General features: G+C 35.9%; 1 protein-coding gene across 5 annotated transcripts; it reads right to left on the reverse strand.

The window, feature by feature from the left end:
* Positions 1 to 4,522: 4,522 nt before the first annotated feature.
* Positions 4,523 to 54,357, reverse strand: RBM46 (RNA binding motif protein 46). Of its 5 annotated transcripts, none has more exons than XR_015250166.1 (6): positions 54,250 to 54,357; positions 39,341 to 39,502; positions 35,710 to 36,177; positions 34,389 to 35,171; positions 17,616 to 17,689; positions 5,449 to 5,490 (listed from the first exon to the last, which is right to left on the reverse strand). XR_015250166.1 is itself a non-coding variant. In XM_086704035.1 (6 exons), exons 2-5 carry the CDS (start codon positions 39,489 to 39,491, stop codon positions 14,013 to 14,015), a joined length of 1,458 nt encoding a protein of 485 aa, XP_086560161.1. In that variant the 5' UTR covers positions 39,492 to 39,502; positions 54,250 to 54,357; the 3' UTR covers positions 5,449 to 5,490; positions 14,009 to 14,012. The 5 variants fall into 5 exon arrangements, 4 of the variants coding, with proteins under 4 accessions (XP_025777741.1, XP_086560159.1, XP_086560161.1 ...); XM_086704035.1 differs by lacking the exon at positions 17,616 to 17,689 and adding an exon at positions 14,009 to 14,068; XM_086704034.1 differs by lacking the exon at positions 17,616 to 17,689 and adding an exon at positions 14,009 to 14,068 and having other exon boundaries at positions 5,449 to 6,599.
* Positions 54,358 to 72,089: the final 17,732 nt, after the last annotated feature.

The raw sequence follows: 72,089 nt of genomic DNA on the forward strand, positions 1-72,089 counted from the left end.
GACTTCCATTATCCTTAGAACACTGGGTTCCAATTTTTTTCCCCCATAACCAATTGATTTTAGAAATCCTCCATGTTACAAGAGATTAAGGGATGGCAGCATGGCAATAAGAATACTTGCGACTGTCATACACCATTTCTACTTAACAGCAGTGTGACTGGACATGTGCAACCTTATGAGTTTGGTGATCAAGTAATAACCCAGGTCACGGTTAGTCTGTATTAAGGCCTAATCATTAGCTAATGGGTGTTTCTCAAAAGGCAAATTATTCATCTCAGAGAACCTGGCTTTGTTCCAAATCCCAGGGGTCTTTTTCAGTATGCGCCATACACAATTAGTGATGTAAATGCACTGGACCCATTGAGTCAAAAGCAGTGAAGTGCATAGCTGCTTGTATTGTTGCATTTACCACCTGGGTTTGTTTTGTCCTGGATCCCTACTCAAAACCCAACTTCTTCAAATTTTAACATGTATTCATTTTTGAGAGACAGAGGGCGCAAGCAGGGTAGGGGCAGATAGGGAGGGAGACAGAATCCGAAACAGGCTCCAGGCTCCAAGCTGTCAGCACAGAGTCCGACGAGGGGCTCGAACCCATAAACTGTGAGTTCATGACCTGAGCTGAATCAGACGCTTAACTGACTGAGCCATCCAGGCGCCCCTCAAAACCGAACTTCTTATCACTGATCATTGTAGCTCTTCCTAATGTATTTGTGTTCAGATTATAGTTCACTAGAGATCTTCATTTTGGTTCTGAGAAGTTATAGGTCTTTTCACTTTAAAAAAAGATGAGGGGCACCTGGGTGGATCAGTTGGTTAAGTGTACAACTTAGGCTCAGGTCATGATCTCACAGTTCATGGGTTCAAGCCCCGCATCAGGCTCTGAGCTGACAGTGCAAAGCCTGCTTGGGATTCTCTCCCCCTCTCTCTGCCCCTCCCTGACTTGTGCTTTCTCTCTCTCAAAATAAATAAATAAACTTAAAAAAATTAAGATACCTGATCAGTAGGTAGATAGACAAATGGATAATCACATTGTGTCTGGGGTAAAGGGAACTTTTAAAGTGTGACCTTATCTGCTTTCTCATAATCACTTAGTTTTTTGTATACCCTTCCACTGTTTGGTATGCAAATATAAGCACACGCAAATGTTTTCTTCCTCTATACCCAAAATACAACATATTATATTACACATATTTCTGAAACTTGCTCTTTTTCACTTAACATTGTCTCTTTCTATATTAGGAATAAAAGTGTCCTTACTCTCTTTTGTACAATTTCTTAATATGCACCAGTGTATTATTTTATCAGTCCCCTAATGATGGGTATTTGGGCTACAAAAAGTTTCAATGAATCACCTTTTTACATATATCATTTTGCACACACATGCAAGTATATTCCAGAATTAGGATTGCTGGGTCAAAAGACTGAAGTATTTGTAATTTTGGACAATAGCTGCCAAATTCTCTTTATATGAATTATACCAATTTATAATTCCAGTGGTAATGTATAAGAATGCTTGTTTCTTTAAAATCTTACAAAACTTTATCAAACCTTTGAATTTCTGCAAATCTGAACTTCTAGTTTGCACTTCTGAGATAAAGCATCTTTTTATACATGTAAGTGCCACCTGTTCTCTGCCTATTCATACATTTTATCCATTTTTCTCTTCAGTGGATGCTTTTTGATATTTAGAAATATTAGAGATTAGCCTTTTGTGAAAATTACTTGCAATTCTTATTCACATTTATCATTTGTCTTTTGACGAATGGTACTTTCTTGCCATGCAGACTTTATCAATCTTTTCTGGAATGGCTACTAGATTTTGAGTCATAGTTAGAAAAATCTTTCCCAATGTAACCATTGTAAAAGAATTAAACTAGAGAATAAGGTTAAACTTTCTGCATAACCTTTTGATCTGTTTACAAGGGATTTTATGCAAAATGGATCATGGCTATATAATAGGACCTACTTCTCAGCCATGGTCCCTTGCACAGATAATGTGATAAAGGACTGTCTTTAGAACTGTTTCCCTGACCAGGGCGCCTGGGTGGCTTGGTCGGTTAAGCGTTCTACTTCGGCTCAGGTCATGATCTCACAGTCCGTGAGTTCGAGCCCCGCGTCGGGCTCTGTGCTGACAGCTCAGAGCCTGGAGCCTGTTTCAGATTCTGTGTCTCCCTCTCTCTCTGCCCCTCTCCTGTTCATGCTCTGTCTCTGTCTTAAAAATAAGCGTTAAAAATTAAAAAAAAAAAAAAAAAAGAACTGTTTCCCCTGACCAATGAGCTATATCAAATAGCTAAGAGGTTTATCAATAACAGCTTGTGGTCTATGAACTCAGGAAGACCTTATTTGAATCAAAGGCCTTATACAACCTATAAGAATTAAAGCAGGAAATAATTAGCAGCTATGTTCACAAGCTAAATGAAATTTCATATGAAGTCTGAACAAAATTAATTGCTCATTTATAATATATAAATGGAGTGTTTGACATGAGTGTACTGACTTTCTAGATTTCTGCTTGAAGGGAGAAGAGATGAAACACTGAAATTAATAGTATATGATGTACATAATTATATCCAAATAATATCACCTCCCATTTTTGAGTGCCTTCTATTTGTCAGATGTTTTACTTTTAACATTATAACATACAGATCACCATTTCAGAAATGGAAGAGTATGACCCAGACAGATCAATAAACTGTGCCCAAGTTCAAAGATCAATAAACTGTGCCCAAGTTCAAAGATCAATAAACTGTGCCCAAGTTCAAAGAACTGTTACTTGGCAGAAATAAGCCAAAGCTTACATATTTTCCATATTACTATGGGTCTCCATATACACTATGTGGCTGGTTAGCTTTCTCAATTGCGTGTGTGTGTGTGTGTGTGTGTGTGTGTGTGTGTGTGTGTGTGTGTTTTAAGGAAAATGTGGGATCTTGTATTATGATGATTTGGACCATTACAAACATTTCTATGAAAAACTATAGTAATGTGTTTATTCTGGCTTGGAGTCTGAGTAACCTCTGTATCCCAAGGATATTAGCACAGTAGCTGACTGAATAAACATTCCATGTTTGCTGAAGGAGTGATATGAGCCTGTAAATCATGGTAATTAAGTTGCAAAATCTACGCAATTCACAGTTATGTCAGGAAAAAAATTAATTTTGGTTTAGTATCTATGTTCATTTAAATTAGAAAATCTAAAGCAATAACCTGGAAAGTATTGCATATGGTTATATGGAATGAGCCTTCTATACAGAGTGTGAGAAAAATGAGACTAAAGTTGACCCCTGAAAAACATGGGAGGTTAGGAGTGCCAACCGCCCCCCCAACACACACATAGTTGAAACTCCACATATAAGCTTTGACTCCCTCAAAACTTAACTAAGAGCCTACTGTTATCTGAAGCCTTACCAGTAATATAAAGTCTACTAACACACATGTATTACATGTATTATACACTATATTCTTACACTAAAGTAAGCTAGAGGAAAGAAAAAAATCATAAGGAAGAGAAAATACATTTACAGTACTGTACTGTATAAAAAATCCTTGTGTAAGTGAATCTGCCCAGTTCAAATCTGTGCTGTTCAAGGGTCAACTGTAATTTACTCTCCACATAACCTCTTTATTTTTTTTAAATGTTTACTTATTTGAGAGAGTGAGAGGGAGTGAGCAGGGGAGGGGCAGGGAGAGAAGGAGACAGAGAATCCCAAGCAGGGTCCACACTGTCAGCACAGAGCCCAACAGCGGGCCTCAAACTCATGAACCACGAAATCATGACCTGAGCCAAAATCAAGAGTTGGTCGCTTAACGGACTGAGCTACCCAGGCAACCTTCCATATAACTTCCGCTAGAAACTTTAAGCTAGTAGAAGAAATTATCTACAACTATTTCATATTCTGTGTATGCAAATTCCATGTCCTCTGCAGCTATAGAATGAGTTAATCAACAGAGTTAACAGTTGGTATCTAAGAGCAGAAAAATTTTTATTTCATTTTCAATTATGTAAACCATCATTAGAAATTCATTATAGGGGCACCTGGGTGACTCAGTTGGTTAAGTGTCTGACTTTAGTTCAGGTCATGATGTCATGGTCCATGGATTTGAGCCCCACGTTGGGATCTGTGCTGACAACTAGGAGCCTGGAGCCCACTTCAGATTCTGTATGTCTCTCTCTCTCTCTCTGCCCCTCCCATGCTCCCACACTCTCTCTCTCTAAGATAAATAATAAACATTAAAAAAAATTTTTTGAAAAGAAATTCATTATAAATATACCTTACCAAACCATTAAACTCTCAAAATGACCAGATTCATTAAGTATTAATTAAGTAAAAGAAGGAAACTTCACTGGTTTTACCAACAAAATATTTCAATTGGCTCCCGAAAACGATTTTGGTTACTGTGTTTCATCAAACTAACAATCTTGTGTATGCAATATCTTTTGCTTTGGTCCCATGAAAAGCTCAAAGTGATTGTGAGAGCTAATTTTTTTGTGCTTACTAATAAACAAAAATAAAACACATGCATATTAGAAGCATCACATATTTAATGTCAAAGAATTTGAATTCAAGTACAAAAATTAAACAACACATGATTTCAACATTAAAAAACCATTAACACTTATTATTCAAACAACTATATAGTGAATGTCAAAAACAAAAGAAGCATAACTATAAAAACCTGAAATACATTAACAGCAAAATTATAATTTATTACTATAACAAATAATTAACTAAAATATTTATAGTTGTTTTCAAGGACCACAATGGTATACTACTTTTTCTTGGTACTGCATAAAATTTGCATCTTAATCTTTTGTCCCTTCATTACTTTCTACATAATAGCTAGATGCTTCTAGTTAAACAATTCGTATAATCTCTAATATAGATAGTGATCCTTGGTAATCAAATCTAGTATAACCATTCTCTGCAAGTGCTTAAATATTTGTGAAATGCTAGTTAGCAAAATTATTATGCAAAAATTTAACATAAACTACTGGGTTCTATTTCCCACTCAGGAATTAGAAGTATTTAAAATCCCAAAAGTTTAAAAAGAATAGCAGTTTGCTATACCTTTATCAAGGGTAACCACTGAATAACTTTTTAAACTTAGCATTTTTATAAGTTCTAGAACTGTAGGTTATTCAGAATTACGGTTGATGTTTCCTATGTTGAAATAAATATATATTTATCATTTTAAAACCAAATGTGTAAACCCGATTCTAAAATGAAACTAAAGTATTTTAGTTTGCATGCTTTACAAAGAAACTTTCATACTCATGTTTACAATATCTTCTTCAGAAGAATGAGGCCTGATTGGAGATATATAGTCGCTGTCCAACATGGCTGCCATTAGCAAGTGATATTGTTGGTGACAAGGGATAGCTTGGATAAGAATAAGGCCTTGAAGTATAAGGAAGCACGCTGGGAGTCGCAGAAGAGAGGGTAGCACTAACAGGGGAAAGACTATTTATTGAGCTGCGACGGAAATTGTAGTCTGTAAATAAATACATGAACAATTATGCTGCACATCTTTATGGATACAAATTTAATTCAAAGAGACAAAGCGTTAAAACTATAATCACAGTTTAACATAATGTCCTAACATCTGAAATCCTACTAATACTATTTTGCTGGTAAAGACTGAGCATTCACTGCATTGCAAGTTCTGATAGTTTTATCAGCCAGTATTACGTTTCTTTCACTGACTCAGCACTTCAGAGATATTACTAGAATGCATTCTTGGATATCTTTTTCTTACATATCTTTCAATTATAAGCTTTGTGTCTTTTTGATCACAGAAAAAAAAAAAAGAGAACCTTTGATTTCTCTTGCTCCACAATGAAGCTCCTTTTAAATTTGGTTCTGATGCTAAGAGGTAGTCCATGGAGAAAAGATAAAAAACAGCAAATTCATATTTGCTTACTTTTTCTTGAAACTGTATTAGGCATCAAACCAGATGAAGCATTCTCCCCTGGACTGCAAAAACATTTGGTGTAAACTAACTGACCAATATTTCATTATTTAAATACTAATATAAATGTTTGTATAACTCAATACACCAATTTAACATTAGAGTTCCTACTTGTACCATAAAACAATAAAATGAATCATGTTTATAAAATTAACTTCAAGAAACCATTATCAACTTATAGTATAGAAAAACCCAAAAATTAAAACCAAATTATTTTTTTAAAAACCAATTATATTTGAAATATTACTATTCCACAATAAACATTCATCTTATGCACCAATAATTTCCTGCTTCATTAATTATAATGTTTATGTTTATGAATATTAAAGACCAAATTGGTAAATCCTGTACTTTCCAAAAACTCAACTATGTTCTTTAGGGTAGTAGAAGCCAAGGGTCTGACAATGACTATAAAATGATTATTTATAAAAGTCATGGTGTTTCTAGGAAGGAAAGAAAAGGAATTAGGTACTCCAGTGTACAAATAAGGTTTTTTTTCTATATTTTCCTGGTATTATAGATGAGGCCTAAAACACTGAGCATTAACTGAATGTTGTCATGGGACTTAATATTTAGCCAACAGGAATGAGACCAACTGCAGGAGAGTAAGCTCAAGCAACATCAGTAAGGACCTAGTTAAAAAAAATGGAAAAAATAAAAATCAGTTAAAGATAGGTTTAATTTCTAGCACCATAAAACTCTAACTTTATTAATTTTATAATCTTTTTATTTTTTATTAATGGTACCCATAAGATTAATAAAAGCAGTCTGTTCCAAGAAGAAAAATACATTAAAAATATCCAGTTCAAAATACTTTCAGCATTTTGAAATTGGATAAAGAGTTACTCTGATACCATTTGCTTTTCTAATATCCAAAGTAGGATAAGTAGGTATCACAGAATTATTTTTCTTCTCTTAAAGGATCCACTTTGCCTGAAGGGTATGGTATTTAGTATTGACAGAAACCTTAATGCTCCTATAACTCAATTGCTTAAAAAAAAAGTTCTGATTCTCTCCTCCTAAAGATTATTACACAAATATAGTCAATTCCTTATTAGCCATGTATCTACAATACAACTAGCTCTTTCAATTTTTAACAATGCAGTCACAGACAATATGATTTAGAAAAACAGATCTTTTAACTGTTAGACTTCTCAGGGAAAATGTAGTTTTCAGAGAAATTACTTTCACTTGGGGCTGACATCCGTGCAACAGTTAATGCAGCCTATTCACTGAAATATAAATAAAAGAGGTATCTTCAGGAAATCATTTCACAAAGAAGACAGCCAGGCAATTGGCTACTGGCATAGTACTTAGGTCTGAAAATGGGCATTCCTAATGGTCTCCTAGGTAAAAACACACTAATCAGCTGTGGTCTTCTCACATTTCTAAAGAGACTAAAGTACAAAATTAAATGTTGATTCTGAAGACTTTATTCATATAGGATAAACCAAGAAAAAAAAAATTTCCCCCTGATACTACAAAGCTTAAGAAATGAAAGCTTCAATGTTTGTTAAGATTTTACAAGCATTTCAAAAATAAATTTTATTGCAATATAAGAATCAAAACATATTCAGAAAAACACATCTGGGTGATTAGAAAACACATTATCAAATAGTAACTAGTGACATAAACCTAGATAAGTCATGTTTTCCTTAGCTCTAACACACAATATATATCACAGAAAATAAAAATCAGAAAGAATCACTGACTTTTATAAAATAACAAATTAATAAGTGAGTCAAAATTCCTACCACATACTTAACTTGCCCATCCCTGGTTTTGTTTCCCAATGAACATCCTTAGCTCTTCAATCCCACAGTTTCTGCCTCAGACTGGGATCTACACTCCCCTTTCCCTTTCTGAAGGGAATGATACGAGTTTTACACTCAGAATTACTCAACTGTCTTAATATTCTTTTTAAATTAAGGTACAATTTACATACAATAAAATTCATACATCCTATGTGTTCATTTCAATGAGTGTTGATAATTGTATAAACTTATGCAAACAATACCTAAAACAAGATCTAACACATATCCACCAATCCAGAAGCTCCCTGTGCTCCCTTTCAATCAATAGCCCTTCTGTTGGAGGCAACCACTTTCTGATTTCTCACTATAGCTCAGATTTACCTATCCTTAAACTTCACATAAAATGTATTTTTTAAGTTCTTTTTATGTCCAGCTTCTTTCTCTCAATATAATTTCTAAGATTCGTCCATGTATGTCATGTATGTCAGTAGTTTATTCCTTTTTTATTGTTCATCAGTACTGTTGTATGTATATACCATGTTTTTTATCCATTTACCTGTTGACAGATAAATATTTGAGCTGTTTCTAAACTCTTATTACGAATAAAGCTACTATGAGCATTCTTCCACAATTCTTTTTGTGGATATATGTTTTCATTTATTTTGGGTAAATAACTGGGATTAAAATTATTGGATCATAGGGCAAATAGATACTGCTGCACCATTCTCCATGGTGTGACCATTTTACATTCACACCAGTAAACTATGAGAGCTCGGGCTGCCCCACATCTTCACCAACATTTGGTATTTATTGCTAGAGTTTTTAATCAGAACTATTCCAGTAGTGTGAAATGGTATCTCATTTTGGTTTTAATTTGGATTTCCCTTGTGATTAATAATGTATTCAGTGCCCATTTGAATATGTTCTTTAGTAAGATATGTATCCAAGCCTTTTGTTCATTTTTATTGGTTTGACTTTCTATTGTTGATTATTATTAATAAAGTTTTTAACTAATCAAATTCTCTAATTCAATATCATAAACCAGGGATCGGTTGAGTCCTCAGTAGCCTCTAACTCCAACCACCTCTTTTCACTGAAAAATGACACAGACAAAAGACGGTTGATTAAGTGACTGTTCAATATTCCCAGTGTTGAAGAAAAACAAGTTAAAAATTAGGCCTCCTAATTCCTAGGAAACTACTCTACTTGACCAAACTTTTTCACTCTGGCAGTCTTGAGGAAAGTATATCAAGAGGTTGTCATGGCTAGGGGAACAGAAATATAGTAGATGGTGCGCTAAGCTACCTGGCTGCAGCTTGCACCTGCCCAGCCCGACACTTGCATTTCAACCCACACAGCTCTGCATTCCCTTGTTTTATGTGCTACATGTTATCTAATAATTTCATTTGAAGAAAAGGCCCTTTTACAAAAGAAAAAAATGTGTGAGAATAACTTGCTCTAATACAGAGATAGCATTTTGATCAAATCCTCTAGAATTCTGTATTTATATCTTGAATGAATATAAACATTTTCACAGAATAACTTTGATCTATATTAAGATTAGCATATAGGCTTAACCTTACGTGCCAATTCTAATCAAGTAGTATGGCTAAAAGGATCCCAAATTCCAAATGATTTGGAAGCTGAGTCTAGAATGAGCAGGAAAGTGTATAGTTAGTAACTGTTGTGCCACTGACACGGGAGCAAGTGCAGAGACTGGCGGCACATTCACCACCTACTTGTCAATCCCACTTTTGTAAGCGATGTAAGTTGGTCTACTACATTTCTCTGTCCAACACAAGAGATGAATACCACCAATACATTTCTCAGTGAAAATCTATGCAATGGACGTAAACTGCTTTACTCCATTTGTGTCTAGTTTTTTTGTTTGTTTTTGATTGTCTTACACATCTTGAGCAAACACCATGGATTCTCTGCTTTTCTGCTTCATATAAAGAGGGAGGAATTCCTTAATAGAGACCTTAAGTTGTGTTCAATGAAAGTGTCTTCTTATATACTTATTTTGGCTTTTTCTTTTAGTTCGTTTCTGACCACACTCTTCAATTTTCCGTTAATAAGTATATTCCTCATAATTGTTTTTTTCTTCTCCTTGTTAACTATTTGAGTTCTACCTTCACATCCACTCCCTCTTTCTGATGTACCCTTTTTAGGTGTACAATTCAGTGTTTTTTAAAACATTCACGAAGTTGTGCAACCGACACCACTATCCTTTCTCACCTTAAGGTGATTTTCATCACCTTAAACAAAAACTGTACCTATTAGCAGTCACCCCCCCCCCAATCTCTCCCCCAGGCCTAGCAACCACTAATTTTTCTGTTTCTATTGATTTGCCTATTCTGGATTTTTGATATAAATGGGATCATACAATTCATATCATCTTTTTTTAACTGACTTCTTCACATAACGTTTTCAAGGTTCATCCATGTTGTAGTATATATGAAAACTTCATTCATTTTTGTATCTCTTGCGTGAACATACCACATTTTGTTTATCCAATCAGTCAACGGACATTTGCTTTGTTTCTACCTGTTGGCTGTTATGAATAATGCTGCTAAGGAATAATGTGTACAAAATTTTGTATGGACACATGTTTTCCATTCTCTGGAGTAAATAACTAGAAATGGGATATGCTGGCTCATATGGTAATTTTTCCAATGTTTATTTATTTATTTATTTTGAGTGTGTGAGAGAGAGAGAGAAAGGGAGAGAGCACAGTGTGCACACAGGAACAGGGATAGGGACAGAGAGAGGGGGAGAGCAAAATTCCCAAGAAGGCTCTGCACTGTCAGCACAGAGCCCAACGTGGGGCTCAACCTCACCACCATGAGATCATGGCCTGAGCCAAAATCAAGAGTTGGGAGCTCAACTGACTGAACTACCCAGGTGCCCCATCAAATGGTCATTTTATGTTTAACTTTTTTAGGTACTGCCAAACTGTTTTCCAAGAAAGCTATACTGTTTTACCCTCCCAAAAGCAATGAATGAGAATGAACCACCTGATTACTTTGATCTATAAAATGCATTTCCCATGCCTTTAACACATATCCCTACCTTTAATACATATTTGAATCACTTCTTTAGATTTCTTTGGGATCTTTATTAAAATGTCTTTAAAAATTCCCTCACGTCACCATTTTATTATTTCAATTTCTAACATTCAAACAGCCATAACTGAAATGACTCCGTTATTTTCTTTCACTGTACTCTAGCTGCCAAAGCGTTTTTTTAACAGGATTGTACATACCGCAACACAAAAACATGACTGGGTTCAAACAGAGATTTTAAATACTATATTATAATGTAAATAACATTTATCATTATTTTGTACTCTCCATACTAGTAAAAAATATCAAGAGCTAACTATGAAGCAGAGGAAGGAATTTTCAAAATTGCTAATTATCAAACAACTTTTAGCCTATGACATACTTAAAAGTCATTAACTAGAAATTTTGAAGTAATACTTTTGGCTACTACATGAGTTATTAATATTATCAATACAACAGTTATTATCAGATTTACTGGCATTTTTACCTCATTTACTTTCCTTATTACAATTAAATTCTGACCAAAAAACCCTATTTTTATCCTCTACTTAATTTTTGCTATAGGCGACTGACAGCAAAGAGCAAGAGGAAACATGAAGTGACCAATGTTTTTTTCTAAGAAAGACTAGGTTCACAGAGTAACTTAGGTCAGTTCTTCTGTTTTAAGAGGATTTTTAGGAGGCTTTGAGAATGCTAATCTTAGTAATGGCAGCTGGATAAGAATGAAAGTTATTATCTCTAACTCCTTTCTTATAAAGTATAAGTTTGTTAGTTCTCTGTTTTTACTAGAGTAATTATATTTCTCAGATTCAATTTTGGGGTAGGGTAAAAATCATCTGCTTTTGTTTTTAATTCAAGTAATTTTTTTTTTAATTCACAAGGTTGCTTTCCCATGTAATTTTGAAAGAATAATTTGGGTTTCAAATTCTTACTGTGAAACTTTTGACAGCACATTACAATTTACATAAACATAATTGTCAGATATCTGTAATTTTATTTTTAAGAAATTAAAACTGTTTCATTCCAAATTATCTAAAGATTGTAACTTAAACTTTCAAAAACAAAGGTTTGAAATTCTAGCAAAAGCACACTAATAATATACAGTGCCAGCAATCAGGTCACCTGGGAAAGAAGGCCGAAGGAGAACGTTACATTAGGGATGTCAGAAATGTTTGTTTCTTGATTATGATATCATTTCACAGATGTAGACATAAATCAAAACTGACCAAAGTGTACACTTTAAATGTGCATTTTATTGTATGTAAATTATACCTCAATAAGGTTATAAACAAAACCCAAGCATTTCTTTGAGTTAGTTTCAGGGTTTCATAACCTATATCCCCATACAATTCAAAGACTTCAAAATAAGAATCCCTTAGCCAAATAAAATCTTGAAAAAAATTTAGTCAAAATGGATTTAACACTTACACAGATTGCTACTACAATGATTTTCTTTTTTTTTTTTTTTTTTAATTTTTTTTTTTTTCAACGTTTATTTATTTTTGGGACAGAGAGAGACAGAGCATGAACGGGGGAGGAGCAGAGAGAGAGGGAGACACAGAATCAGAAACAGGCTCCAGGCTCTGAGCCATCAGCCCAGAGCCCGATGTGGGGCTCGAACTCACGGACCGCGAGATCGTGACCTGGCTGAAGTCGACGCTTAACCGACTGCGCCACCCAGGCGCCCCTACAATGATTTTCAACATGCTAAAAGCATTATGATTTTTCCAAGGGCAGTATATAGTACACAGTTTTTCTCAAATTTGTCTGACCTTAGAAAGTCATCTCACTGAACAACTTTGCAAATCACTTTGGGAAGAACTTTTAATGGGGCCAATATGTGATAGGAAAACAGTGAAAGCAAAACAGAAAAATTCTTGAACTATGTTAAACACAGTGATCACAAATTCAAATGCCCTCAGGGGCTAAAATGTAACAAACAAACAGAGAACTCAAAGAGGACCAAATGTAAAATAGGAGTCTAGCTATTTGTACTGAAATTAAACCAAGCTGCTTTCCTTGCAAAAAACGAAGGAGACCAAACCATATCTGGAGCTTCCAGTTTGCTACCTCTGTTTAATAGATTATGTCAAATTCTTTTTAATGACCATTTCTAAACCATTTGGAAAAGATTAACAGAAAAGGAACTGATAAGACAGAAAATTATGATCTGAGCTACAGTTTACCTAGGCTTCAGTATGGCTCAAAAACTGCAGTTCCCTAGAAAAACTATCTAGGCAAAAGTAAAGAGAAGAAAAAAAGCCTTAGGAAAGATAGCAACTCTTTTCAAGTTTCATTTCTATCAGTAAAATTAGTCCTCATCATTCAAAATTTGAACTACAAAAACTTTTAAGAAAAGGTATTTCTGAGAATAGCAACACATACTTGAATTTATATGTTAAGATCTATAAAAATAAAGTTATACGCCTCAAGCATAATAAATAGATTTCCTTATACCTGAAGTGTGAATTCTATTAGGAAGTTATACTTGAGTACTTACTAAGTGCCAAAAATAACTCTACAACATCAGCACTACCTTAATCTTTATAATAGCCTTACAATAAGTACTATTATTTTCTTCTTTAACAACCAGGAAATTAAGGCACAGAACGATGAAATACCTTACTCAAAAACACAGAACTAGTACATGGATTCTGCTCAGGGAACAACAACATTCTTTTTGCCTCAACATGGGAAAAGGAGTCTGAATGGTCTGAATGGTAGTCATTATTCAAACTATAAACCACCTTTAACAACCTACTAAAACTTCTCCTTCTCAACAGAATGTTGGAAAAACTAAAGAGTGAATCCTAGTAAACATAACTTTTATTCTAAATGGTATCAAAAATAATTTTGGTTTTATTAGTTCAAAAATATAGATAAAAATTCTTCAGAGAAGTTTGAGAAATGCTGAATAATCTACATATTACATTCACTCCCACTACATCTACATTAAAATACTGTTTATCCTGTTTGGTGGTTCAAAATGTTACACTAGTATGTTTATAAGCTTTAAGAAGACCTGAAATATGGAAACTAGTTTAACTTTTTAAAACTCTGCTTAATGAATCTATAATTAAATAAAGCTATCATAATCAAAATATTTCACAAGCTTTCATTCGACAATTTAAAATATATCTTCTTACAACCGTAAGAATAACTTGTAACTGACTTTCTGAAAACTAAATATATCACTTAACATTCCTAAAGACTTTTTCTTACCTGTTTATTTTCTCCAAATTCTTCTATATAGGTCCAGGCTGAAGAGACTGTGTTCCCTGTCTGTAAGCAGTGAAGACAGAAAAGAATGGAGTCTTTAGTTATCCCTAATCTTGGAAGTGCATGGAATCCTTGATAACTTTAGTTCAAAACCTTCTGATCAGTAAATAGGAAAATAAAATTAGAGAACAAAAGAAACAAGTGACAAACAATTTCTGAATTTCTGCAAAGATGAACAAAGAGAAAGGTATTCTGAACAAAAAGTCTGAGTTTTAATACATTACCAAAAAAAAAAAAAATCTTCCTATACAAATTAAGTCCTTATTAGTTGGTTTTTCCAAGAAATACTACTCTACTAATAAAATAAAGGACTAAAAACAAATAAGACTGCCTAACTTCTGGTAAGTAGATAGCCAAAGAACCTAAACAAATGTGAAAAATATGAAAATCCTTTCCTTCGGTCTTAAAAAGACATAGATGGCCAAAATAATACTAAGCTTAAAAAAATGTTATTAACAGCTAAACTTTATCTACTTCAAGCCTAATGTAACCATATCTCTATAGTACAACTTTGGACATTCATACATTTTAGTGGTTATCTCTTTATATCCCTTAAAGTTTTCTGGTAGGGATGTACATCCAACTCCATGCTAAGATACTGTGCAAAAAAGTATGAACAAATGAAAATGTTTGATGATCCACACAGAATGACAGATTTTTAAATAGCCTTCTTAAAGAGTACTCAGCAGAAAAAAAATTCACAATATTTTCTTGATTTTTATATGATGAAATTAGGTAACTTCAATCAACCCTCCTGGTGAGAATTAGAAAATGTAGGTAATTATTGAAAGCAAAAATATCCATCTGAAAGCACTGAGAAGGACCAAGAAAGACAGTGAAGAATTATGGGACCATAATCTTGGATAAGAAGGAAACCCAAAGTGGTTTACACATCTTTTGGAGGTGTGTTTCCCCTAGAAGGACTGACCAACTCAAGAGGGATCTGACAGACAAGGGAAGATAACAGGAGACAGACAAATTTCCGTGGCTTTTAAAAGGGCAAAATTAGAGCTGCGGAGCTAGTGATAAGGCATGCCTGGAATCTGAATAAAACTGAACTAGAAGTAGACCAACTTTTAAAGAGACTAAATTCAACTTCAATTCTTCCCAATCCCTGCCTGGATTAAGGCAATCTGGGATTGCCAGTCCCTTGGCCATCTTTCTGAAGCAAAATAAATCTTCTCTGAGTAAACGTAACAACATGCTAGCTTTCAAATTACCTCTATATTTTTCATAGACAATATCTGACATTCAATCAAAAATAATCAGTCATACAAAGATAAAACAATGTGACCTAAAACCAACAGAAACAACAGTTAACTGTAACTGATCTACAGGGAATATAAAGTTTTCAGAACTGAATATTAATAACTATGCCTAACATGCTAAAGGAAATAAAAGACTGAAAATTTTGAAGAAAAAATACAAAGCATAAAGAGTCAAATGAAATTCTAGAACTGAGAAATAAATCCAAATAAATGGTTTTATCGGCATGTTAGACACAGATTACAAAAAAAAAAAAAAAAATTCATGAACCAAACAAAAGGTCTGAAGAAAATACACAGACTAACCATACAAAACAATGAAAAATGTAGAATACATACATGGGATACACTAAAGAGATCTAACATAGGTGTAATTGGAATACCATTATAAAAAGGAAGAAAAAATGAGACAAAAGCAGTATTTGAAAACAGATTAACTTAGAACTTTCTAAAACAAATGATTAACATTAATCTACAGATTTCAGAAGTGGTGAAGGGTCTCAGTTAAGATAAAGACCAAGAAAACAATATGTAAGTCCATCACCATGACACTTCCAAAAATCACAAAGAGAAAATATTAAAATTTTCCCAGGGATAGGAAGGGTTTATGGTTAAAAGGAGCAGTAAGTAAATTACCACTGACTTCTCAACAGAAACCATGGAAGCCAGAAGACAGTGAGTGGAATTGTAACTTCAAAGGGCTAAAGGAAATAACTGATCTAAAAAAAAAATGTGTGTGGATATATATATATATATATATATATATATATATATATATATATATGTACGTATAATACCCATACCTGTATATACGGTTTGACAGCACATAACAATTTACATAAATGAAAAGGTACGTAAATCACAGACATATAGACATATTCAGGTAAATAAAACTGAGATAATCTGTCATAAGCATATCCACACCAAAGGAAATATAATGAATGTTCTTTGGGCAGAATATAAAGAAACAATCATAGAAATTTAGAGATTTAACAGGAAATGAAGAGTAAAGGAAATGATAAATATGTAAGTGGTAAATGAATACAAATGTATATTAACAAAAAGCAATTATAATTAGGTATGCAGTGGTTAAAATATACAAATTTAAAACATATGGAAATACCAAGACACTATACAAACTGAAAGAAGAAATATGAAGATTCTTACATTGCCTAGAATGTGGTAAAAGCATTAATTAGTATTAGATTTCAATAAGGGTGGATGTTGGAGTTTACATACATATATATGTAACTACAAAAATTCCATGTATTTAGAATTTTATACCCATGTTCAAGAAAAAATCAAAATAAAATATTTTGAAAAAAATTATAGGGGCACCTGGGTGGCTCAGTCGGTTAAGCGTCCGACTTCGGCTCAGGTCATGATCTCACGGTCCGTGAGTTCGAGCCCCGCGTCGGGCTCTGTGCTGACAGCTCAGAGCCTGGAGCCTGCTTCCGATTCTGTGTCTCCCTCTCTCTCTGACCCTCCCCCGTTCATGCTCTCTCTCTGTCTCAAACAAACATTAAAAAAAAAATTTTTTTTTTAAATTATAAAAATAAAATGCAGCAAAACATAACTGATGTAGCTATAACCATACTTTATGAGGGAAATTTGTAGCCTTAATATACATATATTGCAATAACAGAAAGGCTGAAAACTCTAAACTAAGATCAAAGAGAAAAAAAACTTCCTATTTTTAGGAGGAAAGGTCTGGGCCAATCTCATTAATGAACACAGATGTAAAAATCCTAAATATCAAAAATGAAATTTAGCAGTACATTAAAAGGACAATGTATGATTACCAAACTGCATCTATTTCAGAAATACAGGGTTGATGTTACATTGAAACATCCATGCAATTCACTACATTAAATGAATAAGAGATAAAAATAATGTAATTAAGTAGATGCAAAAAAGCATTTGATAAAATTCATCACACAACTCATCCTTGATAAAAGAACTCTTAACAAACTAGGAATAGAAGGAAATGTCCTTAATGTAACAAAGGGCTTCTATTAATAAAGGCTACAACAGGGGCGCCTGGGTGGCTCAGTCAGCTATGTGTCCGAGCTCAGTTCAGCTCAGGTCATGATCTCCTAGTTCGCTAGTTCAAACCCCACAGGGCTTGTGTTGAGTCCAGAGCCTGGAGCCTGTTTTGGATTCCAGGTGTCCCTCTCTCTCTGCCCCTTCCCCACTCGTGCTCTGTCTCTCTTTCTCAAAAATAAACATCAAAAAAAATTTTAATAAAAATAATAATAAAATAAAAGCTACAACAAACATCATACCTTAATGAAGAAATATTGAAAGTTTAAAAGGAAACCTTCTATCATCATTTGTATTCAATGCTGGACAAGCGGTTCTAGCCAGTGCAATAAGGCAAGAGAAAAAAGAGAAGTTTAAGGATAGAAAGGAAGGAAAAAGTTCATCATTTGCAACTGACATGACTGTATAGGTAGAAAATTTTAAATAATGTAGGATCAAACCATTAGAATCAAATAGTTTTATTCAACACAAAAAAAAATAAATTGTATTTATACAAACAGGAACAATCAGATATCAAAATTAAAAAGCACCTTTTACAATGGCATTGGAAAACATTAAATACCTACAAATAAATCTAATTAAAGATGTAGGAGAAATTTACACGGTAAATTATTGAATGTTTGGAGAAATTAAAGAAAGCCTAAATAAATGGAGAGATCTATCATGTTCATGGATCAGAAGTTCCAATACTATAAAATGTCATTTCTTTGCAAATTGATCTATATAGAAGCAATTAAATTTTAACCAGAGTCCCAGTAAGACTTCTTTTTGGTATAAACTGTGTATAAATTTACAATCTAATTGTAAAGTTCATATGGAAATATAAGGGCTGAGAAGAGCCAAGGTAACTGAGGGGAAAAGAAAGGATAAAGATACTCTCTATACCACATATTAAGACTTTTCACAGTAATGTAACCAAAACAATGTAGTAAATTAAATTAGATCAATGGAATACAGAATCCAGAATAAGGCATGTATGTGTAGATAGGTGTGCATGAGTGTACATACACACACATATACATAACATACTTGATTTACACTAATGATGGCATTGCAAAGCAACAGGAAAAGAGTAGTCTTTTCAATAAATAGTGCTGTGTAAATGATTATACATATGAAGGCAAAATAAAACTTGAACACATACTTCACACTAAATTTAAAGGATAAAAAATTTCTAAGGGGCACCTGGGTGGCTCAGTCAGTTGAGCATCCGACTTCGGCTCAGATCATGATCTCATGGTTCGTGAGTTCGAGCCCCGCGTCGGGCTCTGTGCTGACAGCTCGGAGCCTGGAGCCCGCTTTGGACCCTGTGTCTCCCTTTCTCTGCCCCTTCCCCGCTCACACTCTGTCCCTCTCTCAAAAGTAAATAAACATGAAAAATTAAAAAAAATTTTTCTAAAATATAAGAAAATATTTCATGAATTTGAGGTAAGCAAAGTTTTCTTAAGCAGGACAGAAACTACTAAGTTTAAAAGATTGATAAATTGAACATACTAACAGTAAGAACTTCTTTATTTTTCAAAGTATATACCATGAATAGAGTAGAAAGGCAAGCCACACAGTAGAAGAAGGTATTTATTTTCAAATGCAGCATATTTTGTTTCAAATAAAGCAGTTACGGTTTTTTTCCCAGAAAAACACCAGATAGTAAGTTCTACAAAAGCACGTGTCTTTAGCAGATCATGTTTGTCTGATCAGTAAGAATTTGTTTTTTCCATCCTTCACTCTCTAAAGACAATCAATGGACTGACATCACTGCTACAACCCAGCTTGCTATTGAGCCTCTGATCTTTAGCCACATCTTGATTTTCCTAACAAATGAGTTAAGTACTGCCTGGCTAAAATGCTGCAATGTCTTGATGAGAAAAAATAAGTAGATCAAGCAAAGCCATGGAAGTTATAAAAGCAAGCTAGGGCTAACTAGAATTAGTAAAAATGACTAAGAGAGGATGACACAACCCTATAGGATCTGTATATTCTGACCGACTCTTTTGACAACAAACTGGGTCAGCACCTCAGGCAGGGAACCAAAACTGAGTGAAAATGGCTTTTCTCTCTCCTAGCTCAGGCCACCAACGTCAAAGGTATTTGTAAAATATGTATCCGACAAGGGCTTGTATCTTAATAAAGAAAAAAACAAACAACCCAATATAATACAGAGAAAAGAGACTTAAAATAAGACATTTTCATCAAGAGGATACCTTAATGCCCTATTATCTTATTAAAAGATGTTCAATATTATTAGTAAACAGTGATATAAAAGTTATAATCTCAATGAGATAGTAATATATACTAACCAGAATGTTCAAAATTTTCAAAAACTAAAAGACCAAGTGTTGGCAAAAGTGTGGGACAACCAAAACCCCATATACTGCTTGTGAAATGTAAATTTATATAATCACTTTGAAAAGCTGGCATTATTTACTAAAGTTTTAAAAATATGACCCACTTTTACTCCGATGTATTCAACAGGAACGTATGCAAGAATCTTCACAAGGGCACCTGGGTGGCTCAGTCAGTTAAGCATCTGACTTCGGCTCAGGTCATGACCTCACTGTTCTTGAGTTTGACCCCGACATCAACATCAGGCTCTCTGCTCTCAGCACAGAGCCTGCTTCAGAACCTCTGTCCCCCTCTCTCTCTGCCCCTCCCCTGCTTGCACTCTCTCTAAAATAAACATGTAAAAAATTGTAAACAAAACAAAACAATCTTCACAGCATCGTTATTCAAATAGCCCAAACTGAAAGCACCTCAAACTTCTACCAACAAAAGAAATAGCATCTGGGTGGCTCAGTTGGTTAAGCATCTGACTTCAGCTCAGGTCATGATCTCACAGTTTGTGAGTTCAAGCCCCATGTCAGGCTCTGTGCTGACAGATCACAGTCTGGAGCCTGCTTTGGATTCTGTGTCTCCCTCTCTCTCTGCCTCTCCCCTGGTCGTGCTCTGTCTTTATCTCAAAAATAAATAAACATTAAAAAAAAAGAAATAGCAAATAAATCCTAACATTTTGATGGAATACTGGAATCCGTGAGAGTGAATGAACAGTACTGCCACATCGACCAATCTTTATTCATAATGTTGAAAGAAGCCAGACAAAAAGTATGTAAAATGTTGTATAAATTTCAAAAACACAGAAGAGAGAAGGATGGTTTCCTTTGGGAAGAGAGAAGGTAATGTGTGGGTGGGGCTACAAACAAAGGAACCTTTTGGGGTGTTGATGTTTTATGTCTTCATCTGGTAGTTAAACAGACAAGGTCCCTCTGTGGTAAATCACAAAGCTCACAGTCACAATTTATGGACTTTTTTGTTTGTACATAATGTAATAACTTATAAAGTTAAAAAAGGAGGGAAATCACAACAGTTACCATTTGTGTATATAGTGATATACATATATGAGAAATTGATCATTTATAGTTACGATTAAAAAATAATACCACCGATCATAATACAATTATGGTCAAAATAAAATAAAAATGATTCAGAGTAATTTAAAAACTATAATGGTGATTTTCAGTAGAGATGCTAATTGAAATTATTACTAAATATGGACTCAGACTTCCTTCCATAAGGCATACTACCACCTGTAGTTTTACAATTAATTTTTTGTTAATCTTTAGTTAAATTTAACAGGAAAAATGCTGGGATTTAAACTGTGAATCTAAGACAATTACATTTCTGTTAATATACAGAAGAGATGATGATAATCCTCAAAGTAAAAGTAAAAACCATCAGCAGAATCTCAAGTAAATGTCAATACAAGGTTACTGCTAGTACTTCAATTTGCCATTTGTTAGCATCATTCCCTTGAAAAAGTATGACTGTTAATAAATATATTCCAAGAAATTCCCTCAGAAGAATTTTTTTCTTTTTTTCCTTTTTTTTTTTTTTTAGTTTCAGCTATATAACACAAGTGATTATTTAGCTAAGGGATTATTCAGTAATCAAGACACAAGGAAAAACTACGGAAACGAAAAGGCATGTCAGAAAGTCAATAGGATACATTAAAGCTCAAAGTTCACAGACAGGATCCTGTTTTCTATAAAACTGCAATCATTAGATACATTATTTTTAGTCTTCTGTTATGTAGGAATAAAAGCCAGCAAAGATAAACTAGTAAAACTCCTGCTAATTGAGGTATTGATTTTCATTGTATCCACAAAGACCTAACACTGTAGATACGAATTGTTCTATAAACATGTGATGAAAAGTTTTAAAAGTCACTTAAGACTAATCATATGAGCATACTGTGTATCTCTGAAGAAGATTTTACTGGTTATCAGTTTGAAAAAGAATGCTACATAAATTTTATAGTAACTGGTATGCAAAATGAAGAACTGTTTTTCAGACTCTCAGATATGGCATACTGCCATTTCTTTTCAAAACAGAAAATAACTAAATGCACAGGATTCCAGTATATTCCAAATAAGGCATCTATGTTAGCAACCTCAATTTTCAGGGCTTTTCCTGCCTTTAGAAAAATAAACTGAAAGAACTCCATCTTCTTAGTCTGTACCTGTGTAGAAGAATGAAGAAATGCAAGCTATTATAACCTCGAGTTTAGAAATAACATACAATAAGCTATTGCCAATTATTTTCCATTTGTAGAGGCTTAACAAATGCTATAGATGGCACTAAATATAACTGTGGCTTGTGTAATGAACTTAGGCTATCATAATGGTCAATGAAAAGTATAAAATTGTATGTAATATGATCTAGTATATTCTATACTACTACAATCATAATCTCCTATTCTTCCACTATACAAATTTCATTTATACATATAAATAAAATATATACATCTTTAACATAAAATAACCCACATGACTCAGCCTATATATTAAGGGTTTCACTATTTTGAAATACTCATTTAATCAGCATTTTAAAAACTGATACTGATTATTTCTACTTAATTGAAATATAAATCCATAGTGTCCTGTTAACCACCATGCATAATGTAATTGTTCTGTACCTACCCAACTCATTTATTTTCCAATCTTTTTTTACTTTCTGCTCAAAGCACAGGCAAACTTTATTTTTCCTAAGAATCATTACCTTTTAATCTTACAGCATGTACATCATTTTCAATTATTTGAAAAGCACGACATGCTAAATATTAAATGCAGGAAAAATAATAACAAATTAAAAAAAACTTATGTACAAAGTCCCTTGGCTTTACAATCCTGATGGATTAAAAATTTTATAACAGTAAATAGTAATATAAAAATTACTGAACTGTTGAGTAATATTATGAAGAACAAGAAGTAACAATTGTCAGTTACTGTGTCTAAGAAAAGCTTAATGTAAGAGGTTAAGTAAATGAAAACAAGGAGAAGAATATTCTAAGCAGAGTGAACGACACTAGGAAAAGCCTGGAAGTACCAATAAGCATGGCAAATTCAGATGATCAAAACAAAGGGTATTTGTCTATGGTTAGGTAAGATGGGGAAAAACATTAGAACATTCCGAAAAAGAGAATGTGGAGTTCAGAGGACCTGATGGTACCACAACAGCAAGCCATTGGTAGGTTCCTAAGCAAGGAAATAACAATGAAAAAACACAGTTAAATATAAGTGGAGTGAAAAATTATATGGATGAATCATGTATTTAGATGTTTTGAATATAATCAGAGAACAAAATGAGAGTACCAAGCAACAAGGGGACCATGAAATAGATAGAAACAAACTATTTGAAATTCTGTCTAGCATCTGATAGATGGAAAAAAAAAATTTTTATCATCCACCACCTTGATACAACATATACTACTGGTTGTCAATGCTTACCCTAAAGTAAGCTTAAAAATCCCAAAGTTAGCTTGTAAACAAGGTCTGTTTATAAGATCTTTGTAATTTAGAATGATTCATTTAGGCTTGAGAGATTTCTGAGGTCCGCACTACACTCAAGTCGTCTAATAAACCGGCTTGAAAGGCTGATAAGATAAAATGGTCTCTGAAAAGGAAGTAAAGCGTGGACCAAAGACCTATCTCATTCATTTTAACTTTTAGAAGCATAATTGGCCGAAAAGATCCTACGAATTCAGTCTGTTATCATATGCTTAACATTAGACTAAGGTCAGTTTTTCACTAGAATCATGTGAAGTTACAAAGAACAGCCTCTTAGCTAACTGAGGGATCCTGGGCAAATTATTTAATCTACTAAAGACTCAAGTTTCTTCATCTGTTACCAAAAAAAAGTGTAGATGTTAAAGTAATATTTACCTAAAAAAGGCATCAGAATGATATGTAAAGGCATTTAGTATAGTACCTATGGTTAGTGTTCAAAGAATCTTAACTATTATTACTATTACTAATAATATTTATTATCATAAGTGATTGGAAACTCTTGGATTTGTTTTCTGAATAAATATTATTTTTCAGTACTTATATGCACATTTTAATATACAAAAGGCACTATAATGGACCTTTTAAAATTTTAATTCATTTAATACATACAATTACCCTTCGAGATAAAAACTGTTAACACTCCCATTTTATAGATGAGGAAACTGAAGAACAAAGAGGTTAAAATAACTTTTTCCAAATAAGTAATGAAGCTGGGATATGGACTCAGGAAACCTGGCTCCAAATGCCATGCTCTTTTATTTAGTCTATGAAGCCTATATGCTATACAAAATTTAAAGTAGTGAATTTTATTTTGCTGAAATTCTTTCTAAATGCAATATACTATTAGCTGATCCTCTCATCCCAGATTAGGTCAGGTCATCCAACTACATCTTCTCATACACCCTGTACTTCTTCACAATGTTTACCAGAACTATAACTGAGTATCTCTCTCAATGGAATGTAAACCCTATGAAGGCAGGCAGCAACTGGGTCTGATTCACTACAAATCCTCAAGGCTTTATAAAAGCAGTGTTCAGTATTTAGTTAATGAACATACATATTAACCAGGATTAACAATTAATAAACCAAGTATGAGAAAAGAAAGCCTAAAAGAGTGAATAATAATAAACAAAAGGGTTATTCATTTAAGAATAAGAATGCCAAAACTTTCTTAAGTCAAAGTTTCAAAAAGTACATTTTTCAGAGGACTTCAACAAGCTAATATACTCAAAGCACTGTTAAGGAAGATAATTGAGTTAAAATAGTCTAGTAAAGAATCTCACCTTTCCCCATACATTTAGCAATATAAACATTTAAAATAAACATTATTTTTTTTTCTTTTTTAACTGAGTGATACAGAGTTTTTAGTCCTTTAAAAACTTACACAGTTCTGGGTGATATTAAATCATATTCTGCCTCCCTGAAACTTTCCTCTATTAGATTTAATTCTAACCTGTGGAGCTTCATGTTAAAGTCTTTCTTCCATGTACCAGCTCTTCAAACATTTAAAGACAGCAATCATATTTCCCCTACAAATACTAGTATTTACAGTCTAAATAGCCCCAAATTCTTTAGTTGTTCACTGTCCTACTTCACATTACAGAGTTTCCAGGTCCTCCATAGTTGTCAAGGTTTAATTAAACTCTGGGGCCCAGAAGAAAACATTTCAGATACAGTCTGAGCAGAATAAAAATATATGGTCTAGAAACTACACAACTTTATTACCCTGAATTCCACTAATTTGAGAATCTCTATAGTATAATGACTCATTCTAGTTTTGACAAAATAATTCAAGTTCTTACTCTTGGCTGACTAGCTAACTTTCATTCTTTGGCAGCTTATTTACTTAATTATTAAATAATGTTATAGAAACAGAAAAAGGTGTAATATATAAATCTACAGGTCACATGATTTAAAAAATAAAAACATGTACTCACCACCCAGGCTTACAAACAGAAAATTATCAGTAACTTAGAAGTCTCTCTTGCATCATTTCCAATTTCTCCTTCTAACCCTGAAAGTAATCTTGACCCTGATTTCTTTTCATGATCCTATTTTTTAAGTGTTAATCATTCCCTTGCTTTTCTCTTTGGTTTTGTCACATATTCATACATCCTTAAACAATAAATTGTTTAGTTTTGCTTGGCTTTATTTTCCTATTCATAATTCCCCATTGCTTCAATTCTTTCAATTTAAAATTTGAATCCTTTCGTATTTTACATACTTTTAATAACCCATATCTTTCATAGAATGAGGTAAGATTAAAGGGAATAAGCCATCCATTACCAGCTAAAAAAAAAAAAAAAAAGAAAGAAAAAAGAAAAGACAGAGGGAAGATAAATATTCTACTTAAGTCCATGCATTCCATCAATATGAAACAATGCCATCCCTCCCCAATAAGAAGCTGAGCTGAGGGTAAGTTTCCAACTTTTCCTATTGAGTTTTATGATAGGATACATAAATTCCCTGAACTGATGAACTACAGCATCTCAGGATAAATATAAATAAATAAGCCAATTATACTTGGATTATTTAGTTTTGGTTTATTCATACCCCATATCTAAATATAAATATTTGGGAGTGGACTACAGAATTTTTCTTGTCATAGAAAAACTCTCAATATAAAATATCAAATTAAAGAAACTGAAAAAAAAATTACCTGAAATCTTAAGGTAATGAACTAATTCCCTCATTTACCAATTCAAATTAAAGAGCGGTTGACATCAACAATCCATTTTCAGAGGCCTTAGAGAATTAACGGAAGAGTTTGTCTATCTCTCTCCCAAGTCATGTTCACTAATGTAGTAACTCCTTGTTTGCACATAAACTACAATAAATAAAAATAAGTAAAAGTAAATAAAAGTACAAAGATTTTTAAAAATCAGAGAGGTGAGATTTTTAAAAACGCTGGAATATAAATAAAAAGTAGATGACTGGAAAAAGAGCAGAAAAATCCCAGATATCTCAGATGCACTGCAATACAAGAAGTTAAAAATCTTAAGTCTACTACTAAGTAAATCATACGGAAAAAAATTTATGAAGTGAAAAAAGAAAAATAATCCTTTCATCACATTCAGAAAACCCCCTCAGAAGCTAGGAGAGTGCTTTCATAGGGCAAGCAATCCTATTTTTGCTTAACATGTCCTTTTCTCCTCTTGTTCTTAAGGGAGAAGGAGTAACTTTCCAATACTCTGGTATCATCACTATTTCTGTACTTGATAAATCTAAATTTCATACCAAGGAATCTCTAAGGGATTCTTGATCACACAACGAAATTTGATTTGTGAGCTCTCCAGGAAACAGGTAGACACATAGTAGACACAGGTAAGAATCATCCCGGCTTGATTATTTCTTTTACTTTTGGTAAAAACTGTAACTTTATAATGCAGAATACAACGTTAAACCTGTTTTCCATAGACTCATACTGGCTCACTTGGAATCCTATAAATTCTGTGCCCAAAAAAATCTATAATTTTCATAAATTCATAACTACGGATTTAGTCACCCTTGAACTAAACATTAACATAGCAATGGAAGAAAAAAAAGCCATACACATATATGGCACATAAGCTGCAAAATGATTTGTTTACCCCATAACCTGGCCAGTAAACAAGCAGACTGGAACATGTACTGCTGAAACAAAGGTAATAAGAAAAAATATTAAGTTAATGGGCTTGCTCTGCAGTCTTATAAAAATCTACATAGAAAACAGGATAAAAAAAAAAGTTAAAAAAAGTAAAGTATTTCTATTAATAATATTCTTAGAAAACATAATAAAAGAAAATCAAAATGAAAAGCAAAGGTCAACATAGTTATCTACTGAATAAGGAAGATAGAATTGTATGTCCTAGTTTACATTTTCTTATTCAAGTTTATTTATTCAAATGCCAATCCCTTGAGTTGTATATAAAAAACAAGCTACACAGTTTAAACACAAAAGAGATGTTTCAGAGCACCCTCACCAAATTATCAGGCAATAAAATTACAACAGACTGTTCTCTAATAATTGCATTACTATCTACTTTTTAACCTAAACTTACAGATACAATCATAGAATTCACTAATTCACCATTAATGTGGTATATAGATTGTATTTACTGAATCAAAACAATGCAGGAAGGTATACAGTTAGATAAATCATTTTCTTAAAATATGAATTACATTATGTATAAAAAATCCATATACACGTCATTTTTACAGTTCAAATGTCACTTACCATGAGATAAATAATGCCTCACATGTAACTAGCATATCTTTAGGCCAATACTACAAATATAAGGAGCAAGAAAATCCAAGTACTTATTAATATTCTGGTGATTTAAAACTTCTAATTAGATGGGGAGACTAAAGGTTTTTTTAATTTTGTTTTCTTTTGTTTTGAATCCCCAGAGGTAAGTGCACCATTTTTGGAGGTAATGCCCTACCATGTCTTACATAGAGATGTATTACTCTAAACAGAGGATAAACTGCTCTAAAATAGATGATATATCTGAAATTAACTAATAAAATTAGATATATTTAATCCAACCAAAAAGCCTGGAAGCAACCCACACTGAATAATTTTCAAGTAGTTAAAAGCACAGATGATCAGTTGAATAAATTCATCACAGTAAAACCATTTTCCAAAACATCTTCTGTCTCCATTCACTAGTCCACTCACTAAATTATACTGCTTACAGCATAAGCAATTATCGCCTACTAAATTTTAAATAGGAAGCATAAACAAAGGCATGACAGGCAGAAGACTTAAGTGCAGCTTCTCATACACATTTTACTGATGCTAACCACCCACCCCTGCAAAAAAAATAAGCCATAAAGAGCAAAATCAATATAACATTTAAATTTCCTTTCAAAGCCACGCTAAAAAATATATTTAGGTGACATCATATGGCAAAATTATACACTGCTGCTGACATCTAAGAATTGAGTATACATGCAAAGTTTATTGTGACATTTGATACAAGAGGGGAAAATTTACAAACCATTATTTTTTAAATATTAAATGACAAAAACAGATGTTACGTTTAAAAATAAAACAGTAGCTACTGTTAAAATGTGTATAAGAACAGGTATTTTAGGAATGTATTAACCAAAGATACTAAGAAATTGTAGGATAAAGGATCAAACATGATCAAATAAATGTATGAAGTAAATGAAATCACAGATCACATTAGCCGGTTAATAACATGGAACAACTGGAACAAATACTGGTTACATGTATGTTTTAATACACATTATTATTTTCCTAGATTGTTACAAAAGAAAATGAATTTCCAAACTTTTAAGTAATTAGGTTGTTTTATAAAATCTTGGTTTTGATTATATTTAACTGTCAAATTCAGGGAAGGAAAGAACCAGAAAGCAATTACTTGCCATCATGCAAATAAAACAGGTGACTGACTCTCCTTTTCTTTTTTTTTTTTTTTTACCAGATGTTCTGCTGTGAAGTAGACAGACCTTTTAATTATATATAGGAAGGAATATTAAATGGATAGTTAATTCTTGCAAAAGCAGTTCTTGGTTTTAAGACTATTTGAATTCAAAAATGTACTTTGGTACACATAAAAAAAAAACAAGTATTATTTTTAGTCCTTCATAAGATTTTTGTCTGTATTTTAAACAAAACCATAAATCGGGGGGGATAAAGGAATCCTTAAAGCTCACCAAGTAAAACCCTGATATTTTATAAGTGAAGGCACTGAGATGCACAAAGAGTAAATGATTTTATTTGCCATCTAAGGTTACAGTTTGTTGGTGGCTGAGGCTACAGGTTCTTGTACTTCTTACTCCATACTCTGTTAAATAAGCCGCTTCTCTCACAGTACTAACACCATGATAATTATGGTTCATTAATACAAAAGTGTTAGTAAGGTAAGAATCACAAGTAACACCAGATTGATGATATTTCAGGAAAATACAGTAGTTTCAAGAGGAACAGAAATGTATTTTCAAGAGCAGTGGGCCCACTCAAAGGGCAAAGACACATAGTTGAGTTAATGGAATTTTCGTCTCACCATTTGGTCATATGAAAATAAATTAGTGCATAAATGTTGATGCTAATCCTACTTCTTATTTAACTAGGTGAATTTTAGAGCAAATTCAGCAACTTATTTTTGTTCTTTAAAATATCAATTTGAAATGGTGCCATCAAAGTTAGGTCTGTAATTAAAGCTGGAAAAAATAACTTCTAAAAGTATTATTTTTAATTATTTATAATAAATTTCATTATAATAGGATACAACCATTATGTTGTATTTAGTGTCTCCCAAAACTATTTCCTAAATTTAAAAATAAAATGGAGATGGTGTCTCTTTGTTTCAAAGCAATTTATTAACAAATTTTTTAAATCAAAATTTTATTTTTGCTTTCTGCCCATCAATCTGGAAATAATGATAGCTCATAAGAAAAAAAGCACCAATTATTTTTCAGATTAAAACACACATCCTGCTGTGCCTTCTATTTTATAACTTTCAACTAAGTTACAAGTGACAGCATAAATCAAAACCTAATTTTAATGATATTGAAGGGATAGCAAACATAATGGCTATATCATGCTTAGGATATATATATCTAAATATTTTACCACTCCATGACCATGAAAAAATTAAACATTCTAATGATGTATATGTCATTATAAAGTCAAATATGAAAAACAATATGCAAATCAGCCACAAAATGAAGATGACCATAAAATGACACATAAAATAGTCCACACAAATTAGGTTGGATTCATCCAGAAAAAATTACTTGCTCAGAAGAAAAGCAACTAAAGCCATCATAGCTGTACCAAAAAAAAAAAAAAAAAAAAAAAAACAACTTGCAAAGTTTTAAAAAGCAATACTGATGAAATTTTAATTAACTAATATACACATCTTTTCAATTTCTAATCCTAAAAACCTGACTGAAGTCCCCAAAGCAAACACTATACACAACTGTTTGCCATTAAACCCACAACCATGCTATTTTTCTAACAGGTATTTGCCCACATTGTGCCCCTCTCTGCCTATAAACTCTCCTCAAGATCTACAACTCAAAATCAGGTAGGAAGCATGCCCTTCCTCTGTATTCTCAAAACAACTTATGCAGTTTGTATCTCTGCCTTCTTCAGTAGACCATGACTCCTTAAGACCAAAAACCATGTTTTATTTATATTTAGCTCCTGATTGCTTACAGAAGTACACTTAGCCCTCATAAGAGGCATATAAGAAAAATTGGCTCTTTGAATTTCTTCAGTGAGAAATAAAGTTTTATTGCCTAAAAAAATAAAATGAACTTCATCGGTCATAGCCAAAACAACAGTACACAAGTCAAATGAAAATTAACGGCACAAGCTGGTCTGTGACAGAGGTTCTTTACTCCTGTTTGAAAGCTTTGTGTAGTAAAACTGCCACGTGCGTCAGTATTATACAAACATGGAAACAAGAAATTCCTTGCCTTCGATTAGTTGTTAATAAATTATTTAACAAAGTGCATTTGCCAATACACAGAGGCTACCTCCCTTCTTCCAGTAACTTTTCTCCAGGACTTTCTTTCTTCAAAACTGTAACTCTCCAGGACCTTCCTTTATTTCCTCAATTTCTGCTTATCCCACACCCAGGTGGCAAAGAATCCTCTAAGGGAAAGCAGTGGCAAAATTGGAAGGCCCATATTCAAAACAGAGGCACAGTTTTAGGAAAAGCAAAATTATTCACACTGATAGTCTAATCTATTATTAAACAGATACAAAATTATGAAATAGAAAATGATTACTTAAAAAGATGTGACTCTGAATGACCCATGATGTCTCCATACATGAAATATGTAGAATAGAACCTATCTATCTCTTGGCCCACAAGTATTAAACCCACTGAGTATCCCACTTATTATAGGCTCCTAAATATAAACAAGTGACAATTAATTTCTTATCCTGTTAGGTGATCAGTTTCCAGTGAGGTTAGAGAGGTCATTCTATGACATTATGAAGATGAAGATAGTCTCCAATTTTGAAGTAAAAAAAAAAAAAAAACAAAATAAACAAAAGAAAAAAATGAGGGTTCAATTTTGGCATTAATCCCAGATTTCAATTTTTATTCTATTAGGGGTATTCTGCTTACAACAGAGCTCACTTTAAATGGGACCAAAAAACCCAAAACTTTTGAAAAACTGATTTTAAAGTACTACCCATTAAGAACTTTTGGGGTTCTGGTAAGACCATTAAATAGTCACTAGAAGTAAACTCTCTAACTTCTAGTGCTCATTTAAATGCCTGTTAACTCTTCAAGAAAATTTCTATTTTCCTAACACCAATGACAATCATTTAACTAAATAACTAAATAAAGGCTATTTTTTTTTCTCTTTTATTTTTCAAACTTCAAAAATGGGCATGGTAATACTAAAACAATGTGGATATTAAAAGTACATTCTTATAGAAGTCTGAAATAAAAAGGTAAATGACTTTATATCACATATAATAGTCAAAGATCATCAAGATAAGACTAAATAATAATGCTAAAAATAGCATTAAATTGATGCAAAATGAAGCAAACTAAAAAAAAAATTTCTACACACACAAAGAAAACATCTTAAAATAGCAGTTAAATTCATTATCTAGAAAAGTAGGTTCAAATTATTTAAGAAAATAGAGCCAAAAGTGATTTCATACTCAGTGAACTCTATTTGAGAGACTCCAGGAACCAATAGCAACCTCTCAAGATCTCAGAAAAACCCAGTGCTTGAAACACATAAATATTTAGCAGGATATGAACAACATATCACCCCTCCCCCTCTAAGAACACACCACCAACAACAAATGGTCTCAACCCTTAGCCGCCCAATAAAAGCTTGCAACCTCTGAAGGTTCCTATATCTAAATATAGGAATTTTTACCCAAAAAAGGCTTCAACTCTTTGAAGCCCAGAGGCTCCAATGTTAACAGAAGTAAAAAGCAAACCAGAATATTGCCACAACAATATTCAACCTATATCCTTATTTCCCATAGAGCAACATGTAACATCCTGGCTGTCTATAGTTCCTGTCTTACTTTAACAACCTCCAAATGTCAGGCATGTGTTTTCTAATCAAAGATTCCTAGACCCTTGATTTCTGAGTCTTACACTTCCCTAAATTCTCTCCCTACTTCTCCTCTCACAATTGCCTCTAACTCAATCTTCGCTCACATTTTAGTCAACTGCAATAAGGATTTTTATGTTACTTCCTATAGACAAGGCCTCAAGCCTTGTGTAGTGCATCCAAACAAGCTTTAGTATTTAATCAAAAGTTTTGGCTTACATTTGGGTCTTAGGTCTTCTCTCTGATCGTAATTAGAAACTGAGAAAATATACGAAACACAAATTGTCCAATTTTTTATTATAAGTGGCTTTTAGATAAGGTTGATAAAATCTGAAATAGATGACAAAGCAAACTGTGCCCTCTAAGTATTTCATTTACTGAAGCTAATTTTATCCCTAAATAACATAATCAAGTTGGGAATACTATACCTAAATAGGGGTTTTCTTTGGGAACTATAAGGTCAATACGAGTTAATTATGGTCCAAGGACTCAAGTAAAAACCATGTTAATAATGGGATTAAAAGCTGATGAAAACTCTCTGGTTCCATATAATATCTTCTTTATGGGATAACAAGATGAGCAAATCACATCTAAACAGAAAATCTGACATAAACTAAGATTATATTTTAAGTATCTTAGAAATTTCAGTGAAGATAAATTTGTTAAGGGAAATGAGTGGGGGCAGAAATATGCTTCAGTAATACCATGTTAGGTCAGACACAAGTATCCTGGGAAAATCTTGCTCAGCCAACTAATTATCTATATTCCACTCCAAAAAAATAATTTGATCCATTTTTCTCTAGGAACCGTACTTTGAATTATTTGCTGTCCATATAAAGATAAACTAAACTTAAACTGCCCATATAAAATTATCTTTAAACTTCTTATTGAAAGAAAAAATGGAAGGTTTCTATTTTGTGTATTAATGAAAATTATACATAAGAATTTACTCACTTGTATGACAGTAAAATTCCCAAATATTTCCAACTAATAATTGAGGACATTACTGAAAAGTTTCTTTCCAAGAAACCCTACCATAAGTCCTAATCATCAGGATCTCCTAAAAATATGCATACCATAGGAGTGGCTACAATGGATAAGCACTGTATAAAATCGATCCAAACAATACATAAAATTCCCTCTCCCCTTGAAAATGGTTTTCTTTATAGACTGCCTTCTCTTGACAAATGTGATAATATCAATTTTAAACAGATATAAGCTCCAGCAGTATGGTTCTGCAACCATATAACAAATCAATTTTAAGCTAAGAGTTTGACAATTATAATCAAGAAATAATTATAATCCTTAGTAGGAAACTTTTCCTTTTTATTGTTATTTTCAAGAAACCACTATTCTTCTACCAAATATTATTTGAGGTACAAAATAATCACCGACTAAAATCCATAGCTTCGTTTAAAAAAAAAATAGAACTGAGAAAAACTGGTTGTAGAGGAGAGACTAACATAATAAAAAACAGAAGTACGAAAATACCAGAGTGGTATTACATCTCTTCCTTCACAATACCAAATATTTTGTTACCATGTGGCCCAAAGCCTTTTTAATTATCCCTCAAAGGCTTTAGAAAAACTTTTTTAAAAGCATGAAATTAGAGAGAACGGTCATAAACATCTCTTAGTGATGCTTTTTGTCTTTCATGAGTAATGACAAATTTCCAGATTGGTGAGCATAAGGCTGTGTCTACACATGACCCATCTGAAATACGTCTGATTTTACTAATCTCTACCCCCACTCCCCAAAATGATTACTGTGTAGACTTCACCAAAGATGCAGGGACAAATTACTTAGAAATTGGTTTAAGTAACATCCTATAAGTTATATAGAAATTATTTCAAATGAGGATTAGTTATTACAAAAACAATAAATTTATGAAATAGGATCATGAACTCTATAAAATGAATCAAAACCAAATTTTCCCCTAACTAAAGTTTAAAAAGCTAGATACAGGAATATTATACAGGAGAAAAGTCTCAACAAAATTTACCATGAATTCATAAAACTGAAGTAAAATTTATGTTAAATATCACTGTTGAGTTCAAAATAATTTATAATAATAGTATTTCCTAATTTCATACTGTACAATATTATTTAAAGTATTTTTAAACTTACCCAAATGAAGTAGCGTAAACTGGGCTGCCAGTTCCTTTGCATCTTCTAAGGTAGTACAGAGTTTGTCAGGCATAAAATAACTCTGGGATCCATTTGCAATAGCAGGAATAACAATTTTATATACCAAGAGTACTTTCCCATCTTGACTTGTTGTTGAATATAAATAATATTCTGGTGGTGCCCAATTATTTTTGTTGCAGTAATAATCCAAATGCATTACTGCAGAATTGAAATGATTGGATTTTAAAGAATACATACTAATTGGAGTAAGCTTTGTTCCAGGAAAAAATGGGTAAGTGCATCTTTCGATTTCAGGAGGACTTGGGCTATGCTGACCATTGAGACGAGCTGGAAGAGTTGGTGGCTTGCCTAGAGTTTTTGGGTGGCTCTCTTCTTTGTTAGCAAACACAATCAGGTTTTCAGAATTAGGGCTAATCTGGCCATTAAGGTGCTGTCTCCAAGTGCTTTCTTTATTTACTGGTTTTGCCAGTGTTACCTCAATACTTGCTCCATCAATGCATTTTCCATTCATAACAGACATAGCAGCCACTGCATCTTCTCGGTTGAAAAAGTGAACAAAAGCATAATCTCTAAGTTTCTTTACTCGCTCAACTGCACCAGGTTTGAATTTGTTGAATTCTGCTTTAATTGTTTCCTCTGTAGTTGAGATCATTAAATTTCTTACATAGAGAACTTTAACTCTCTGCATTGTTTCCTCGTCAACCTCTTTCTCTGGGTCAGCCCAATCTACCTGAATGGTATGGCCCCATAGTTGGAATGTACCTGTAAAAGAGAATAAATTACCCTGAAGACAGTTAAAATAATTAAAAGTCAAAAACTATTCAGTAAAATTTTCTCCAAAGAATCAGGAACTCACATACCCATCAGTAGTAGTAAACATTAATTTCTCACATGGAAGTCACATGGAAGTTTTTACTAAGGCAATCCAGCCAGAACTTACAGAATTCATTTTAAGAGCAAACAGAACAAATTTAAGAGCAAAAGAACAAATACACTTCAAAAATAGACCTTTATCAGAAGAATTATAGGTACTATCCTTTGGATTTTTATCAAACAACAATAAAAGTGTATACATTCAGTAAATTAGTATATTATTATAGATAATGACTCTTCTTGTCATTTAGAAGATAGGAGCAACTTCTTGTCTTTTAGAAGCATTTATTTTACTTCCTTATGCAAAACATCTCTATACCTCTTTAAGGGCATTACACAGTTTCAAAATATCGAAGAAGTGCTGTCATTTTTCCATATTTATAATAAGACTGACACGAAAAAGTAAACTTTAAAAGGTCAAGTTTACCTGGAATTAGTTTTCTCCTAGCCATAGCAGCAGCTCTGTGAGATTCATATTCAACAAATGCAAAACCACGATTTTTGGTCTTATCAGTTGCACTTGGATAAACAATGACATCTACAACTCCTTCTGTAACTTTCTTCATTTCATCCAAAATTTCTTCTTTCTTCTTTTCCTTAGGAATAGCTCCAATAAATAGCCTGCAATTATCCAAGCTTACACACACACCAATAAACTTCCCTGGTCGAATCTCATAATTATTAAGAATTCTGATGGCTAACTGGGCTTCTTCTTTTGTAGTGTACATCACAAAAGCATAACCGCGATTTTCACCACTAAATTCCATCATAAGTCGAAATTCATATATCTTTCCAGCTCTTTCAAATACAGGAACTAACTCATCTTCATACATATCACGAGGTATTTTTCCTACAAAAACTTCACAGCCTCTAGGTGGAGGTGGACCTTCCCAACCTAAAAGACAAAGATAAACAAATTCTAGTAAGATATTTTGATACACCATTCAATGATTCAGTCATTCCACAAATTTACAGTGCCTCCTATGTACTGTGCACTACTCTAGATGTTGAGGATACAACAGTGCACAAAACAGAAGACCCTTCCCTCATAAGGCATATATATTCAACAGAGAACATAAACATAACTGATAAAGGCTATGAAGAAAAAGCCAGAAAAGAGTTGATACTTTTAGCAGTCAGGTAAATCTCCTCTGAACACATGAGGTTTAAAGCAGAGACCTGAATGAAATGAGGGAATAAGCTTTGAGAATATATCATTACGAAGAAAGCAAGAGCTTTATACATTAAAACAACAAAGAACACACGGGCCTGTATGACTAACGTACTTGAAGCAATATTCAAGTGGTAGTCAGTGCCACTGACTAGAGGCCAAGATTTTATTTTAAGTGTGATAGAAAGCTAATGGGAGGGTGCTGAGCAAAGAAACAGCACTGGCTACTAGTAGAAAGGCAAAACATATTTATTTAGCTGTTTGCATCTGGTTTGCCTCTAGTATAAACACCACTCCTGTACTCACTGCTCTTTCAAAATCCTCCCCAAACCCTATCCCTCTCCTTTAATAGCTAGAATACTCTTTTCCCCAGTAACCCAAACCTGACTTCTTTATAAACCCATCTAGAAAACCTAAAAGACTCCACCAAGACACTGCTAGAACTGATACACAAATTCAGCGAAGACACAGGATATAAAATCAACATACAGAAATCTGTTGCATTTCTGTACACCAAAAATGAAAAAGCAGAAAGAAAAATCAAGGTATAGATCCCATTTACAATTGCACCAAAAACCATAAGATACCAAGGAATAAACCTAAGCAAAGAGATGAAGACCTGTGCACTGAAAACTATAGAACACTTATGAAAGAAATTGAAGAGGACACAAAGAAATGGAAAAGCATTCCATGCTCATAGATTGGAAGAAAAATTTTGTTAAAATGTTCACACTACCCAAAGCAATCTACAATTTTTTTTATTTTTTTTTTAACATTTATTTATTTTTGAGACAGAGAGAGACAGAGTATGAACAGGGGAGGGTCAGAGAGAGAGGGAGACACAGAATCTGAAACAGGCTCCAGGCTCTGGGCTATCAGCACAGAGCCCAACACGGGGCTCGAACTCACAGACCACGAGATCATGACCTAAGCCGAAGTCGGACGCTTAACCAACCGAGCCATCCAGGCACCCCTCAAAGCAATCTACATATTTAATACAATCCCTATCAAAATACCACCAGCATGTTTCACAGAGCTAAAACAAACAATCTTAAAATTTGTACAGAACCACAAAAAACACCAAATAGCCAAAGCAATCTTAAAAAGAAAAAGCTGAAGTATAACAATTCAGACTTCAAGCTATGTTACAAAGCTGTAGTCATCAAGACAGTATGGTACTGGCACAAAAACAGACATGTAGATCAATGGAACAGAACAAAAAATCCAGAAATGGACCCACAACTATATAGTCAACTAATCTTCAACAAAGCAGGAAAGAATATCGGATGGACAAAAGATAGTCTCTTCAATAAATGGTGTTGGAAAAACTGGACATCATACAAAAGAATGAAACTAGACCACTTTCTTACTCTATACACAAAAATAAATTCAAAATGGGTGAAAGACCTAAATGTGAGACAGGAAATCATCAAAATCCTAGAGGAGAACACAGGCAATAACCTCTGTGACTTTGGCTGTAGAAACTTCTTACTAGACCGGTCTCCAGAGGCAAGGGTAACAAAAGCAAAAATGAATGACTAGGACTTCATCAAGATAAAAAGCACAGTGAAGGAAACCATCAACAAAAAGCAACCTATGGAATGGAAGAAGATATTTGCAAATGACATATCAGAGAAAAGGTTAGTATCCAAAATCTATAAAGAGCTTATCAAACTCAACACCCAAAAAGCAAATAATCCAATTAATAAACAAGTGGAAGACACGAACAGACACTTCTCTAAAGAAGACATCCAGATGGCCAAGAGACACATGAAAAGATGCTCAACATCACTAATCGTCAGGGAAATATAAATCAAAACTACAATGAGATACCACCTCACATCTGTCAGAATGGCTAAAATTAACAACATAGGGAACAACACATGTTGAGAAGGATGTGAAGAAAAAGGAACCCTCTTGCACTGTTGATGGGAATGCAAAGTAGTGCATCCACTCTGGAAAACAGTACAGAGGTTTCTCAAAAGTTAAAAATAGAACTACCCTACAACCCAGCAATTGCACTACTGGGTATTTACCCAAAGGATACAAAAATACTGATTTGAAGGGGCACATGTACCCCGATGTTTATAGAAGCATTGTCAATGATAGCCAAATTATGGAAAGAGCCCAAATGTCCATCAGCTGATGAATGGATAAAGAAGATATGGTGTGTGTGTGTGTGTGTGTGTGTGTGTGTGTGTGTGTGTGTGTGTGTGTGCATATATATAATGGAATATTATTCAGCCATCAAAAAGAATGAAATCTTGCCATTTGCAATGATGTGGATACAGCTAGAGCATATTATGCTAAGTGAAATAGACAAATGCTGTATGATTTCCCTCACATGTAGAATTTAAGAAACAAAACAGATGGACATAGGGGAGGGGGAAAAAAGAGAGGGAAGCAGACCACAAGAGACTCTTAACTATAGAGAACAAACTGAAGGTTGCTAGAGGGGAGTTTAGGGAGGATGGGCTAAATAGGTGATAGGTATTAAGGAGGGCACTTGTGTTAAGCACCTGGTGTTTGTTACATGTCAATGATAAATCATTAAATTCTACTCGTGAAACCAATATTACACTATATGTTAACTAACTAGAATTTAATAAAATTTTGAGAAAAAAAAACCACCCAACTTCCTTCTCAGCTGTTTCTTAATCAAGAGCAGAGTTGAAAAAAATGTAAAGGTCAAACATGCATAACACCTATAATATTACACATTATTATATGTGCATAACATATATAATAATACCTCTTTTCTCTCACAACTATAAAAATGATTACTAAGATCTTAAAGCAGTTATAAGAAAAAAAAACTGATACTAATGATATATGCACCTAATGTACATTAAAGATACAATTTTTTTGAACATAAATACATCCACACCTGGAGGAGGACCACCAAATTTCCTTTGCCCATTTTCTTGAACCATGTTGTAACCAGTCTTTTCCATCAAAGCAAGTAATGCTGCTTCATTCTGAGTACCAGTTCTGACTTTACTGCATCCATTTATTCCATCTATGTTTTCTTCATTCATGGTTGCAATTCCTAAAACAAAATTCAAAAAAGTGTTTATGACATGAAGCACCAGGAATCTATGAAGGAGTCCTCTAGGTTGCAAGAAACCAAAAACAGTGTGGCTGCTAACATCTGATGATCACTGTGGTCTTGCCCACTAAGTCCTGCTCTACAGCAGAAGCTAGAAATTCCATTTAATGTCACTGATCAATTAAGCAGTACCTTTAGAAGGCCTAAGCTACAACAAAGGGAGGCAAAAGTGAAAAAGAGAAAAAAACACAAATAAATGAAAAGGAGTTAGAGAAGAGAAGAGAAAGCAGAAGGAGTAACAAAATAAATATACTGCCATCAGTGAATATATTATCACTGCTGATCTATATGGCCCAAGGTTTATTTTATCATACAGGCCAACTGGATTTTACTGTGCCTTACAATTCTCAGATAAATGTAGCCTAATGCCAATATAGCTCATATTGTCAGCAATCTCTAAGAACTCCAACAGTTATCAGAAATTGAACAGACGCTTGGAGTAAGTAAACAGAATTTCAAACCAGTCCCTGTTCCTAAAAGAAGCTACTAAAGAACGTAGGTTATCACAACCACTTGTCCTCCGAGCAGAAACAGGAACTACTGTGTTTTCCAACTAGCAGCAGCTTAAGAATTACATCGGTGGGTAGGCAGGAACTAGAAAGAACCTGAGATCTCTGCTGACCACTGTACATAAAAATGTGTTTTTAGTTTTTTTAAATGAACTTAATTACAATGTCGTTAGGTTATCGGAAAATTCACACTGATCCTAAAGATTATTTTTTTCTGTTTATTAATTGTACGTCTCTCTCCTTTGGTATTACTATGAACAAATACAAAAATTAAAATCCACAGTCTGGGAAATGCACTGGGAAAGCCATTTTGGCTTTCAACAGAACTTTGGTAATTATAAATGGAAACTAAATCACTGTAGCACAGCATTTCAAATTCACCTCAATTTCACACTTAGTTCTGCCATTTTCTAGCTGTGCAAACTTGATCAGCTCATTGTTTCCTTGCTTATTATAAAATGGGAGTACCGGGGTGCCTGGGTGGCTCAGTCAGTTAAGCAACCATCTTCAGCTCAGGTCATGATTTTGCAGTTCCTGAGTTCAAGCCCCACATTGGGCTCTATGCCAACAACTCAGAGCCTGGAGCCTGCTAAGGATTCTGTGTCTCCCTCTCTCTCTGCCCTTCCCCCACTCATGTTGTCTGTCTGTCTCTCTCTCTCTCTCTCTCTCAAAAATAAACAGTAAAAAAAATTTTTTTTTAAATGGGAGTCCAATATAAGTTATTGCAAGGTTGCTGTTAGGATTCAGTGAGGCAATGATTAAAAGTTTTGTTAGAATTACCTAAGGCCAAATAAAGGTTAGTTTTGATTAATACTAGAGAGGAGCACATCTTAACTTTTCACATACCCACACTGTTTTTGCTTTTTTCAGAAACATTTTGTGCATTTTCTCAATGTTGTGTGGGCGGGGGGTGGGATATGGTAGACACATATCTAGGGAAGAGTATTTGCATCTCTACAGTGGATAGAGGATAGGAATGCAGAAGACATCACCAAAGAATCACTGCTCTAAAGTAAGTGAAACTGTCACTGTAGTTATACTCACTAGTACTTAATATAGCACAACAGCTCTGAAGCCAGACTGCCTGGATTCAAATCCTTTTTTGCTTACCAGCTATAATTTTCAGTAAGTTACTTAGTCCTTCTGTATCTTAATTTCCTCATCTTTAAAATGTGAATAATAGGGCACCCGGGTGGCTCAGTCATTTAAGGTGCCAATTCTTGATTTCGGCTCAGGTCATGAGCTCATGGTCTCTGAGATGAAGCCCACGTTGGACTCTGTGCTGGCAGCACAGAGCTTGCTTGGGATTCTCTCTCTCTGCTCTCTCTGCCCCTCCACAACTTGTTCTCACTCTGTCTCAAATAAACATTAAAAAAAAGTTTTAAGGGGCGCCTGGGTGGCGCAGTCGGTTGGGCGTCTGACTTCAGCCAGGTCACGATCTCGCGGTCCGTGAGTTCGAGCCCCGCGTCGGGCTCTGGGCTGATGGCTCAGAGCCTGGAGCCTGTTTCAGATTCTGTGTCTCCCTCTCTCTCTGCCCCTCCCCCGTTCACGCTCTGTCTCTCTCTGTCCCAAAAATAAATAAACGTTGAAAAAAAAAATTAAAAAAAAAAAAAAAAGTTTTAAAAATAAATAAAATGAGGATAATAACACTGCCTATCTGATAGCCTTAATGAATATTAACACAAATACTAATTTTATGCATATATCAGAACCTTTAAAATCACTAACATCTATGAATAACTATAGCTTAAAATCCAGATATTTATCTTTACAGTAACTGATTTCAGAACAAAAGTATGACACCAGATAGAAAGAAACAGGCTTGAGAATAAGACTCAGAAGTTCAGTTTATTTAGTAGCCTATTATAAAGCCATGGAATTTCTACACATTACCTCTAGTTTGTACAACTACTAAAAGAGAGTCTCAACTTTGCTAAAAGAAAATACTATTTCCACAGATGAAAAAACGCAGGCTAACAAAGAAATTATCCAAGATCACAGAGCCAGAAAGCGGCACAGACAGAATTCAATTCCAGGTCTGTCTGATGCTAAATATCCCCTCCTGCCAAGAAAATGATTTTGACATACCTTTTGCCGCAACATTACCTTAAAAAGTCCCTCAAAAAACGAATAAGCATCCAAACTGATTTTCATGCAAGTGGAATATGCAGAAATTATAAATTAATACACCTTAGTCATGTGACTTCTACAGTCCTTCCTAGTTGCAAAATGTTTTCTGAGCGGTGAATATAGCTACAAACACATTTATATCGCACACACCACACACACACAATCTTTTTACAGTCTTTAAAGCTCTTTCCAAGCTATTATATTGCATTCAATGGAGTAATTCTGAAGAAAACGAGGCAAGAAAGTAGCTCCTGGACCCCTATAGTTTCTACCTGCCATCTACCTAATTTCCTTAAACTTACTAGCCCAGTTTTCTTTATGAAGCTAAGATTCATTTATCAACCTGCCTAATGAATGTATTGAGAATGAGATATTCAACAGGCATCCTGAATTCAACATATCCAAAACTCAATGTCATTTTAACTTCTAAACCTGTTTAAGTTCCTTCCTGTTTTACATCTCCATCAATTCTTCCATTCAACTAATAAACAAACCACAACAAACATACTCCCGTCTCCTACAAACTATCACAATCAGAGTTTCACAATCTGAGTTAACCCAGAGTCTTCCTTTGATTCAGTCACAAACACCTGCATATTTTACCTCTGAACAGATCTTGAAATCAATCTTTTCCTGTCCATCCCCACAGCCTGTTCTCAATTATGTGTTACTGGAACCAGTACTAGATTCCTAACTGTTGTTACAGGCTTTAGTCTTGTGCCCTGCAAACAAAATCTCCATGATGCTGTTAAGGTGATATCTGATCATCTTAAGTTGTGAATACAAATCAAAACTAAGGGGAAAAATGAGTAATCTTAGAATCAAAAGGCCTTTCTAAAAAATGAACAAAAGAGCCTCAAAGGAAAATATTACTGTATTATTTTTACTACATAAATATTAACTACCATCTTGGAAGGCAAAAAGAACAAAACCAAGACAGAAAATTATAAACAGAGAAAAAGGATCTGCAACACACATATTTAAGGCTACTTTCAAAATAAAAAAAGGGCAGCATGGTGTCATAATTAAAAGCAAATTCAAGTATCTAAATAATGGCTTAAAGGCAAATCCTGGTTCTCCCCCTTACTAACTCTGACTTTGGGCAAGTTTGGCTTCAGTTTATTTGTCCGTATAAAGTAGATAATAAGAATTTCTACCTCACAGTGAGTGTGGTTGCCAGGATTATGGAGAAAGGGCTTAAAACAGTATTTTGGATATAAGCACTATAAATGTATTTACTATTTAATATACAAAAATAAATTTCTAATAAAATATTGTCTAATAAATTAATAAAATAGTAAGAAAAACACAAACAGCAGACCAGGGATTGCAAACTCAGATTCATTCACTTGTTCAACAAATGTTTGCTGAGTACCAACTGTGTGCTGGTACTATTCCTTATGTCTGGGATACATCAGTAAATAAAAGAGCGAAATCCCTCCCTGGCATAGCCTGTTAGCCAGTGGAAGAAAACAAGCAATAATTAAAGTAATAAGTAAGTAATATATGTTAAAAGGTAATGTGGGGGCTTGGGGGGCAGGGATAGGGCACATGGAAGGAATTAACAGAAAACAGAAGACAGGGTGCAATTTTAAAGAGGATAGCTATGGGGCGCCTGAGTGGCACATTTGGTTAACTGACCCAGTCTTGATTTCAGCTCAGGTCATGATCTCATGGTTTGTGAGATCGAGCCCCACATCAGGTTCTGTACTGACAACATGGAACCTGCTTGGGATTCTCTCTCTCCCTCTCACTCTGCCCCTCCCCTACTTGTACTCTCTCTAGCTCTCTCTCAAAATAAAATAAATAAATTTTAAATAAATAATAAATAAATAACTAGTACTAACCTCAATAAGAAGGTAACATTTGAGCAAAGAATTAAGAAACCTACCTATGCAGTTATTTGGGAAGAGCACTTCACACAAATAGAAAAAGGAGGACAAAGGTACAAGGTAGAAGTGTGCATGACACACAAAAGGTACAGCAAGGGGATTGGTACGGCAAAGTCAGGAAGACAATAAGAATAGTAGGAGATAAAGTCAGAGAGGTAATAAGCTGCCACATGACACAGACCTTGTAAGTCAGGTAACGAAGGACTTTGGCTTTTATTCTAGGTTAAATGAAGAGCCACCATAGATTCCTGAACACAGGAGTACTATCATCTTTCCTTTTAAAAGGATCATTTGGCTATTATAGCGGAAAGGCAAAAGAAGTGGGGTGCCTGGCTGGCTCAGTTGGTAGAGCATAAGATTCCTGATTTCAGGGTCATGAGTTTGAGCCCCACATTGCATGTAGGGATTATTTAAAAATAAAAACTTTAAAAAGAAAGAAAGAGAGAGAGAGAGAGAGAGAGAGAGAAAGAAAGAAAGAAAGAAAGAAAGAAAGAAAGAAAGAAAGAAAGAAAAGAAAAGAAAAGAAAAGAAGAGCAAAGGTGGCAGCAGGGAGACCAAAGAGAAGACTACAACTAAAACTCAGGTGAGAAATGATGGTGGCATGGACCAGAGAGGGTGATGAAGGGGAAAAGAAGTAGTCTCTGATATGAGATACATTTTGAAGATATACCTAACAGAATTTTCTGATAGACTAGATATGGATTGGAAGATAAACAGAGAAGTCAAGGATAACACCAAAGTACTCGAGAAGCAGAAAGATGAGGAAGGCAGAACTAGAACAGATTTTAGGGATAAGATCAGAGTTCAGCTTTGAACATGGTGAGTTTGTGTATCCACTAAATGACCAACTCGAATGCCTACAAGGCCCTGGGAAGAAATGTTAAATGAGCATAAAGGCCAAAAACAAGACTCTAAGAAGTGCTATGCACCATCTGAAAATGGCAATGACTACTCAATTCTAATAAACTGTTTCCATCTTCAAATCCAGTTTGCCCAGTTATGCCACATTTTCCAATTTTAAAGAGAGAAGCCAGAAATGGCAGATTTTTATGTGAAATCTCAATGTTTAAAATCTGAGAACCAAAGAGCTGAATTTACCACAAAAACTGCAAAACTGGTGTTAAGTGTAAACTGGTGCAGCCACTGTGGAAAACAGTAGGGAGGTTCTTCAAAAACTTAAAAATAGAACTACTGTATGATCCAGTAATTCCAGTACTGGGTACTTACCTGAAGAAAACAAAAACGCTAATTTAAAAAGATACACATGCCTCTGTGTTCACTGCAGCATTATTTATAATAATAACGATAAGGAAGCAACCTAGGTGCCCACTGATAGAAGAATGGATAAAAAAGATGTGGTGTATGTATGTGTGTGTGTGTGTGTGTACTATACAGGTATAGTAACAATATACCTATAGACCATACTATAGGAAGGTAACTTCCTACCAAATGAAAGTATTCAAACATGGGCTAAACATGCTGTAGAGATTCAAGCAAAGGGTGTACTACTGGACCATGTGGCTTTTACCATCCCTTCCAAAATTTAGTACAGAGAGTGAAAGCATAGAAGCTGCCTTAAAAGGATTTATAACCCAGAAAACAGTATTATCATCATCATCCAGTTAGGTGTCTTATGTTTCAAGCCTTCATTTTCAGGAGCAATATCTCTATAAGAGGCTCACGGCTCCTTGAAAACAGAGTACTGCATAGTCAGAAAGACAAAATAAAACAAACTGAAAATTACTTCAAATATAAAAACAGTAACAAAAACTATACAGACCAAACAAAACACCTGCCGACTTTCTATCTCTTTAATTCTGGGCTGCATAAGGGCAGGGATCCCATCTGCCTTGAATACTTTCCCTATTATCCATACAGTGTTTGGTGCACAGTAAATACTCAATAATTTTTTGCTGGATGATGGGTCTAACAGAAAAATCCTTACCAGGACTTCATATACTGTTGGCAGGTACATATTAAATTGGAATTATCTTTTTAGAGGGAAATTTGGCAATATTTATCAAAATCTAAAATGTATATAAACTTAGTAATTACTAAAAAATTAACCTACAGATATAGTTGCACAAGCATGCAAAAATTTATGCACAAGATGTGCATTGAAACATTGTATATAAAAGCAAAAATCTAGAAAAATATTTAGTTGTCTACATAGAGAGTACTGATTAAAAAATTATGGTATAGTGGGGCACCTGGGTGGCTCAGTTGGTTAAGCATCTGACTCTTGGTTTTAGCTCAGGTCATGATCTTGTGGATGGTGGAATCGAGCCCTGCATCAGGCTCTGCACATGCAGACCCTGCTTGGATTCTCTCTCTCTCTCCCTGTGTCTCCACCCCTCCCCAGATTGCATGTGTGTGCATGCTCATGCTCTTTCTCTCTCTCTCAAAATAGATAACTTTAAAAAAATCTTAAAAAAATTACAGTATTATGCAATTGTTAGAGAATATCATAGATCTGCATTGCTGATATGGAAAAATATTTAAGAAATATATAAGAAAAGTATGCCAGAGAACAATATTTACTGGTTTACCTACTGAATGTTTTGTTTGAAGATACTCAAGTATACATTCACATGTTTTATAGGCATACAAAAATATTAGAAAAACTTAAGAAACTTTAACAGTAGTTACCATTGATAAGTAGGAATGAAGAGTCAAAGCACCTTAATGTTTCACTTTTCTGAGACTGTCAAGAACATATGCTACTTGTATTAAAAGCAGGAGGCCTTTTTGGGGGTTTTCCATTGTCCCTTACATATAAAGTCTAAACTCTTTAAAAAGCCATAAAGGTCCTTTCCTAATCTGGCCCAGCCTACGTCTCCAACTTCATTTCTTACTCTTATGTCAACAACAATACTCACCTTTTTGTCATTTGTCAAATGTGCCAAGTGCTCACATACGAGCCTTTGTGTAGCTTGTTCCCACAGTCCTGTCTCACTCTCTTTGCCTTTCCCACTCCTAACATTTTCTAGAAAAACCACCCCATGACTCTCCCTTTCGATGCTAAATTAGGCATTCCTCTATACTACTATCACAGAACACACCTCAGAGTGCTGGTCTGTCAATCCCTTCTACCACCTCCCCCCCCAAACTCTGCCAGATATCAAGAAGGGTCTAGTTTTTTATTTCCAAATCTCTACCACCATGCACACTCCCTAATATGTGATAAACGTTCAATGAATGAGACAGAAAGGGAGGGACATTGTGATTTAATTGAAAATAATGGTCTTGGGTGAGAGAAGGCCTGAGTTCTAGTGCTTAGTCAAGAAATCTCTGGATGAATTACTTTACATCCTTTACCTTTACTTTCCTAATCTGTGAAATTCCATTTTATGTCTATTTCTGCATTCATATATTTAGCACCTTATATACCCTGCATGATGATAGGCAGTTTATATACATTATTTCATTCAGTACTTACAATAACTCTGTGAGATAGGTACTATTCTATTCCATTTCAAAAATAAACTGAGACTAAGATAAAGTTACAGTGCTAGGAAATTGGTAGGGTAGATATTCAAACCTGTCTGCCTAAATATTGGGCTCCTGAAGGCCTACTTTATATTACCTTCATTTTTGATATTCAGTAATCTGAGATCTTCAAAAAAACGATGTGATTTGCCAGAGGCCATATAAGTTGCAAAATCAGTACCTGAATCCAGGTTTTTTCAGATCAATAGTTATTCTTTTAAATATGATTATAACAACTACTCAAATATTTATGGCTTCTTTAAAAAACTACAGCATGATACTTTTTAAAACTATATTACCTTACAGGGAAAAAAAAACCAGTCAAAATATTTTTGGAAAATCTCTAATAAAATAATTTCAAATTTATTAAAGACCTTAAAAATCACCTCATTCAACCACCTATCTGATATACAATTCTCTTTTACAATATGGGTGCAAAGCAGTCACCTACCTTATTCTTGAATTCTTACAAGAAACTCCTATTCTCTAGAACAACTTAACCTTGGTTAACTCTTTAAGAAAGCTCTTTCTTATAATGATCATAATTTCTTCCCTTGTAACTTTCACAAATAGATCTTCATATCATCCTTCTGGCCAAACTGAACATGCCTCTTTTATCTAACTGCACTTGAAAAATTCTTCTCTTCTTCAAGCTAAACATTACCAGTTCCTTAAATCCAACATTTTCTAAAATGATGTCCCTTAGAATACTATTCTAGGAGCTATTAACAGGCCTCAAAAATGTGTTCCATACCTAAATAACATCTGAGAATCACTATACGTCTCTCTTAAGAGTATCACAACAAACATTAGCATATTTAAGGCCATGAAAAGTTTCAGTTAAAACCTTTCAACTTTAACTCCTGCTTCTCAAACATTTCAACATGACACCCTAATTCTCCTTGCTACCTGTATTAACTGCCTATAAAATTATTTGGAAAATGCTGCCTTAACTGCTCTTTACAGGATACAGTTTGTTCCCTATGTTCCCTCACTGTCCTCTTTTTCCTTTACAAGGATGGTGGTCAAAATTACAGAGAAAGATTCCATCAGTGTTCTACACAGCTGCATGATACTGATGGTTGAATGAAGCATACTATCAACAACACTGGGGTTTTAATTTTTAAAAACGTGTTTACATCTGAAGAGTATATGTGATATACTCAAAAAACGTTTTTTTAAATAATAAAGCTATCCTGTAAAAGACTATCTCCAGAGAAGGTAAAAAGATGTTCAGCTTTTCCTCAATTCCCCCTTCTATGTCCATTACTATGATGATTATATATATGATTACTATGATTACTATGATGAACTATGATGATACTGTCTCTGCTCTCTTTCCATCATTTTTAGATTCTTCTAATTTTCTGGCTTCACATATTTATTAAATGGCAGAATTAGGAAGTCTGTACTGTCAGCTGGGTACCTTACACTATACTCCAGGAACACACTTACGTGACATCAAATCCAATAAATAAATAAATTTGTTATTAACAGATTCTGTTAAGAGTTAAGGTACTCTTTAACAATCAGAACCATCAATGAGATAAAGATTAATTAACCAAACCAACTTTCAGCCTTTTGTCTTTAAAAAAAAAAAGGGCAATGTCCTTCTATCATTGCTTTAAAATTAAAATCATTTTAGGGGTGCCTGGGTGGCTCAGTTGGTTGAGTGCCCAACTCTTGATTTCCACTCAGGTTGTGATTCCAGGGTCATGAAATGAAGCCCCACATTGGGCTCCACACGGAGTTTGGAGCCTGCTTAAGATTCTCTCTCCCTTTTTCAAACAAAAAGCATTTTAAATAATATAACTACCTTTTTCCTCCCTTTAGGATTGTTTTTATTCTACTAGGCTTTGACTATACCATCATGGAAGATTTTCTACTAAGAAAATATTAGAATTACAAGTGGACCGTAGACCACCTCCAATGTTATACATAGAAAATCAAGAGCAACTAAAATAGACTTGCTTAAGGTCACAAAACTAGTAACTGAAAAGACCTATGGCTCAAACCTTCGGACATCAATAAACTCTGACTCTGGCTCTTTTCCAGAATTTAGTCCAGAGGGAGCTTAATGGCCTAAACATCCTATAGGACATCATACTGTCCCATTACACTAAAGAAAGACATCAAGTTGATACAATGTGGAGAATAGGAAAGTATGAGATTTATATTTTTTTAAGCATGCTGCAAGGATGAGGAAAAAAATAAGACTAGTTTAATATGCTGCCTTACATATAAAACAATTGATAAATATCTTCTGTTTCCATTTTACCCAAAATGTAGAATTTAATCAATGCATACTTTTGTTTTTCTGTAACTCATCGCTTACTCTAAATGGCCGATTTGTGCAATGCAAACCACCCCTGCAATTACTTACAGGCATGTATTTTGGGTCAATTCATGTCTCTAAAGTTGTATTTTTAAAGATATTATTTTATCTAGGGTGTCATGTTGAAACAAATGGCAGTCCCCACATTAAAGACTCTTTTTAACATACAATGACTAGAAACATATGCTAGACTTAGTACATTTAAAGAAATCTCAATCAAAATATTTTAAAAACTTAAAATTAGGAAAGAGTCACCAACCTCACTCTCTCTTTAGAAAGGAATATGTTTTATCTTAAAGCTTTCAAAACAAAGGTAACATACACACATCTCTAATTCAAAAATCAAAAATATCTAACTTTAATACCATATTTAATCTAACAAAATACATTTCTAAAAAGACCAGAAATCAAGAACCTCAGATAATTAAAAATCAAATCTAAAACAGGCATACAACAGCCTAGTATTTGTTCTAAACTATTCCAGAATCAATCTGAGAATTACCAAAACTCCAAGGAAGTATAGCAGCCCTATACATTATGACAAAGCTGTCATACCAACTGAAGCTTCTAGGCTCAATTAGTACTGCTGACCCAAGGAATCTGAGTAAGGGAAGGAGGGTCCTAAGCAAGAGAATGACACAAACAGTTTATACAAAAAATAGTGGGGAAGGGCAGATTAAAAGCTGTTGTACCATAAATAAACTCTAATTTTCACAGATAAATCTTTTTTCCTAAACTTTGGACTTTCAAAGATTCCGTTCCAGCTCAATTTCAAAAGTAAAATTAGAAGAAAAATTAAAAAGAAAAAATTTTCTAAGCTATAAAGTAGAAGGCCAAGACAGCATAGCCAATCACAGGATAGATATTCGAGTAACAATTTGAATCAAGCCTTTAGCTTTAAATGCTAACTATATCTTCACTAATTTTAAGAACCATAATAAGTTAACAAAAATAGAAATTTTAAAATTTGTACTGCCTTTCAAAATAGAAAATATACTATTAAAAAACTACTAGCACAATTTTAGCAAAATATACATGAAAATTAATCACTTATCTAAAGAAATTTGAGGGGCGCCTGGGTGGCGCAGTCGGTTAAGCGTCCGACTTCAGCCAGGTCACGATCTCGCGGTCCGTGAGTTCGAGCCCCGCGTCGGGCTCTGGGCTGATGGCTCAGAGCCTGGAGCCTGTTTCCGATTCTGTGTCTCCCTCTCTCTCTGCCCCTCCCCCGTTCATGCTCTATCTCTCTCTGTCCCAAAAATAAATAAACATTGAAAAAAAAAAAAAAATTAAAAAAAAAAAAAAAAGAAATTTGTGTCAGCTGTGTTCAAACTACTTAAACTGACCCTTCATTTTATGAATTACTGTAAAAATTTATGAAATGAAAATGAACATTTTATAAATTTTATTTTTAAAAACTGCAATAGTGGGGCGCCTGGGTGGCTTGGTCGGTTAAGCGTCCGACTTCGGCTCAGGTCATGATCTCATGGTCCGTGAGTTCGAGCCCCGCGTCGGGCTCTGTGCTGACAGCTCAGAGCCTGGAGCCTGTTTCGGATTCTCTGTCTCCCTCTCTCTCTGCTCCTCCCCTGTTCATGCTCTGTCTCTCTCTGTCTCAAAAATAAATAAATGTTAAAAATTTTTTTTAAAAAATTAAAATAAAAACTGCAATAGTGAAAAAAATTAATTTTTAAAGTATTAAAACACTTGTATAGAAAGCATATTAGTTATGGCATTCCTTAAATTACGTGGTATTAAATTCCTGATTTGTTCAATTGTTATTGAGTATGGAATGCTGAGACCATGGTTGCCAAGTCAATGGAGGTTTTTTAAGTGGTAACTCATTTTAGTGACAGACTGCACTATTTTTATTTTCCACATAAAATGAGGATTACTCAAAAGTGTATGGATATAGAAGTCTAACATCATTTCAGAATGAAAGGGTATAGATGGATTGGCTCAATTCCATTTTAAATTATTTTTATTAAATAATGAGGACACATTATTCCTAGAAGTTAAATATATAATGAATAAAAGTGTTGGTACTGGGTGTTTCACAACTTTTAGTAATACTGTAGAGAGTACTTTTTAATTATTTAATTAACAATTTTTTAAATATTGCATTGAACACAAAATTCTTTGAATTTAGTATAAAGATACCTACAATAGAACCAAAATTCTTGTATACTACTACACAATAATACAGTGATATTCCTTACATAAAGGAAAAGGAAAAGGAAAGCTCCTATAAGCTTTCATCCAAAATCTATTATAATTTGAACATAGATATCACATTTTCTTCTCTCACTGATTTCGTTTTAGCAACAATCAGGTAGTAAAATAAGACACGACCCAGCATTAATATACAAATCTGGACAGATTTTACATCAAGTATTTGATTTGTATTCACAAACCCTCCTTAAACCGACATATCTGTTTTTTAACAACAAAAATGACACCATTAAAAATAGGCTTAATATCAGTCCATAAATTGGGCATATTGTTATTAATATTTCTTAACTCATAACAGATCCAATAATACACATGCTTATATTTCAGACGTTGATATGTATCATAATCTTTGGCAATAATGTTCAAATCCAATATTCTACCCTCTTAAATGAAAATTAGCAATTAAAGCAGTGCCTTAAACAGAAACTAAAGCACTGCTAATATTTAGCAATTGCAGCATTAATAGTCATCTTTATGTCCATTATGGCACACAGGTGCAAATTTTTAAAAACGAATGTTTTATATGTGCACCTTGGAAAGAATATCATTACAGATGATTAAGGAGCTTTAATTCTGAAAGGCTCTGGAGCGCCTGGGTGGCGCAGTCGGTTAAGCGTCCGACTTCAGCCAGGTCACGATCTCGCGGTCCGTGAGTTCGAGCCCTGCGTCAGGCTCTGGGCTGATAACTCGCAGCCTGGAGCCTGTTTCCGATTCTGTGTCTCCCTCTCTCTCTGCCCCTCCCCCGTTCATGCTCTGTCTCTCTCTGTCCCAAAAATAAATAAAAAACGTTGAAAAAAAATTAAAAAAAAATTCTGAAAGGCTCTGTATGGAAGTCTGTCCAACTGCTCAAATATACATTGTAGTGATTCTTGAAATGAAAATATCTTCCTGTTATTTAAATAAGGAAAATACTACCAACACGTGAATATGTTATTTATACATTGAACACATCCTGCTGCCTGGTTCTAACGCCATTATCAAACACAAAGCGAACAGATTTCTAAAGAGAAGCCAAGTCTTAAAAAGCTCCTCCTGATAGTCCCTCTACAATACTGGCCTATATTAGAATCGTCGCCTATTATAAAGACTATAGATTATTTGTCAAGAATGTAAAGAGAGAGCTTAAAGAAACTTCAACATTAACTAAATTCATATATAAGGCAACCGGTGCCCAAATAATTGGTCCTGGCTTCCCAAGGATCTCACAATTAACATCAATGCAAGGATTATTAAATCCCGGGTCTCCTGATATCAGGTTCAGTGGTCTTTCTGGGACCCCCCCCCCCAAAGAAAATATTTAAAAGGTTTGTAATTAAAACTATCTGACTTTAGGAAACACAAATGGTACTACTGCGTGTACTGCCGTCCATGGCTGCCTGCCGCGGCGTGTCGCGGGAGAGAAGGGGGTCAGTTATCTTTCCCAAACACCCACAACCTTCCACTGTTCAAGACCCTACACACAAGAGAACACTTGGGGAATAAACAGAAAGAGTCAAAGGCAGAGGAAAGTTCGAGGCTCATTCCAGTTAGAACTCAATGAAAACGACGACATGATTGCCAAATCTCACCCAGCAGTCGGGACGCCCCGGACGTCGTCCCAAAGGCTCTACAGGGGACGCGTGGGCGCCACAAAGACCAGACGCCCTTGACGTGTGGCGGTCGACGGAGGCAGTGCTAGGAGAACATGGAGGGCAGCAGGTGGGAAGCGGCCGGAAGATGTCGGGGAAGAGCGGAAATAAAGCAGAGAGAGGGCAGGGCCCCCGAGGGGCGGAAGGAGCCGCCAAGGGGCCCCCGACGACAACTGGAGCTGGGGGACTGGACGGCTGGGACCACGCGGCGCAAACTGTGACAGCAAGAGCTATCTGGTCAAAAGATGCCCTCTGGGGCTGGGGAACCGCGTCTATGACTCTAGCCCTCCCTATGCTCGACGGGGCAGGGGAGTGAGGAGGGCGAATCCCGCAGACACTGCCTCCAGAGGGGCGTGAGTCCCCACTGCGTATCTGGCGTAACAGTGTATCGGACGGGGCCTTTTGTGGCCGGAAGGCGGGGTCTCCAGCCGTTACTAGCGGTTTGGTTGTGACCCCGCTGTCCCCATCCCCTCCTCACCCCTTCGGGTCTTCAAATGTTGGTCCTAAATCCCTGGGACCAACGACCACAAACCGCCGCCACCGTTTCGGGTACCAATCGGTCGGAGCGGGGGAGGGGGGGGTCGCCGTAGCGGGGGAGGCCACCGGGAAGAGCTCGAGCCGTCCTCGCGCCTTGGTTTGTCTCCCAGCAGGCGCCGGGGCAGTGGCCTAGGCAGCCCCACGCGGAGTGGAGCCCCAACCAATCAGTGACCAGCTTCCGGGAGGAGTCAGGGAGTGGAGAGTGGGCGGGACGAAGGTTTTTACCCGAATGAGGCTCTCGGAGGGGTGTAAAAGTGCTTGGAGTGACAGGCACTTTAGCCAATTGGGAAAGGAGAGGGAGCTTTAGGGGGCGGGCATACATGCAGTGTTGCCAAAAGAAAATCCTGCGTGTTTTGTTAGGGTGTGGGGAAACAAACACTATGATTTTAACATACTCCTTTTACTTAGGGGGAAATGTAGATACATTTTAAAGGTTCGTCTCATTTGACGGAGTTTTCAAGTCTTAAACTCCTAGTTTAGACGTCTTTCAGTGTGGGGATGGGGGATGGGAGGTATAAAGCTAATCTTGCTAAGGATTTTCAGATAGGACGGATATGTAGAAATTAAGTGGTTTAAATGCCTAGGAGAATGGGCTGAATCGAGAGACCTAGTAGGCCTGATTCAAGCCTGATTCAGTTTGGGGAGAGATGACGTTGTCAGAGCTGAAGAACCAGGTACTACTGCCCTTATGTAAAACCAACTTTCTTAGATACAGTTGTGCGTTATTCTGCATACACGCCTTGAATTTTGCTTCCTTTGAAGATAGAGCTTGAGTTTAAATGGCAAAGAAAAACGGCTTTAGGTACCAATTCTGTAGACTAATAGACTCACAGAATAGTAAGACTGGAAAGAAACTAGATCACATAGTTCTGCTTTAACAGATGAAGAACTTGACGCCCAGAATAATCCATTGGATTACATAATAACACTGGTGCCCTAATACCCAACTTCGAGGTGCTTTTTTCCACACTAGTGATTTCAGTTTGTTGTCTCCACGAATAAATGTACTAAATTTTAACAAGCCGCGCGTATGTACTACCCCTCCCCCAACGGTAGGAATTAGCAAGGACTTGGACAGCTCTGGGCTAAAATCCCTGTTATCATTTTGTGGGTGTGATACAACTTCTCTGAGCCCCAATTTAAAATGGGGATTGGGAGGATTAATTAAAAATAATGTTGACAAATGTTGAGCACTTGTGTGCCAGAGGCAACTGTAATCTAGTTTCGTATATTAGTTCATTTAATTCTAGCAGTAACTTTGGCAAAGGTACTAGACCCGTGTAGTTGCATGTTTCAGGTGGAGAAACCCAGAAAGAGAGCTTAAGTAGTTTGTTCAAGGTCATTCAGCAAGTAAGTTTATTTTGGCTTTGAACCCTGCAGATATAACCATTAGGCTATACTGTCTCAAAATGTGTCCAGAAACAAGTGGCATAATGCCCAGAGAATGTTAAGTGGAAGCTTAACAAATACCTTCCTAGACTGCCCTTCTGTTAATAAATACCGCCAATCTCATGTATATAGGCTATATGCCTATACAAATAATAATGATAAATTAAGTAACTAGAAAATCTAGACATAGAATGTAACTATTTGGCTGCCTTTTCTTTTTTTAACATGGCAATTCTTTACCTCAAGAACTGCAAAGGTGATAATTGTTCTATCGTATTGATTACTATTTGTAACTGCTCATGCATTTCTCCAGAAAGAGATTACCCACATTATTTATTTTCGTGTTGATGCTGTCTCATTTCTCAGTAACTCTAAATACACGTGTTTAAGGTTAAACTAGATGAAATTGTGTTAAGACATATTAGTCTGAAAAGTTCACACAACTAAACAATTTCTAGGAGTTGCTGTAAGATCCTTAAAACCTCACTAGGTGGAGATGTTATCTTATGAGATACAAAAGATGGTTCCTGGAAGTAAGTAGCCTGGGGGATTATTTCACATTTCTAGCTTTCTTTGTTTCCTTCCAGCCAACACTCCCCCATATAAAGAAAAACGAGCAAAGGCTTCTGAATAGGAACTAGTCAGGCCATAGAGCCTTGCTTAGATGAAGACAGTGCTATTTAAAGATGCTTGCAACACTTACATTGTGTGTCCTTTTTGGTCATGTTTCTTCTAAAGATGTATTTTTGAAGATGTATTTTTCAAACGCTATAAAAACTATATTCTCTGTATGTACAAGTAAAGGAATGACCTTTAACTTTATTTCCAAAGGCTCATAGAAAAGAGATTAAATACCTTTAGAACTAGAATTCTTTTTCAGGAATAAATTCCAAATTAGGGTCTGTTATAAGTTTATTTGCAAGTTTATGGGAAAAGGAGATCCAAATTAATAGGAAGAACGAAAATAAGTGATATAGACATATTTTTTACTGAAAAGAAGCCTAAGGTTGGATACTTGTTGGTAAGGGAGAAAATAGAAAGGGACCTCTACATGACTGTGGGTCACGGGAAGAAAAAATTATCAATAAAAATTGGAAGAGATATAAAAACTAGAGTTGGTTAAAATAGTCTGGATATCATGTAAATGTGGTTTTTCTCATATGAACTGTAGTTTCTTGGAATAAATATCTTCATATACCTTCTGTAAAATACAAACCCCCAAAAAGGAAGAAAAGCAATGAGAACTCTGTATAAATGTTTAAAGTCCAATTTAGTCCTAATAAGAGAAATGAAAGGTCAATGGTTTCATACAAAAGAGCACCGTGTAGTATTAGAGATTCCTCCCTCCATATTTGGCAGTGATGGCCCGGATCCACCAAAAACATGGCAATGGTTTGCATATTTATAGAATTAACGATCTTTCTACAGGACACAGCTTGGGAACTAAGCACTATCTTTTCATCTGATGACTCTTCATTCAAAATGATATCTCAAAACACTTTCAGAAGTATGGGGGCTTTTATTTTTTTAATCTCAAAGTAAATGGGTTTATTCCAATTCACTGACCCTTGTTTGATGCTTTCTGCTTGACAGATTAATTTGAACTTTTGATGACTATGGGATGTAAATGTCAGCATCAAGATGGTTATAAGGTGGAATAGATGCTTTTCCCAGTGGTGGTGATGGTCCATCCCGAGCCATCTTTATATGCATTCAGTGTACCTCCTGTGATTAACAACCTATCTTTTCAAGGCAACAAATTAGAAATAGATATTTTGGGGCATAATGTAATGGTCTATAGAGGGACCAAACCTGTAACTAAGACCTCACTTAATATAGGTGCTGACGGAAGCAGTAGTAAAGCCAAACTTTGCTGATTGGATTTAGTTATTAGTTAACATCAAGATCCAGTCATCTAGTTATTATTTTTTTAATCAACTACAATATTATAAATAGTGTTAGACAATCCCAGAAAATCATCTTTTTTCCCCTTTGAAAAATACAGACTTCACTCATCTGAAAAACTAACATATGTAAAAAATAACTTTTTGATTAAAAACTTAAGGGGCGCCTGGGTGGCGCAGTCGGTTAAGCGTCCGACTTCAGCCAGGTCACGATCTCGCGGTCCGTGAGTTCGAGCCCCGCGTCGGGCTCTGGGCTGATGGCTCAGAGCCTGGAGCCTGTTTCCGATTCTGTGTCTCCCTCTCTCTCTGCCCCTCCCCCGTTCATGCTCTGTCTCTCTCTGTCCCAAAAATAAAAATAAAAACGTTGAAAAAAAACTTAAACACTTGGGGGCACCTGGGTGGCCCAGTTGGTTGAGCATCAGACTCGATGTCAGCTCAGGTCCTGATCCCACCAGGGCCATGGGATTGAGCCCCTCACTGAGCTCTGTGATGCTGAGTGTAGAGGCTGCTTAGGATTCTCTCTCCCTCTGCCCCTCCCCTTGGCTCATGCTCCCTCTTTGTCTCTCTAAAATAAAATGAAAAAAAAAATTTTTTTAAACACTTGGTTAGGGAGAGAGAGTGATGAACTCTTTCTTGTGTTATCTCACTGGAGAAGCTTATCTCATGGGAGCAACTTTCGTAGGTAACAAATTACAGTGGAACTAGAGCTGACAGACACCCTTGCATGTTTGTCCGGCTGGGCGAGCCAGAACGACTTGCCCCAAAATCACAGAGTCAGTTAGTGGAAATACTGGATCTCCAGCTTCTCTCTTCTGACTTTCAGTCTTAAAACCTGGCTCTCACAGAAACTTTTAAATTGTACTCTTAACTTCTACAGCGTTTTTTTTAAAAGCCATCATAAATATATTCGATGAAGAAAATCATTTTGGCTGAGGACAACAGGGTCAGCTTTGGTTCTGGGACATTAATGCACCTGGCCATAAAGGATGTGTGAGGCAAAGCAGTTTCTTGGGTATTACATTTCTTTCTTCACACTCGATGTGTGGTACCCTCCCAAGGTGACTCCAGCTCTGCCTGTCTAACTCAGTTATTGTCTTAGCAGAAGAAGCAGAGGGGGACTCCTTGTGTTTGCCTAGGAGAGCGTTTTGCATTTTCTCAAATGCAGGGCACTCTTAAGGGGGAAGTAGAATACCATTACAATCCACAATGCAGTCTGTGTTTTAAATTAAAGCATCAGATCTTTCCAATAAAGCATTTGCTTTAATTTGCATCGATTTACTTATATGTAGAGATCTACAATCTCCAGGGCATCCTTGAAATCACTGGCCTTTTATGTTTTGCCAACTTTTACTTATTCCATTCCTATCCTCATTCTTAATAAGTGGGATACATTTCCCTCTCAACCTGCATCTTATAGGACCACTGATTTACTAAGCCCTTAAAGAAAGAAAGAAAGAAAGAAAGAAAGAAAGAAAGAAAGAAAGAAAGAAAGAAAGAAAGAAAGAAGAAAGAAAGAAAGAAAGAAAGAAAGAAAGAAAGAAAGAAAGAAAGAAAGAAAGAAAGAAAGAAAGAGAAAGAAAGAAAGGAAGAAATTACATACATAAGGGATCTTATTCTGTTGGGAAAATGTATGTAAATGTAAACTGTGGAAACAAGTACAATGTGTAATTCTGATTTTCATCAGGACTGCCCAGTGTACATGGGACAGGCTAACCAGACTGGATTAGAACTGCTTCTTTGGTTCAGCCCAGCAGCCTTATGTAACCCAGACATGGGGCTTTAGTACTAGAATAACTACGAGACAGAGGAAGTCTGTAGTATGTGTTTAGAGGGCTAGGAAGTGGGTGAATAGTATATATGTCAATTAGAGGTATAGAAAGAAAGAAGGAATGATCAGCAGAATGACTGTAAGATGTAAATTCAGAATGCTTTGTTTTCAGAACAAATATTAATAGCATCAACTCATATTATTGAAATTTTACACCGGTTTGTTTTTCTTGCTACTTACTACATGCAACAAATTAAATATATTTCTTAGTTTATATTTGTAGAAAAGTCTGTTTCATATATATCTTATATGTCGGATGGTATTGAAAAAAAAAAAAACCACTGGAATTAGAGCCAAAAAATCTATATGCCAATTTCAGCTCTTCTTTTTCCAGTTGTATATGGCCTTGGTCAACTCACTTAACCTCTCTGAGCTTCAGTTTTCACGGTTGTCAAAGAGTCATAACACCAACTGCCTCACAGCTAGGTAGCGTAACATGAATTAGCAAGGAAAAATACCAACCCCCGTAGCATCCACTTCATTTGTGGGATGTGAGATTTTACGTGACCTCTTTAGAATTTTTGGTTGTTTGTTTGTTATTATAATTTTAGAAGTTTAAAAATAGACATTTAGGGGCGCCTGGGTGGCTCAGTCGGTTAAGCGTCCGACTTCGGCTCAGGTCATGATCTCACGGTCCATGAGTTCGAGCCCCGCGTCGGGCTCTGTGCTGACAGCTCAGAGCCTGGAGCCTGTTTCAGTCTGTGTCTCCCTCTCTCTCTGACCCTCCCCCGTTCATGCTCTGTCTCTCCCTGTCTCAAAAATAAATAAAATGTTAAAAAAAATTTTTAAAAATAGACATTTAAAAAATTAAGTGCGGGGCTCTTGGGTGGTTCAGTCAGTTAAGTGTCTGACTTCAGCTCTGGTCATGATCTCAGTTTGTGGATTCGAGCCCCGCGCCAGGATCTGTGCTGACAGCTTGGAGCCTGGAGCCTGCTTCGGATTCTGTCTCCCTCTCTCTCTGCCACTCCCCCACTTTCTCTCTCTCTCTCTCTCTCTCTCTCTCTCTAAAATATAAATAAACATTAAAAAGTTTTTAAAAAATTAAGTGCAATGTACTTTCTCACAACTCAGAATCGATTACTGTTAACATCCGGTCATATTTGCCTTAAGTCTTTTTTTATTAAAAAAAGTATATATACACATGCACACATAAGATAAAAATTAAATCCTCTTAGGCCTCCCATTTATTCCCTTTGCCCACTGATTGGTTCATTTATTCAACATACATTTATGGAGTGCCTACTATGTGCCAGGCACAATGCTAACTGCAAGGGTGGGAATTCATGGTGAACAAGACAGACAAAAATCCTCGCCTTCACTTTACGGTAGCCACAGTGACTTCCTGATTATTCTTGACTATACTAGGCAAACTGCTGTTTCAAGGCCATTACTCTTGCTGTTCCATGACCTTGGAATGTGCTTCTTACACCTGGCCAACTGGCTGGCTATTTCATCCTCTGTATGGCTTTATTCAAATTCCCCTTTCTCCGTAAGACCCTCCAAAGCCATACTGTGTAAATTACATCCTTCTTCCCCATCACTCACAAGCTGTATCTATCTCTGCTTAATTTTTCTCCACCATCTAACTCTCTCTATTTGATCTGGCTGTTATCTGTCTCTCCTACTAAAATACAGGATCCAGGAAAGCAGAGATTTGTGTCTATTTTATACTTGCTGCATCTCCAGTGCTTAGCAGAGTGCCCTTAACAATTATTTGTCAAGTGACGCAAAAGAGTGAATAAAGGACTAAAAATTAGAGGCACCTAATTTCTTCTCAAATTTGAATGCTTAAAGTGACTAAATGAAAGTATACTTCCTATGTGATTTGCCAAATTACTAAAATGTAGAAAGACATTATGTCCATCTCCCTGCTTCTATGGAAAAACTAGAGTACTGATTTTCAAAATATGAGTGAAATGACTTTCACAATATCAGGATTTAGAGAAGTTATGGATAAAGAATTTTGAAACAGATAGAAATGGGACTCCAAAATTAGCTTTTGGACAATTTAAGCTGTTCTGTTTATTTATCCCTGGATTTGAAATTACCCTGAATCTTAAATTCCTGAAGACCCCAAAGGAAATTTTACAGCCAGCCTTCTCCTTAGCCTCTTGAAGTATACTTGGCTGGCACAATAAAAGAGTCCTACCCCAGGCATCAGTGAAAGAGTAGCTCAGGGACATGAGCAACATTGTTCAACAAATATTTGTCTAACACCTACTGCTCTCTAAGCACTTAGTAAGTCTAATGAGTTATATTTCAAAAATACTTTAGTCACAGCAATACAGTGGAAATACAATGGGCTTTGGAATGAGACAGTTCAAATTCTGGCAGTGTAAGCTTGGCCATAAATTATTTAGCCTCTCAAAGTCTTCATTTTCATATCAATTACACATACAACAAAGTTGCCTGCTTTGAATGTTGGTAGTCTAGATGAAATAAGACACTGTATCAGTCAGGATAAACAGGATAAATAAATAATCCCACCAATCCCAGCTCAAAATGCCAAAGGTTTGTTTCTCTCTTGAGCTACAATAGCTGTGGTTCTACTCGCATGCAGCCATTCCCTAACTCAGGAACACAGACTGATGGCGAGCAGCTAGATATCACATTGCAGGCTGTCCTGGCAGAGGGAAAGGACAATCTCACAGGGGCAATTAAATGACAGATTTCAAACTGACACATATCCTCTCAACCACATTTCATTAGCTGGGACTGGTCACACGGTGCCACCAACAAAGGGGCCTACGAGGTACAATGTGGGCACCTGCCTTTTTGCTGAGCAGCAGAATCAACAACCACCACCGATATCAAACACTGAGTGTCTAGTGTAACATCTACCCCAGATGTGTCCCTTTCCTCTCTCCAGGCTACACCTTGCATGCCTTCTTGTTTGTTAAGCGGAGCTACCTCTGTTTCAAAAACATTATCTTTGAATTCACAGACAGAAAAAAGTTTTTTTGTTTTTTGTTTTTTGTTTGGTCTGGTTTGGTTTTGAGATCCGGAAGCATTTTATTGACCTGGTGGAGCAGAGATATTCGTCTAGCAGCTCGATTGCAGATACTCCCCTGACTCTCCCATGTCCTTTCAGACAGGTTTGTGAAGGGGACCCTCTTATGGCAAAGAGACTTCCAGAGTCCCTCCAAGGACACCCAGGGCTTCTCTTGGTGTGGCCTGAGGCCTTAGTCGTGGGCGCTGGCTTTCAGCATTGCTTTGTACCTCCCTGTCATCTTGGGTAATGACATCAGGCCTGGGCAGGGGACCTGCCCTTCTACCTCGCAGATGAACTCCCACAGGCAGTATTTTTGGGGACCAAAGTGGGCTAGGTGAGTTCAGTACAATGCTTGAACTAGAAAATGCTCCATGGAAAAATAATTATATGATCAAATTAATTTGAGAAACACCACATACTATATCCCTTCTTCAAAATTGTCATCGCTTAGTAGCTTATTAGAAGTTCAGAGGTGTCCTATGGGCCACCTGGGTGGCTCAGTCGGTTAAGCGGCCGACTTCAGCTCAGGTTATGCATGATCTTGAGGTCTGTGAGTTCGAGCCCCACATCGAGCTCTATGCTGACAGCTCAGAGCCTGGAGCCTGCTTTGGATTCTGTGTCTCCCTCTCTCTCTGCCCCCTCCCTTGCTCACGTTCTGTCTCTCTCTCTCAAAAATAAGTAAAAATTAAAAAATCTAAATTAAAAAAAAGTAAAATGTTCTCATGTAATATTAACAAAAGTATTAAAAATCATATTTTATTCTGCTATCATGAACATGTAATATAATTCTTTTGTGAAAAGAAAAAAAGATAATGTAATTTTTTAAAAAATCAGATAATTTACTTTTTTCTCTGTGCTGTGGTAGCAGCCGTCAGTATGTACGGGGTTCAGAAGAGGCTGGCCTCTGGCATCCTCTGTTATGGCGAGAAGAAGATCTGATTGGACCCCTATAAGACCAGTGAAATAGCCAATACCAACTCTAGTCAGCAGATCCCAAAGCTGATCGAGGATGGCCTGATCATCTACAAGCCCATGACTGTCCATTCCCAGGCTTGATGCTAGACAAGAGCAAGCATCCAGACACAGGTAAGCCAAAGCGTACTGCCAATGCTCAAATATCTGAGATTATGTGGATGAGGAGAATGAGAACTCTGTGCTGGCTGCTCAGAAGACACTGCAAATCTTAAGACTGGCAGTCACCTGTATCACAGCCTGTACCCGTAAGTGAAGGGAAGCATGTCCAAAAGCAGGTGGATTCTCATGCAACAAACACATCACTAGTTGATAATAGAAGCAGCCCCCAGGAATCTCCAACTAGGCTGAGACCAGCAGAGCTGAGGCCAAGGAAGCACACGGTGCCTTGAGGAGTCCCCTCAGACCAAGGATGAGCTCATCGAAGCTATCTGTCCCAGAAGAGATCAAGGCATAAACTGGCCCCTCTTTTGTGTGTATTCTGTAACCTAGGCAGTTACATAGATCAATCGCTCGGTAAAATTAGCCTTCATCTGTCACAGAAAGAAGAGAACTTAGTAATAAGCCAAAGAAACGTGTGTTGTGTGTAGTTTTAATAAGCCGTCTGTTTCTTCATTATGTACCATTTATCTTGTCTGAACACACCCTCCTGATAAATGTAAAGTGCAAAAACAAATCTAGATTCTGCTTACTCTGAGAACTAGAATCACCATGAATGGGGATAGTTCTTACTATGGAGTATATGCTGTCACCTAAGGTCAACAGGAGGTCAGCTAGAGCCTTGTGTTGCATTTAGTAAGGATTTAATGCTGGATTCCTCTTTACAATAGAAATCTACCTCATTAATCAAAAGAGAGGAAAAACTTTCATCTTAATTTAAGAAAAATTCAAATGTTCTATATGTGCAGACTTGCAATAAACATTTATTATTTTCAACAGAAACTTGAGCATAAAATACTGACTGAAAGAATTGTTTTGAGAACAGACTTAATGGACAAATAAGAGTAATTTACCTGAGTGTATTTGCAAGTAAATGGGTGTGAGTAGCTTGAGAAGTACTTGAGATCCTTAAAATGATTGTCTCAAGTAATTTAAATATTCTCTTTTGTAATCTGGAATCTTGAATACATTACCAGTTTTCTTAACTTCAAGTGGAATTAAGCCTCAAACATCTTTGTCAGTAGTGTCACGGAATACAAAGTGTTGCTCTGAATTAATGAGGTTGTAAGGTCTATTGGTATATAATTGAGCCTCATTTTTTTTAAATTAAATTAAATTTTTTTTTCAGGAATAGAATTTAGTGATTCATCGCTTACATATAACACCCAGTGCTCATCCCAACAAGTATCCTCCTTATTGCCCATCGCCCTTTAGCCCACCCCCCACCCACAACCCCTCCAGCAACCCTCAGTTTGTTCTCTGTGTTTAAGAGTCTCTTGGGGCACCTGGGTGGCTCAGTCAGTTAAGCGTCTGACTTTGGCTCAGGTCATGATCTCACAACTTGTGGGTTAGAACCCTGCATTGGGCTCTGCACTGAGAGTGTGGAGCCTGCTTGGGATTCCGTCTCTCTCTCTCTCTCTCTCTCTCTCTCTCTCTCTCACTGTCCTTCTCTTTCTACCCCACTTGTGCATGCTGTCTTTCCCTCTCTCTCAAAAATAAATTAATTTTTAGAAAAAGTTCTAAGAGTCTCTTATGGAAGCTTCTGGGTTGTTCAGTCGGTTACGCATCCAACTTCAGCTCAGGTCATGATCTCACAGTTGGTGGGTTCGAGCCCCGCCTGTGTCGGGCTCTAGGCTGACAGCTCAGAGCCTGGAGCCTGCTTCAGATTCCGTGTCTCCCTCTCTCTGCCCCTTCCCCACTCACGCTGTGTCTCTCTGTCTCTCAAAAATGAACATTAAATAAAATAAACATTAAAAAAATGTTTTTTAATTTATAAAAAAAAGTCTCTTATGGTTTGTCTCCCTCTCTGTTTTTATATTATTTTTGCTTCCCTTCCCTTATGTTCATCTGTTTTATATCATAAATTTCATGTGTGAATGAAATCATATATTTGTCTTTCTCTGACGGATTTATTTCACTTAGCATAATACGCTCTAGTTGCATCCACATTGTGGCAAATGGCAAGATTTCATTATTTTTGATCACCGAGTAATATTCCATTGTCTGTATATATACCATATCTTCTTTATCCATTCATCAGTTGATGGATGTTTGGGCTCTTTCCATACTTCGGCTATTGTCGATAGCGCTGCTATAAACATTAGAGTGCATGTGCCCCCTTCAAATCAGCACTCCTGTATCCTTTGGATAAATACCTAGTAGTGCAATTGATGAGTTGTAAGGTAGTTCTATTTTTAATTTTTTGAGGAACCTCCGTAATTTAGCCTGATTTTATCTAAAATGAAGGAATAACCAAATTTAGTATATGACCAATTGTTAACTCCTAATGAGGTTGTCAATTTGTACATGATGAAATTAAGAATAAGGGAAGTAGGGATTTAACACAATGGAGAAGAAAAGGATGGGGTTCTTTTATTCCTTCCCTTTTCCAACTTCTATTATAGATTATTTTTCTGTTGATATGAAAGTTATACATTCTATATGCCTGACTTACTAAGACCTATACTTAACAACATTTGTATTTTTTTCTCTGATTAAGACAAGGACTCTAAAACTCTCTCAGCTCCCTCTTTTTTTTTACCTGCTCTCCCAACCAAATCACACACATGACTTGTTGCTGTTACATGGAATTTTCACTCCGGAGTGTGTCACGTAGACATGTGCACAGACACACAACTTCTTTTCTTATAAATTATTTAGTAAGTTATTTATTCAATCATAATTCCCATATAGCTCATAATGACTGGTTAGATTAATTTTTTTTTTCTTAGAATATTTCCTCCAATAGTCTTTTCAAAGTTGGCCTTTGAAAACAGTCTGAGACTTGAATGCCTGACACTATCATTCTTGCTCCATCATATTTAAATAATAGTTTTGCTGTATATAAAAGTTTACTTTCTCAGTTCTCTTACTCAACACCTTGAAATAGTACTTCATTTTCTTCTTGAATCCAGTGTTATCGTGAAGAAGTCTGATGTCGATTAATCTTGTTCTTTTGAAGGTATACGATTCTCTCTTTGAGGAAGCATTTATAATTTGTTTCTTTGACCTTAAATTTTATCATAATGTGCGTAGGTATGGATTTTTTTTTTCTCATCCATTTTGTTCAGCTCTCTATGAGCTCCTTCACTCAGGGGACGTTTCATCTTTCTTCTTTCATTCTGGAATAGTCTCATTAATGTAATTTCATCCACTACAGCTAGTTCAGTGTAGTTCAGTGCTACAGTGTTCCTTGTAAGGTCTTAGTCACATTGGCATTCTTCATTAGTAATGTGAACTGAGGCCGGGTCCCTGTATTGTACCCTTGCTGATGAATATATGGAGTTGACATCTGGCAGAGGCCAGAGAGGCTTCTGGTTATAAACTCCCGGTGCTTACAGAGTAAAGGAGGAAGCAGGGATAACTCCAGGACCAATTCTGTTGCTGTCTACTCTACACCACAGCCAGTACCTCCCTGACTGATACAACCCTCCCATTAGGTGCCCTGGTTGGTGCTGCCATATTTCTGCATCACAGCGTCAGAGTAGAAGGTTCTATTCCTCCCAGTAGAATTTGAATGAATGAAGTGATATAACACTATCTCTTCCCAAAGTTTTTCCCGTGTCCTCCCAGGAACATAGGCTGCCATTCTATTATTAATTTTGGAAATGTTAGAACCAGGTTCTGGAAAATGGTTACATTTGAGGAAAGTGATTTTGCTTTTCCCTTTTATTAAAAACTTCAGAGAATAAGTTTAAGAAAATGTCTTTAATAAAGTTTCACAAATATTTTACCATCTAGTCAGAAACACACAATGAGGCTCAATCATTTGATAGAAGGAAAATTTACCAATTACAACAAACTTTTATTGAGCACTTACTTTGTTTTGGTACTGTGCTCAGAGCTTTACATGTATTATCTTACTTATTCTTCACTGCAATTTGATGAAGAAAACAGTATTTTTATCTCTATTTTACAGGGAAGAAAACCAAAGCTTATAAAGTTTAGTTGTTTGGGGTTTTTTTTAATTAACTTTGGTGTTGCTGATATGTATAGATAAGGATTTAGCAGCCACTTTGTCTTCAAACATTGCCCAATGATAATAATTATGGACTCTCTGGAACTAGCTCTTAGTAGCATATTCCAGTACTCACAGAGCCAAAAGAAAAGACAATAACTTGGGTAAGCTGATAGACTCAGTGTTATGGAAATATGGATATAAAAACGGAGAGGCGGATTTTTTATACCCTTTTAGAAACATTGGATAAATGTTGTCTTGAAGCATGAGGTGAATTTTTATCAAAATTCTTAGTAAGAATCCCATAAGTCATTAACATGCATCATCGTTGACTTCTGAGCACCACATTCTAAACAAAAGATGTAACTTTTCATTCAAATAACCAGCATTTTCACTAGGGTGATTATCACAGTTATTAATTACCATAATATCAAGGACATATAATGCTAAGAACTTGGAAGTTTACTTTATTCATAAAATGATGTGTATGTCCCTATAAAGATACAGATCATTAAAGCCATATGGTAAGCACTTAACTGCTTTGTATTTAGAACTGGATTTACTGCCCCTAAGGCTAGCAAAATTGAAGGACTAAGTGGGACCAGTGACCTCATGCTATCCTCCTAGCAAACCTGGAAGGGACTCCAGAGACAGAATAGCCACCATGCTGAGAAACTTGTCCCTGCAAAGCTGCTGCTCACTGTGTTGCAGTAGAGAAGTATACTTCGGACTTGCAAAGCCCTGGAACAAGGTTTACCTTCTAAGTGTTTCTAAAGACTGTCCACAGTGAAGAAATGTTTCCTCTGGTCGCTAAGGGAAGAAAATTATTCATTCTGTAGACTTTGATGGACCATCTCCATGTTTGTTTGTCAGAGTACCAAACCCCGAACAATCGAAGCAAAGGTATAAAGGTATAACCAGTCTCTGGCTGGTCTAAGATATAATTGTAAAACTATCATGGCAGTAGTTCCTAAATTTGATTGTGTTTAAGAATTGTCTCAGGGAGTTGTTAAAAATGTGTATTTTCAAGATCCCTATCGAGATTTTTGAACCAGCAAAGTTAGCAATTGGAATGAGGTCAGCTGCATAGAACAGAATATTCTAAAATAACTCCAACTTCCTGAATAAATTAACAGCTTACTTTCTCTGGAGGAACACTGTACATATCTGATATGGTGTCACCACAGGGACTCAGAGTTCTTTCTTCTTGCCTTACCACTTTACGTGCCTGGCTTCCATCCACAGAGTCACCTCATGACCCAGAAGGGCTGTTGGCACTCTTAACCATTATGGTCACTTCCAGGCTGGCAGCAAGAGAAATGGGGAAAGAAAAAGGGCACTCCTTTCCTTTCAAGGTGCCTTGCTGGTATTCCTGCACGAACACATCTGTCTTCAGTAGATTGGTCAGAACATTGTCACATGGAAAAGGCAGCCAAGAAATGTAGTATTTAAATAGGTGTTTTGCTAGCCCCAACTGAGTAAGGATCATGTTACTAAAAGGGATAGAAACAATGCTGTTGTGATCACCAACTAGTAATCCCTGCTCCACTGTATGTGGAATGTTGTCCAAGAATCTGCAATTTTTTTAATGTTTATTTTTGAGAGAGAGAAAGAGAGAGAGAGGGAGGGCAGAGATAGGGAGACACAGAACTCGAAGCAGGCCCTAGGCTCTGAACTGTCAGCACAGAGCCTGACGTGGGGCTCGAACTCCCGGACTGCGAGAGCATGCCCCAAGGCAAAGTCAGCTGCTTAACCAACTGAGCCACCCAGGTGCGCCCAGGAGTCTGAAATTTTAACAGGTTTCCTTAGTGATCCTGATGCAAGTGACCAGTGGAGTATGCATTAGGGAACCACACTACAGGAAATCAGAACAAAGGAAAAAATAGAAATGGATGATATTGAGGTTTAAAAAAAAGAAGCCGTCCATTTAATGGAGGCAGTCAGGTCTAACGAAATGTATACCTTAAAAAGAGAACTGGCATTTATTAAGAATGCTGGAAAATGGGGTGCGACTGTTAATAAAAAAAATTTACGTGGCTAAGTATTGTCATATTATCATATATGGATTATTATTCCCAAGTATTTAGAACAAACCCTGAACACACATACACACACCCCAGAGACTGACCATAATTGAATCTTTCTCTCAGGTGGCATCTTGAACGCTGTAAAATCCCAGAGTTATTAATCTGATTGCTAATTACAACTCAACAGTTATTTTTGCTTTCCTAGGTTCTGATTTGAGAATAAGAGGTGTTCGTTTATGATACAAGCTGTGGTTCACATTCATGGCCTCTGTGTTAAGGCTCCACTTTCATTTTCCCTCCCTCCTCCCTTCCCTGGCTGCTTCCAAACTTTTTGTATTACCCAGATTCTACATAAAAAGCTTTTCACTGGCAGTAGCCCTTTCTCTTCACGAAGTCTTTGCTCTAAAAGAGCCAGCACATCCAGTTGCTGGAAGCCAGGCCAGCCTGGCCACTGCTGGGATTTCCAAAAGGTCATTGGAACGGGCAGACCAACTAAACAACCATCTGTGGACCTTGGGGCCTGATGCTCTGCCAGCATAGGAACCTCATGCAGCACCCCAGAACCCCACTGGCTGGGCCCTGGGGAGCCAAACAGCTGTTCGGCTTCTGAGAGCCAAGTTGCTGTGCAGGAACTGAGGAAAGGGAATCCCTTCGGTAAACATTAACAGAAAGAATTGGTGTGTAGGTCCCAGAAGGAACTGTAAGCCTAGAAATACTGCTCAGAGTGTGGAAGAGGCAATACTAACTATAGCCTCTGGGTTACCATTTATGAAGCACATCTCTGTGCCAAGCCCACTGAAAGGCTCAACATCCTTTAACCTTCACAATTATCTTGAGAGGTAAGTCATTTCATCTGCCGTTTATACTTGAGAAAACTAAGAATGAGATAGTTTGCCAAAGACTCTCAGCCGGTCAGGAGCAAGACTCAGAGCCAGAACTTTCCATTTGCCACAGAGGCTCCCTGATAAAGATGGAACAGAACCATAGGGGGAAAGTGAAATGATGGTGGGGAACCACAAATTAATGTGATACTGTTCGTGAAACAACAGAAAAATCAAAGGATGAAACAAAGCCAGCATTTCCAATATAAATACATTTTGTTCCTATTAAATCTAGAAATACAATCATTTTGACAATCTCCCATAACTTAGATGGTGGACAGACAGGAAGACTTGTGAGACAGAACAGGTTGTTTCACCAATAATAAGAGTATTTATGGGAATGTGTCACGTAGCCAACCTGCAAGGCCATGCACACCAACAGGTGTGCCTGCTACAGCAGCTAGGTGGACAACAGGTCCACACTCTGGGACTGCCTCAGGCTGGTGCTTTGCCAAAACTTTTTTTTTTTGTTTTAATACGTTAGTTAGCTATCTGGACAACAGAAGAAATTTAGCAAGATGGAGAAAAGAAACATCGTTTCTACCTTCAACCCAGAACCAAGTCTTAAGAACGAAGATTTTAAACTAGGACACGAGAGGGGCGCCTGGGTGGCTCAGTCGGTTGAGCGTCCGACTTCGGCTCAGGTCATGATCTCGCGGTCCGTGAGTTCGAGCCCCGCGTCAGGCTCTGTGCTGACCGCTCAGAGCCTGGAGCCTGTTTCAGATTCTGTGTCTCCCTCTCTCTCTGACCCTCCCCTGTTCATGCTCTGTCTCTCTCTGTCTCAAAAATAAATAAACGTTAAACTAGGACACGAGAGGCGCCTGGGTGGCTCGGTCAGTTAAGTGTCCAACTTCAGCTCAGGTCACGATCTCACAGTTTGTGGGTTCGAGCCCCGCGTCAGGCTCTGTGCTGACAGCTCAGAGCCTAGAGCCTGCTTCGGATTCTGTGTCTCCCTCTCTCTGCCCCTCCCGTGCTCATGTGATCTCTCTCTCTCTCTCTCTCTCTCAAATATTAAACAAAAATTTAAACTATGACACGAGATGGTCTGTAGAGATAAGCAAAGGATTAAACAAGAAATTTACAACGCTTACTGATGAGTGCCATGTTTATGCCCATAAACCACAGCCCAAATATTACCATTAACGCTGTCAGACATGAGATTATGAGAGGCAACACAGAGCCATCCTTGGCCTTCTGGTAGTAAAGAAAGACCTGGGCCTTGTTGTCCACATCCATAGCACATAAAAGCACCTTGCACTCAAGTACTCAATGTATGAGTGTTGAAAGGAAGAAAGTAAAAAGAAAAAGAATAAAAGAATGCTTGAATGGAAATCCGCTGAGGATCTAAAAATGAGAGAACGTTCTTGCTTTGGCTGACCATCCATAGGGGAAAAAAACACCCTGGGAAACAGTGAAATTGTACTCATTTTTTTACAATTTATTAAACACTATACCAGACACTTAGAAATACTTTAAAAGAGCATATAGTTTAATTTAGGAGCTGGATAGACCAGCTGTCAACTAGGCAAATGCACTGATTTCAAACCTGCAGCATGTGGTGTCCTGGGTCATCTCAGCCTCTTGAGCTTGGCCATAGCCCCCATTTTAGAATCACAAAGGCAGCTGCTGGGCCTGCATCCACCAGTTCAGCCCCCCTGCAGGTGTTGTTTC

This window comes from Puma concolor, chromosome B1 (assembly GCF_028749965.1).
Source record: "Puma concolor isolate L17-30 chromosome B1, mPumCon1.1.hap2, whole genome shotgun sequence".
Taxonomy (NCBI): domain Eukaryota; kingdom Metazoa; phylum Chordata; class Mammalia; order Carnivora; family Felidae; genus Puma; species Puma concolor.

Coding starts and splice junctions, on each gene's coding strand:
- RBM46 (XM_025921956.2), bottom strand. CDS start 39,491: ATGAATGAAGAAAACATAGATGGAATAAATGGATGCAGTAAAGTCAGA. Junction 36,178..39,340: donor ATTTGGTGGTCCTCCTCCAG/GTGTGGATGTAT, acceptor TTTGTCTTTTAG/GTTGGGAAGGTCCACCTCCA. Junction 35,172..35,709: donor TAGGAGAAAACTAATTCCAG/GTAAACTTGACC, acceptor TCTCTTTTACAG/GTACATTCCAACTATGGGGC.